The sequence below is a fragment of the Panicum virgatum genome, chromosome 9K, assembly GCF_016808335.1.
Source record: "Panicum virgatum strain AP13 chromosome 9K, P.virgatum_v5, whole genome shotgun sequence".
NCBI lineage: Eukaryota > Viridiplantae > Streptophyta > Magnoliopsida > Poales > Poaceae > Panicum > Panicum virgatum.
The window spans coordinates 62393433-62462371 of NC_053144.1; the positions used below are offsets into that span (position 1 = coordinate 62393433).

The window sequence follows — 68939 nt, forward strand, 5'->3', positions numbered from 1 at the left end:
CATTACTTTCACTAATGACTTTAGTAGATATGGTCATATCTACTTAATGAGGCACAAGTCTGAATCGTTTGAAAAGTTCAAAGAATTTCAGAATGAAGTACAAAATCAATTAGGCAAGACAATTAAATTTCTGCGATCTGATCGTGGAGGAGAATATTTGAGCCTTGAATTTGGTGATCATTTGAAACAATGTGGAATTATTCCGCAGCTAACTACGCCCGGAACGCCTCAATGGAATGGGGTATCCGAACGGAGGAACCGAACCTTGTTGGACATGGTTAGGTCTATGATGAGACAAGCTGATCTTCCATTGTCATTTTGGGGTTATGCTCTTGAAACTGCTGCGTTCACACTGAATAGGGTTCCAAGTAAGTCTGTTGAGAAGACACCATATGAGATATGGACTGGGAAACGTCCCGGATTATCTTTTCTCAAAGTTTGGGGATGTGAGGCTTATGTCAAACGTTTGATGTCAGATAAGCTCACTCCAAAGTCAGACAAATACTTCTTTGTGGGGTATCCTAGGGAAACCAAAGGATATTATTTTTACAATAAGACGGAAGGCAAAGTGTTTGTCGCTCGCAATGGTGTTTTCTTAGAAAAGTAGTTTCTCTCAAAAGGATTTAGTGGGAGCAAGGTGCAACTTGAAGAAATTCAGGAAACACCCGAAACTGTTTCAGCACCCACTGAAGATCCACGGGATGTGCAAGATGTTGCACAACCCGTAGTTGAGGCACCAGCCCCACGAAGGTCTACAAGGGCACGTCGCGCTACTGACAAGCTCAACCTCCTTATTACGGAGGAGCGCCACGTATTATTGATGGAAAATGATGAGCCCTTGACCTACAAAGAAGCAATGATGGGACCCGACTCCGACAAATGGCTTGAAGCCATGGAATCCGAGTTAAAATCCATGCATGATAATCAAGTTTGGAACTTGGTCGATCAAATTGACAGTGTAAGACCTGTCGACTGTAAGTGGATTTTTAAGAAAACATTAGATATGGATGGAAATGTTCACATCTATAAGACACGATTGGTGGCGAAAGGTTTCCGACAAATTCAAGGTGTTGACTATGAGGAAACCTTTTCGCCCGTCGCAATGCTAAAGTCTGTTCGGATTCTCCTGGCAATTGCCCCATATTATGACTATGAGATATGGCAAATGGATGTCAAAACCGCTTTCCTTAATGGACATCTAAGTGAGGATGTGTATATGACACAGCCGGAAGGTTTTGTCGATCCTAAAAATGCTGGGAAAATATGTAAGCTTCAGAGGTCCATCTATGGATTGAAGCAAGCATCTCGGAGTTGGAATATTCGTTTTGATGAAGTAGTCAAAGGGTTTGGCTTCATCAAGAATGAAGATGAGCCTTGTGTTTACAAAAAGGCTAGTGGGAGCGCACTTGTGTTTCTGGTCCTATATGTGGATGACATATTACTGATTGGAAATGATATTCCAATGCTTGAAGCCGTTAAAACCTCATTGAAAAAGAGTTTTTCGATGAAGGATTTAGGAGAGGCGGCTTATATTCTGGGTATTAGGATCTATAGAGATAGATCAAAAAGGCTAATTGGATTAACCCAAGACACGTACATTGACAAGATATTGAATCGGTTCAATATGCAGGATTCCAAGAAAGGTTTCTTGCCAATGTCACATGGCATTACTCTAAGCAAGAGTCAGTGTGCTACGACACCTGATGAGCAAAAGAGGATGAGTACGATTCCTTATGCTTCAGCCATAGGGTCGATCATGTATGCTATGCTTTGCACGCGCCCAGATGTTTCCTTTGCTCTAAGTGTTACGAGCAGGTATCAGTCAGATTTCGGTGAAGCTCACTGGACAATTGTAAAGAGTATCCTTAAGTATTTGAGAAGAACTAAGGATATGTTCCTAATATTTGGAGGCGAAGATGAGCTTCTTCTAAAGGGTTACACCGATGCTAGTTTTCAAACAGACAAAGATGACTCCAAATCGCAATCCGGTTTTGTTTTCTGCCTCAATGGTGGGGCAGTGAGCTGGAAAAGTTCCAAGCAAGATACGGTGGCTGATTCGACGACAGAGGCCGAGTATATTGCAGCCTCCGAAGCTGCAAAAGAAGCTGTTTGGATCAGAAAGTTTGTTTCTGACTTGGGTGTTGTTCCTAGTGCGTCCAGTCCAGTGGACCTCTATTGTGACAATAGTGGTGCCGTTGCACTAGCAAAGGAGCCAAGAACAACTAAAAAGTCTAGACATATACGGCGGAAGTATCACCTCATCCGTAACTTTGTTGAGAGAGGTGATGTGAAGGTTTGCAAGGTGCACACGGATTCAAACGTTGCTGATCCGTTGACGAAGCCTCTCCCACAACCAAAGCATGAGGCGCACATGAGATCTATGGGTATTAGATACTTACATCAGTGATTCTAGTGTGCGTGGGAGATTTTTGTGTCATGAGTATGTTTATGTAATGATAAATAATTGTTATTTGTTCCATGGATGATTATTTTTTACATTGATTATCAAGTATGTGACTTGTTCGTGAAACTCTTTGTTGACAATGATATTGTCGGTACCCTAGGACTGGGGTACCCCTTCTTGCTGTGTCTAGGCAAGGGCCTTGTAGTTATCCTTGACTACGTCCAAACAGCCGGACCCCTGTGGTCCGGAGTCCTAATCTCTCGGCAACGGTTCTGGACCTGCCTCACGACTGGGAAAGATCCGGGAACGACGCGTGTCGCGGAAGAGGCGGGCAGCCCGAACAGCCGGGGCTCCGGACCTCCCGAGGGGTCCAGACCCCCGCGGAAGTCCCGGACCCCTCATGGGGTCCCGGACCCCTTGTATGGTAACCGGACCCCTCGCTAAGGGAAGAAGTCGACGCCCTGCCTCGGGGTGGTCCGGAGCCGACACGTGTCTACCAGCACGGACACGTGTACAAGGCCGCTTGGTCTCTATACTAAGCCTCACCCACCACTGCATTTATTGTGGTAGGTGGACGCCCGCATTGATGCAGTAGAAGCCGAGGCGATTCTTTGACCAGGGGCACTATTGATCGCGTATTACCAAGGTGCATAGTGGAACCGCTGGCGCCGCCCACGCCGCGCCTGTCAGTCTGCCATAACAGATGGATACGACGGCTCGACTCCACCCATTATGACGCCTACATAATAGCCTCAGCAGGTCACGCCGCAAGCTACGTTCCCCCAACGGTCACCTTGCTGACGGGACAAGAGAAGACCTCCTTTCGTCAGAGAGCCAGCAACGCATGGAAGCATATCGGAGGAAAGATTCGTAACCACTATAGTCATTTGAGTACTCTGCGCAGTATGCTGCACAGCACGTTGGGCCCACTTGTCCGGGCTCCAACGTCCAGTGTATCCGCACCCCCTTGGTCTATAAAAGGGGGGCGCCGCTAGAAGAAAACCTCAGACTGGGTGAAAGCTAAGACCCGGCAGAGGATAGGTTCATTCACAACCAAGAACAATACTTCTCCCAGTGGATGTAGGGTATTACGCTCCGGCGGCCCGAACCACTCTAGATCGGGTGTTCTTGCGTGCTCGCCTCAGTGCAAGATTAGCCCAACTGCCTAGTACTCCCCCGAGAACTCCCTCACTGGGAAGAGGCGGGTGCGTTCCGCCACCCGGCTGTGGGTACCCTAGAAATCCTGCGACAGATATGATTCTAAATTATCCCTAGTTTATGTCGTTGTGTGGGACAACAACGACGATGAGACTAGCACATGCATTAATTGATGATCATGTTTCACGGATCATGGATATGGAGATATCGGATTAATGATGTGGACACATGTTGGTGAACATGGTGTTGGATTGACCCACTCCAAGACAATATTGGGATTGTTATTTTGTATGTGCCATCAGTTGTTCTTGATTGTTATACCTACTGGATCCTTAGACCTGAGATCGCCATTGTTTCTCACTGTGTGTAGTGGTGCATCTTGGGGCTGCTAAACGCTACTCTGTGACTGGGTAGTTACAAAAGTAGCTTACAGGTGTGTCATGAAACATGGAATGGGATGTGAGCGGATCAAGATGGAATTTGCCCCTCCTAGATAACAGGAGAGATATCTCTGGGGCCCCTCGAGATAGTTGGATTTGAAAGTGCATGGCCATGCCAAAGTGATTAAAGAGTTAATCATGATGACTAAAGGTTAGTTATGAATAGAATCCACTATTAGATCGAGAGAATGGTCGAGCTATCACAAAGGTGGCACGCATCTCGCTTTGAGCTTGACTGGTATCGTGTGGCAAAGGGATCGGTGTATGAGTATATCTAAGGTTCGGGCGATATGATCTTTATGTGTATTTGTGAGTCACTATGCCCTACTAGGTGCCGCTATTGACTTGTGATTCGGAAATGATTTCCGATCACGACCACCTACACATGAACCTAACGGGTCACACACTTAAGGGGTTTGGAATGTTGGAAAGCTTGCCTGTATGATTGTCTCTAGTGCAAGTGGGAGATTGTTGGTGATATGCCCAAGAGCCCATCATCACAATATGGTTTAAAGGCCCAAGAGGATATTGATCCAAGAGAGATTAGGGTTACTAATGGGCCTATGAGATAGAAGCCCAATAGTACGCCCTATATATACGAGGGAGGGGCTAGGGGGGCGAGAACCCGATGAGCCGCGCCACCTCCTAGCCGTCGCCCCTCCCTCTTTCTCTTGGCCGCCGCCCATGCCGTGCGTGCGGTGCTAGCACACCGACGCCCGGCGTTTCATCCCCGTACGTGTGGACTCCGTGGAGGCGCTGCTGCGACTGCTGCGCTGATCGGCTGCTGGAATCAAGTACGAGGAGCTCGGTTCGTGGGACGTGATCGACTACTTCCTCTACATCGACGCGCGACTTCTTCCGCTGCGCTGCGCATCTAGTGGTAACGATCTATGATCTTCTACTCGCAAGTATCTTGGGTATATGCGGTAGTGATGCTAGCGTAGCCTACACGATTCCCAACAAGGCCGCCTGGCATCTGGCCAGCTGCATACAACGGCGGCCGCCACCACCACCACGACGCCGACGGCGACGGCAAGGAGCCAATCGACGTGGTGCCCCTCGCGTTCGCCTTTCTAGAGCATCCTGGGAGCAATCGCGGCCATGGCAGCGGCCCCGACGACGGCGCCCTCGGCGGCTGCGACGAGGTGCCAAAGCGGCCACGACGACGACGGTCTCGGTGGGGGAAAGGACGAGGACGAGCCGATCGAGGTGGCGCCGCTCTCGTGGGACGCTCCAGAACAGCCCGAGAACAGTCGCGGCCGTAGCGGAAGTGGCAGAGAGGAGGGCGGTCGTCACGAAAGAGGCGGTCGCAGCGGCCGTGTGGGCGGCAGGGGCCAGGGCGAGGAGGTGGGTGGCCGTGGCAGCGGCAGGGGCCAGAGCGAGGAGCCGGGCGGCCGTGGCGGCAGTAGGGGCCATGTCGGCAGAAGGGGCCAGCGAGGGGCCAAGCTGGGGCCACGACGAGGAGGTGGTGGCAATCGAGGTCGTGCCCCTCTCATGGTACAACTGCCATACTGGCAACATCGGGCGGTGAGCCCCAGCGGAGGACGGAGGTGGTGCTCAAGCTGAAGAGCAGGACATTACCAACAAGGTCTGAACAGGCGTCAGGGTATAGTGATCTATATATAGGTCACAAATTTACTTCTATCTTTGAATCAAAGCACTTGTTGGGTATAGTGATCTATGTAGGCCCTTGAGTCATTATCCAAGTATCCATCTTAAGATGTCTCTATGTTAGTCTGTATTCAGTCTTAAGTTATTTGCTCTTAAGTGATGTGTTAAGCTCGGTCTTATGATATCTCTATATTTGGCACCGGCGGCCCCTGAACTTGGCAGGGGGTGTCATCCCGGTCCCCAAACTTCCAAAATGCACATCTGAGTCCCTAAACTTGCTAATTGGTTCACTTGAGGTCTAAATTACTGTTCCACTTGTTAAACCGTCAGCGTGTGATGTTGACGTGGACCTGACATGTGGGGCCCACATGTCAGGTCCACCTCCCTCCTTCCTCTACCTTCCTCCCGACCCCTCTCCGTCGCGAGGCCCGCCGCCGGCCGTGGGGCCCCTGCTCCGCCGTGATGCCGCGCTGCTCCGCCCCGTGCACGACATGCGCCCCACGGCCGCGCCGCCGCTCCCGCTGCCGTGCACACGCCATGGCCACCGTGCGGGCCACTGACCGAGGGAGCAGGAGAGGGCCGCGCCGACCATGGCCACTGGGACTCGGTGCCGCGCTCGCCCACCGCACCGAGGGAGGAGGGGAGGGCCGCGCATTCCTGGATCCGGCGTGGGTGGCCACCCTGCTCGCGCTCTGCTCCGCCCTCTGCTGCTCGCCGGCGTGCGCCCTGCGCTGGCCTCCGACAGAGGGAGCAGGGGAGGGGCGGCGCCCAGGGGGAGGAAGCAGGGGGGCATCCCCTCCTCCTCCTTCCTCACTGGCCGCGGCGACACCCCTCCTCCTCTTTCCTCGCCGGCTGTCGCTCCTCCTCGTTTCTCGCCGGTGTGCCCTCCGCGGCAGCGCCGCTCTGCTCTGCCCCCTCGGCACCCCACGCCCCTCCGTCGCATCCTGCTCCGCTCCCCTGCTTCGCTCCGCTCCACCGGCAGCCCTTGTTCCGGCCGGGCGCCTCCTCCAGCAGCGCCCCTCCTCCGGTCACGCGCGGCAGGGTGGGCAGACGGCGGTGGCGGCGAGCAAGTGGCCCCTGTTCCCTGGTCCTGCTCGCTCCGCTCGCGCGCGGCCGCAGCCCCTGCTCGGCTACTCCCTCCGCGTGCTGGCAGCGGGCGGGCGGAGCTGCGCGCGGCGAGGCGGAGTGACGGCGGCCCGCGCGGGCCGGCGCCCCTCTCCTCCCTCGATTTGGGGCGTCGAGCTCCTCCATGAGCTGAGGTCGGCGTCGGCGACGACACAAGAAGAGAAGGAGCGGTGGAGAAGAGAGGGTGACAGCATGAGAAGGAGGAGGGAGGTGGATCTAACATGTGGGCCCCACATGTCAGGTCCTCATCAACGTCACACGCTGACAGTTTAACAAGTGGAACAGTGATTTGGACCTCACGTGAACCAATTAGCAAGTTTAGGGATTTAGATGTGCATTTTGGAAGTTTGGGGACCGAGATGACACCCCCTGCCAAGTTCAGGGGCCACCGGTGCATTTTACTCTTTGGTTTTGATCGGTCTTAAGTTATATAGCTTCTGTGTTAAGTTACTTTATAAGATATTACTTCCTCCGTTCCAAATTATAAGATATCCTAAGAATCTTGAAGAGTCAAAGCAATATCAAGTTTGACCAAGATTATAGAGAGAAATATAAAGATTTATGATATCAAATTGATGTACTATGAAAATATAACTAACAAGAAATCTAATGGTACTTAGTTTGTATAATAAATATTATTATTCTATTATATAAATTTGGTCAAATATAAAAAACTTTGACTCTCCAAAATTATTGGAATGTCTTATAATTTGGAACGGAGGGAGTACTATTATTAGCAGTGTCATGATTATTTGCATTTTTTAAAAAAATCGGCGACTGTGTTGGGAAAAAATTCCATGCATCCGGTATGCAAACTGGATGATGTGCAGACCTGCTCTCGCGAAGCGACATGTGGATGCTGCGGCCATCGGACAGATCGCGACGAGGGCTCGTGACAAGCGTTCCCACAGGCGCAGCGGCTTGGCTCGCAGGCGCTATTTTGCCAGGCGGCTCCTAGCTCGGCTCCCACTCCATGCCGACACCGCCTGTGGGTCTCCGTGCCGCCGCGTGCCCGCGTCCTGCCGCCGTCGCTGACTCCTCCTCCTCCTCCTCCTCCTCCTCCATGCGGTCGTGTCCTGCCGCCACCTCGCTCTTAGAATGCGGTTGCCAGAGAAGGTCTGCTTCCCTATGGTGACCATCTGAATTTCTGAATGTTTGGTTCCAACATCTGAATTTCTGAATGCTTGTTCTTGTTGGGTTGGCAACATTGAAAAACGGGTGATATGTGATAAGAATTATGTTGTTAGTTAATCATCCTTATGCTATGATTTTCGACATTCTAGGCCTCAGCTACACTACTGCCGAGTTGATGCTTCAACCACAGAACAAAAAAAAAACCACAGAACTCAAGAAACGAAGAAAATAACTGACGCACAAAGAAAATAACAAAGGCCCAAGAGATCTTGAGCTGTACAGATCAAAAGGTGTAATTAGCAATTGCAACACGGCAACATTTGAACCAGTTATAATTTGGAACTATCTGAACAAAAGAGGACAGACCCTAGTCATCTAACGGAGCACCTGACTACCTGAGATTGGAGGATGATGAGTTCCCCAATCAACAACGACGGGCCTTCCTTGTGAGCATCGAAGAAGAAAGAGACCATGGGGGCAGACCAGCAGATGACGAAGGAGGCGGCAGCAGCGGCGTGCTGGTCTGCTCCGGCAGCGCAGCGTGAAGGCGGCGGCGGCGGCGGCGTGGAGTGGGCAAGCGGCCGTGACGCAGGGCCAGCCGGACAGGATGCGCCTTGAGCCGAGCCGCCAGGGACTAGTTGCGTTGCTCGCCTTGGAATTGAGCCGCTCTGCGCGATCCGTTCGATCCACAGTCCATCCACGCGGCATGCATCGGCGTCGGGTTCCGCTTCCGCACGAGCCGCCCAGGTGCCGGTCTCCAAAACGTTTCAGGCCTTTTCGGTTACACCGGATTCAATCCGGGCCGAAAATGATAGATATAGTAAGAAATTTATAATAGATATAATAAGAGGGTAATTTTTTTCCGGATCAAAAATCAATTTACTTATAATAGATACAATAAAAAATTCGAATTGATTCCACGTCTCTCGAGTAGTGGATTGATTTCCGGTCTCTTATGATATCTATCACGAGTAAATTAGTTTCCGGCTCGAAATTGATCTTTTATTTACCTATCATCCCGACATGTGGAGCTTGGAGATGAAGAACGCCTGGAACGAGGCTTACAAGTTTCAACCAGGTGGTAGCGGCATCAAGCAGGAGATGAAGCCTGCCGCGTGATGTTGCTGCTACTTGATCGGCCTCCGAGTCCCCCTACATGCACCACCATCTCCGAATTCTTCATCGCTCTGTTTTTGCCGTTTTGACTTTGTGCTATCCATTTTTCAAATCTCTCCCGAGGGAGAGAAGTGTGATGTACTAATATGTGAGAGCATGTATATTGTATTTTGAGTAAATTGTACTTCAGGTCCTCAAACTTATCCCGCTGTTTCACCTAAATCTCTAAATTTTCAAATCATCCATCTGAGTCCCTAAACTGTATTAAATGGTTTATCCGAGATCCCAAATGCGCCACATGAGCATCCGAAGCCGAAGCCGATGTAGCATGTCACGTGGCACTACAGTGGCAAACATTTGCAAAAAAAACAAAAAAACAAAAAAAAAACTAGCCTTCCTTTCCGCGTTACAAACACGCCCCTAGTTTTTAGCACTCATGACCCTAGAACTAAAACCCAGATTACAATGTGGCCATCGACGGCCGGCCGGCAGCGGCAATGTGATTCCGGCGACAGCGAGGCTCCGCCGGCGACAAGATCATGCCGGCGAGCATAAGTGAGACGAGGGCTATCTTTGGGTGTTTTTGGTTGGGGGTTGGAGTGGCCGGAGAGGGGTCGACGACGGCCGGGTGTTTCTGCTCGACGGCAGAATTCCCCCGGCGCAACAGTACGTGGCCCACGCACCGCGGTGCCACAACAGCTGTGCCACGTACGGCCGCTCCAACCGGAGGTAACTCCACTTGATCACCTCCCCGGCTCCTCCCAATTCTTTTCCTCACACCAATCCAGTCACCGTCCGTGCAATCTCTGTATCACGGTCATGACTCACGACTGCGCTCCAAGAATGATGCCGCGCGTGCCGCGCTCAGGGCGAGGAGGAGGAGGCGGAAAATCGCGGTGGCCAGTGCGGTGAGGCGGACGGAGGGTAGTGGGGTAGGAGGAGCAGGGCGGCCATGCCGTTGGAGAGAGACGGAGAGGGAGAGAGGGGATAGGAGGAAAATGCAGGGATGAGCAAATGCAATAAGATAACATTACTAAGGGGTATTTTTGCAAATGTTTGGCATCGTGGCGCCACGTGGTATGCCACATCGGCTTCGGATGCTGGCGTGACGTGTTTGGGATCTCGGATGAACCACTTAACACGATTTAGGGACCCATATAGACGATTTGAGATTTTAGAGATCTAGATAAAACTGCGAAACAAGTTCGGAGACCTAAGGTGCAATTTTACTCTTGTACCTTTTTATATTGTGATGGGCACTGAATAAAGATGTAACTTGTAGCCACTAGCCACTCATGCATTTTGACATGTGTTTGCAGCTTCTTGCATTAGGTGTTTGAAAATTGTACAAGTGCTATGTAGTGTAGGTTTATAAAAGGCATTGTACGTTTTTTTGACAATTGAAATAGGTATCATAATTTTAAACAAGTTTCTAAAATTGATAAATTAATATATGAAACGAAAATAGTTTAAAATAGTTATATTTCCTTGGGCATGAATTCTAAGATTGAAGTCTATACCATTACCATAGTCAATCACTCAATTGATAGTTGTTCGCCAAAAAAAATCACTCGATTGATAGCAACGACGGGGGAAATGAGCAAAAGAGAAAGAATGCTGCCAACTCATGGGCTCCTTCTGGTTGGGCTGAGAGAGAGAGGGGAGGGGGGGGGGGGGGAGAGGGAGAGAGAGGGACACGACAAAAAGCGACAAATGCATCCGTGGGCTCTTTGCGCTCTTTTGAGCCGGCCATCTGAATCCGCGAGCAGGCTGGGCGTTCGGACCGCCTACTCATTCTAAAATGGGGGCACGACGATTGTTTTATTTTTTTTTCTGTCATCATCACTCGAGTTTTGAACCGATGGCTCATATTGTTTTGTGATTGTTGAGTTTGTCCCATGTATTTGTTTAATAATGAGCAGCGTCACCCCTAGCTTTGTTGTTGATCTTTTATCAAACGATGTACTGTTCTTGTGATCAATAAAGCTCTACCTCCTGGTTGTGTCAAAAAAAAAATGCGCAGAGTTGCCCTAGTCGTCAGGACCACCCGGCGCGATGCGTACGCTCCATTATTGTTCTTTGATTTGATTTGCTCGTATCGTAAGCGTTACATGCATGATCTACACGGACACATTTTTGTGGAGTCTACTGGTATATCGGGCCGCCAGGAAATGAGTACGCACGTCTATAGCTGGCACGCGCATTTATTTATTCAGCGAAGAAACGGACCCCTTCTCGATTGCGAGGCGGCAACGGAAAAGTAGTGAACAAACAACGTGGCAATTTGGATTTTCCTTTTCTTTTTGTGGACGCGGAAAATTGAATTGAATTTACTAACAAGGCGCGCGACTAAAAGGCATTCTACTGTTCGACGTTGATAGAGACTTGGTCACTTAAAAACGATCTATCTCCAATGGGTTGTCAATTTTTTTTTTTTTTGAATCGAGGCAGACCCCATTTCCATTGTGCACAATGGAAATACAGAAGTTCGAGACAGTACCAAGATAGAGAGAGAGAGAGAGAGAGAGAGAGAGAGAGAGAGAGAGAGAGAGAGAGAGAGAGAGAGAGAGAGAGAGAGAGAGAGAGAGAGAGAGAGAGATGGGAGGCTAGGGACCTAGCGAAGGAACCTTAGCATGCATAACTTTCCTAACTTGATTCAAGCCAGAAAGCCATACAGAGCCTCGGATCGAAACATGCTTAGTTATTACACTTTAACAAGTCTAGAAGCTTAAAGGCCGGGGAAAAAACATCATCCCGTCATAAGTACTGGAGTAGAGGATGGATTGAAGACGCTACACGTTTTCTTCCAGCTTGTTTGCGTCTTTTCGGTCGTCTTCATCACCAGGTGCCTCATCTTCACTTGGTCTCTGATCCACAGACGGTGGAAGGATCAGTCTTGGTGTAGAACGGCCCGGGGTGGCCAGCATCTGACAAGCCAGTGACATCAGAATCCCAACACCCTTCATGATCTGGGATTGTACCTCCTCCTTGTGTAAACTTGCCCAAAAGGTTAAGAAAGTACATGCATGGAAAACAATTTCAGCCGGGTGATGAATCAGCTTATTGTTAAAACAAGCATTGTTTCTAGCTTTCCAAGTGGACCAGCAAATTGCAGCTAGAACATAAGCATGTATCTGAATGCTAGTAGAGATCCAGTTTCGACACCAGTTCCAAAACTGGGCAACTGAATTGGGGATATTAATAGCACCAATGGATTTAGCAACAATACTCCAAACCACTTTGGCTGTAGGACAGGTGAAAAACAAGTGGTTTATGGATTCCATATTGTCACAAAAGCAACAAGAGGGGTTCCCTGGCCATCTTCTTCTCACCGTGTTATCTTTAGTCAAAATTGCCCCTTGTTCGATTAGCCAAAGGAAAATCTTAATCTTGTAAGGTAGCTTTGCTTTCCAGATTCTAGAGAAGGAGTCACCATTATCATCACTGCTGTCATAAGTGGATTTGACAGAAAAACCACCTTTCTGAGACCACTTGAAAAACTTGAAAACTTGAGCACAAATTGAGCAAGAACCATGTAGATGTAGTGCAAGTATACGATGTTGTAGCAGAACCCGAGAAGTGATACTGTCCTGAAGAGTAACGCCTGCAACTTGGTACGTTGAAGCCAGTAGTATTTTTCTTTCGCAACAAATCAGCACCAGCCACCAGTGGAACAGAGTATTGGTACTCCTCGCCCACATGCTGACCGCCATCCATCACATTGCAGCATCTCTGATTCGATCTCATTGCTGCATGCCACCCAGGGAACTAATCACAATGATTTTTTTTTATGAAATTTCGATCTCAATGTTGCAACCGAACTAATATAATCGTCTCTAATTCGATCTCACTGTTCCCACCCAACTAATCATGCACAATGTTTTGTGCAACTAAACTAGTTAGCTGATACGTGTTGAGTACACATACAGGAGTAGATCGAGCAATGTCGTGGTTCAGTTCAGTGCAGGGGGCGACTGCCCAGCAAGCTGTTGGAGGAAGGGGAGCTCCGGTCGCTGAACCACCTCTCCTGCACGGACACGGGAGACTCCGCCACGCCGCCCCTGGCCGCCTCTTGCGCGGCCCTCTCCCTGTCCGTCCGGCTCCTGCCGGCGCCCCACGACGACCGGTCCGTGCCGCGCGTCGACGCCGCGGACGAGCAGATCGACGACGACGTGGACATGTAGGCGTCGTCGTCCGCCGACGGCGCCCACCCGCTGCGCTGTATCTGGTCCAGCTCGTCGGCGACCTCGGCCATGGACGGCCTCATCTCGCTGTGGAACGCCAGGCACCGGAACGCCAGCTCGGCCACCTTGTGGATGGAGGAGAGCGTCCACGCGTCCCGGTGCGGGTCCAGGCACGGGTCCACGATGTCGTCCACGCGGCCCCTGCCGATCCGGTCCACGGCGAGCTGCGCCAGGTTCACATCGCTGGGCGGCCGGGTGAGGTCGACGGCCTTCATGGCAGTGATGATCTCCACGAGCACGACGCCGAAGCTGTAGACGTCGCTCCGGTCGGAGAGGTGGAAGTTCTGGTGGTACTGCGGGTCCACGTACCCCGGCGTGCCCTGCGGCGCCGTGGAGATGTGGGAGGAGTCCCCCAGAGGCGCCTTGCCCAGCCGCGACAGCCCGAAGTCGGCGACCTTGGAGTTGTACTCGTAGTCGAGCAGGATGTTGCTGGACTTGACGTCGCGGTGGTAGATGGGCGGGTCCACCTCCGAGTGCAGGTACGCGATGGCCTTGGCAGTCTCGGCGGCGATGCGGAGGCGCACCGTCCACGGCACCGCGGCGGGGCCGCGCTCCCGCTGCAGGTGCTGCGCCAGCGTGCCGTTGGGCATGAACTCGTACACCAGGATCTGCTGCCCCTGCTCGATGCAGCAGCCGAGGAGGCGGACCAGGTTGCAGTGGCACACGCACGACACCAGCTTCACTTCGTTCATGACGCGCTCGAGCCCGGCGTTGTCGCGCTGCCGGATCCGCTTCACGGCGACGAGGCGGCTGTCGCCGAGCCGCCCGGCGTACACGGTGCCGTAGGCGCCCGTGCCCAGGCGCTTGGCGTCGGAGAAGCCGTCGGTGGCGCGCTCGATCTCGCGGTACGAGTACAGGGGCACGGCGCAGGAGGCCTCGGACAGGAGCCGCTTCGTGCTCCGCTTCGTCCGGATGGACGCCGACCGGCGCTTCAGCAGCTGGTACACCACGCAGGTCACGCCCGTCACAAGGGCACCAAACACGATTCCTGCAAAAAAAAAAAGATTCGTGTTGTGATATACTGATGTTGTGAAAATGCTGCTGACAGCTCGTAGTCGGAAAATGAGGCCCAGCTCAACCTGGGCTGATTTACGGTTAACAGAAAGAGGCCATTCATGGCCCTGCTGATAATTTGGGCCTTTTGCACAAGCAAAGCAGCTAATAGGCCTAATTTTGTAATAGTGTGACGCCCATGACCTATTTCGTACTCAACAGGCCAGGCCGCCTGGCTGAATGTCTCATGGGCTTGACATTATTTTCATTCTGTTCTAAATATATGCAAGCTATTAGTCGTTTTGAATTTTTAGATACGTCGACTTTACTATGCACTTAGATATGATATATACTCCATCCGTTCCAAATTATAAGTCATTCCAAGAATCTTGAAGAGTCAAACCATCTCAAAGTTTGACCAAAATTATAGAGAGAAATATAAAGATTTATGACATCAAATATGTGCACTATAAAAATATAGCTAACAAAGAATCTAATGATACTTAATTGCTATCATAAATGTTATTATCTTGTCCTACTCAAAAAAAATGTTATTATCTTGTCATATAAATATGGTCAAACTTGAAAAACTTTGACTCTCCAAGATTCTTGGAATGACTTATAATTTGGAACGGAGGGAGTATCTACTAAATGCATAGTAAAATTGATGTATCTAAAAAGACAAAACAACTAAAAATTTGGGACGGAGGGAATAATTCTCTATATATATGTATCTAAAAGAAGCTAATTTTCTCAATGTTGGATGTGTTGTTTAATTACAGGAGCCTCCACCTCCATATCTCATGAAATCTGAAGTCTTGGGACTTTTCAGTGAAGTTTGCTACTAATATGCACTGACTTGAGCTCAGGAATTGTTACAGTGTCCATCAGGTCAGGGGGCATGCAAAAAGGTTCCTTGTATGGCACCACCTCCACTAAAATGATCTACAGGACCTGGTATGGGACTGAAGCTAGGTGAAGAGCTACATTTTCTCAAAGACAAGAAAAAAGTTCTGATATGTGGATATGGTGTCGTGCAACTACCATTGCAATGGTAAATAGCAATTCGACCACATTTAGACAAGCTTAGGTATACCGGAGATATTATCTTGAATCACCAGCTATTCAGCTAGTTCTTATGAGCAACTTATATTACCTGCCACAAGAAGGGCGATTTGGATCGTCCTGCCACAGCCTTCTGCTAGGTTTTTTGAAGGATTACACTTGGGAGCTGAAACTGAAACCATTGAATCAAAGTGTGAGATTGAAGTAATGGGCAGAAGCAATGGGCTGGAATCATGCTACACGATATTTTTTCAGTGCTATATAAGGAACCAAATTTTAATCCAATGCTATATAGGGAATTTTCTCGATAACCATCCAACCCTGTGCCATTTACCATCGGGTTTCCCCCTGATATACTAGAGTCCCCAAATCCCTTCATCCCTTGCAGGTGTGCACTAATCCACCAATGATAATCTTTTTTAGCAGCCATTTTTGAAGTAGTACATTATTGAAACAGCATGAGTGTTCATCGACAGTAGTGTAGGCCTTTCAGAAATATACCAACTAGAACGGATGCAGAAATGTTCATCAGCCAATTTTCCCAACAAAAGTTGGGAGGCAGAATCTCTCGTGGTTCGATTACTCAAAAAAAAAACTTCTCGTGGTTTCATTAACCGTGCCTGTGGTAATGGCGGAGCTTAATCGGAGAATGAGGGGCCACCCTTATGCTACAGTAATGAACAGTGTCGAAATCACTGTTCGTCTAGTGTAAAATTTGCAAATCCAGGGCCCCTTTGGCCCTAATGAAGCTCCGCCTAGTGCACGTGGTTTGCTGAGACAACGATAGTTATATGTCGGAGCCAACGGTCCAAGCCATTCTGGTGCCGTGCGCGAGCTGGATGCAGCATTGCGCGGAGTCAACCATTCTAACAACATCGCTAGCTCGCATAATTTGACTGACCAATTCAACCGACGAGGCGACGACGCACGATACCGGGGAACTGATTAAACAGCAATTAATTGAGTAGAGCGCGGCACACTGACCTCTCCGGCAGCCGGTGCCGGCGGCGAAGCCGTCGCCCTCGAACCCCTCCCGGCACTCGCACCGGAACCCCTGCCCAGCGGCCGGCGTGGTGATGGGGGTGCAGTTGGCATTGGGCGCGCATCTGCACGGCCCGCCCATCCACCACTCCAGTTCCATCACGCCCAGCAGGACCGCCGGCGCCGGCGCGTCCCAGTAGCTCGCCGCCGCCGACACCAGTCCTGTGCATTCCGAGCCGAGCGCCCGTATCTTGGTTTCGTTGAAGAAACGGTTGCCTCTGGGCGGCAGCGGCGGCGAGACGCAGCTGAAGTTCTCGGCGTTAGCGCCGTGGAAGCAGTGGGACGAGCTGTTGAGGTAGGTTGCGGGCGAGACGCTGCAGTTGCCGGGGCGCGCGGCGCGGTTGCACGAGCTCACGAGGAGCGTGTTCTGGGGACCGGGCGCGTAGTTGCCCGAGAAGAGCGCCTTGACGGAGGCGTCGAGCCGGCGGGAGCAGTCCGGGGGCAGGGTGAGGACGAGGGCGCGCGCCGTGACGTTGCTCACGAGCAGGCCCAGCTCGCGCGCCCCGAGCCACGCGGCGCCGTTCGCGGCCTGGTCGTTGCACACGAGCTGTATCTCGCAGCCGGGGGAGAAGCCGAACGGGTACCGCACCGTCAAGCCCCCGCAGCTCCGCGCGCAGCTCCCGTTGCCCGCGGCTGCCGCATGCGCCGGCAGAAGCACCCACGGCAGGAGGAGGAGCAGCAGCGCCGCCGCGGCCGCCGCCGCCGCGGTCTGCATCCCCCACCGAAGGAGAAGCTTTTGCTACTACTCCTACTCCTTTGCTGGCCGGCGAGCGGAGCGCCTCATCGCTTCTTTGCTAGTCAAACACGGCAGGATGTTGCGGGCGCGGCGAAGAAGCCGCGCTTGGCTTGGACAGGGCAGGGGCGCGCTTTGCTTGCCGCCGCGGCTGGCTGCTGTCTTTGTTTTTGGGCTCCTTGCCGCAGAATTCCGCATTAAAGCCGGGGCCATTCGGACCAACGACCAACCAACAGCTACCGCTGCTCCTGCGTCCTGCCCCATGGTTTAGTGCTCACGCAGCACATTGCTGGGCCCCATCGCATGTACACCTCTGCTCTGCTAGCCTACATGACTACATCTACATCTACGATCGCTTCGTCTTCTCGGCGTCTTCTTCCTGGGGCCGTGGGCTTGTTTGGCTCCGGGATTTTTTTCAAAAGTCCCTATCACATCAAAAGAAATCTTACTATTTTATACTATTAAATAAAATCTGTTTATAAATATTTTTTGATAGCTGAGTGTTTTTTCGCGAGACGAATCTAATGAGCCTAATTAATCGATAATGGCTACAGTGATGCTACAGTAACCATTCGTTAATCATAAATTAAGATACCTCATTAGATTCGTCTCGCAGTTTAGCCCCAGAGTTCTGCAGTTAGTTTTATAATTAACATTTATTTAATACTTCTAAATACTAAAAAATTCTAGGGACTTAAAAAATCCCTGGAAGCAAACAACACCGTAGTGTCACACTGTCACGTCGGAGGAATGCGGAACCGTCGTCATCTGCCGGCTCGATGGCGCCCGTTCCCACACGGCCCCGTAACCGTAAGGACTCGCCGCCCTTCCCGTCGCGCCCACGGCTCGGCTCGCCTCAGTGCCTCACATCACACGGCTGCTCCGGTGGAGCCGTGTGGAGGTGGGGTGGCCGTGGACCGGCGACCTCGACCGCGTCCGTTCCAGTTCCATCCCACCCTCGCCACACACATGTTGCCCACCAGGCCACCACCACTTGGCACTTGCCAGTCCGCGGCCAACGCACGGAACGGAGCCGACATCATCCATGCCGAGACGACAGCCATGGAAATGGGAGAGAAGAACCGGCAGCAATCGGCAGAGGTTTGGGTTCAAGTGCCTTCCTACGGTCATGTTTCCACCTACTGTGTTGTGCTTACTAGTTACTAAATATTTTATTCTTTTTGAAACACACTCATATAGTTACTCTATTCTGCTGGTTGCCAGCAGTAATATTTTTCTACGTACATTCACCCATACAGGTATACACATGCTATCGACAATTATCTGCTCATAATATAGTAGTTCCAAAATATAAAACAATTATGAAAACAAGCAAGACATGAAGCGATATGGCCATTAGTTTATTCCAAGAAAAGTTCTAAGCACATTGATTCTTTTCCCATATCAAGAAGTTACATTGTTTCAAGGGGCAGAAAGGGAGAATGCCTTCTTGTTGCAGCAGTGTTGTTTGCATTTTTCCCTTGACGGAAAACAGTCACGCTCTACATCCGAACAGCAGTAGATCCCGGGTTTCGTTTCCGGGCAGGGGCATAACACGATCTTGGTGCTATCCATCTGATCAACGGTTTGACCTGCATTCGTATAGGGGCATTATGAGATCACGTAACTGATACAAATCTAAAAAACTCATGCAGAACTTGTCAGAGCCCAATGCAATAACGGTTTCTTCAAGCTTGAATTCACCTGTTTGCCTATGATATACTTACAGTTTGAAGTAAACATGAAGCACCCGAGGATGAGGATCGAAAACATGGCTACCTTGCTTTGTCTCCATCATGTGCTTTCTCGTATTCCTGGCTCTCTGTATGTGTGCGTCTGACAACAGAATTCGTAGGTGGCTTATATAGAGGAGCAAGAGCATCTACTTTTAGAGGCACCACGATTTGATTTATTGCAGGTGCATGCTGGCATATATTTTAAAATTAAATAACTTTCATAGTCCAGATTTTGGTGTTGATGGCATATCTTTAGCAAGAATAAATGATTAAATTAAGATATTTACTTATTATATTCTATAAATATGTCCAACAAATTCTTGTATAAATCGGTGTCTAATTAGGGGTGCTAATTGTTCATGCTCCTCACGATTATTCTTCGATCATTTTAGTGACTATTTTAATTTTAGTATGAGAAGCTAATGATTTTTTTAAATAATATCATTTTAATAGTTAATTACAAAAATAAATGCCAGATTAAAAAATTGCAAATCTAGGCATCTGTCGCCCTTTGGGAAGCCGACAAGGCACCAGTCGGCTCCTAGAGAGCCAATTGGGCCTTATCAGCCATGGAAGAGCCGCCATGTTTGGCACCAAGTCGGCTCTTGTGTGGCCGAGAGGGCTCCTGTCGGCTACTCAAGAGCCAACAGGTGCCTCCGGCCGCGCAAGAGCCAACATGCCTATTTGGGTCAATACACGCAATGGCTCCTATCGGCTCTTCAGTATACGACAGGACCTTTTGGCGCCGACTGCCAGCGACGACGACAGACGAAGGCGGTTAACACCACCACATTGGCAGCCACGTAAGAAGTCAGCCCTTCAGATCTGCAATTCTTTTTATCTTGTATTTATTTTGCGTTTAACTATTAAAACAATATTATTTAAAAAAAGGTTAATTCCTTCTACGGAGAATCAGAATATAGAAGTCATTCATTTTGGAAGGAAAGCTACTGGCGCTGCGGTCAATGTTTCCTGCAATTTATGATAAATTCCTCCTCATATATATTGTTGAGAAAGATGTTGTGTGCAGGCTAAAATGACAAGCCCACTGGACATATCTCTTGTAATAATAAATAATTAACTCAATTTTTTGCTTATTGTTTTTAAAAAATAGCATAGAGGTTTAAATAAAGATATAGGAATAGGGGTTTAAATGTTATTAACTCTATACTAATTATATTAATTTTAAAACATAATTAACTTTAAATTTGAAAATGCATTAAATTATATATATTAATTATATTGATATTCAAATGAAATACTATAAATATGTACCACGATAGATGTTACTAATATCTCGTAGCTTAGGTCGATATGAGCCTATTGCTGCAGCAATAGAGCTAAAACAATTAAGCGGTATAGGTTTAAATAAAAATATAGAAATAGAGGTTTAAATGTTATTAACTCTATACTTTAAAAGTTAGCAGGAGGTTTCGCAAGGCACATTGAATAGTGCTCATGAATTAAAAAAAATCTTAAATCACTTATGCAAAAAGTTTAGGTTGGACTTGATCTCAAGGTTCTATATCTTTATAGAAGATTTTGTAAAACTACGGAGACCCATGCTATATTGTCGCGGGATTTCTAGGGTACCCACAGTCGGGTAGCGGAACGCACCCGCCTATTCCCAGAGAGGGAGTGCTCGGGAAGGTACTAGGCGATTGGGCTAATCTAGCTCTGAGATAGGCACACAAGAACACACGATCTAGAGTGGTTCGGGCCGCCGGAGCGTAATACCCTACGTCCACTGGGAGAGGTTTTGATCTCTGTTGTGTATGAATCTATCCTCTGCCGGGTCTTGGCTCTTACCCAGTCTTGAGTTTTTCTTCTAGCGGGCGCCCCCCCTTTTATAGACCAAGGGGTGCGGATACATAGGACGTTGGGGCCCCGACAAGTGGGCCCAACGTGACTGTGCTGCATACTGCGCAGAGTACTCAAATGGCTACAGTTGTTACGAATCTTTCCTCCGATATGCTTCCATCCCCTGCTGACCCTCTGAGGCTCTGACGAAGAGAGGTCTTCTCTTGTCCCGTCAGCAAGGTGCCCGTTGGGGGAGCGTAGCTTGCGGCGCGACCTGTTGAGGCTATTATGTAGGCGTCATAATGGGTGAAGCCGAGCCGTCGTGTCCATCTGTCATGGCAACCTGACAGGCGCGGCGTGGGCAGCACCATCGGCTCCACTACACGTCTTGGTAATACGCGATCAATAGTGTCCCCTGGTCAAAGAATCGCCTCGGCTTCTGCTATATTAATGCGGACGTCCACCTACCACGATGAATGCAGTGGTAGGTGAACCCTTGTAGACCAAGCGGCCTTATATACGTGTCTGTGCTTGCGGACACGTGGCAGCTCCGGACCTCCCCGGGGCGGGGTGTCAATTCCTTCCCTTAGCGAGGGGTCCGGTTACTATACAAGGGGGTCCGGGACTCCGCGGGGGTCCGGACCTCTATGGGGGGTCCGGAGCCCCCGGCTGTTCGGGCTGAGCGCCTGCTTCTTCCGGAACACGTGGTGCTCCCAGACCTTCCCCAGCCGGGGGACGTGTCCGGGACCGTTGTCATATGAACAGGGCTCCAGATCACAGGGGTCCAGCTATTTGGTTGTAGTTAAGGATAACCACAAGGCTCTTGTCTAGTCACTGCAAAGGGGGTACCCCAGTTCTGGGGTACCGACAGTGGCCCCCGGGCCCACCTCGGGAGAGGTACGAACCCGCGGGTGGGGCCTACTATCGTTATATGTTCCTACACAACTTGATTGCGTTGGTGAGCTCATGTAGAGAGCGGGCGCTCCGGACCCCTGGGACCGGTACACCGGTTGCCAGGTCCAGGTACTAGAGTGCTCTCCTCAGGGCGACGAAGGTGTAGGCTTAGGGTGCGGAACCAAGCTAAGCAGCTATACAGACTTCGGATCGCTCAGGGAGCAAACATTCTTCCCGGACCCGGCTCTTGGCGACCGCGGCGAGCGGTCTCCGCCGGAGCGGGCCACCGGAGTGGACTTGAGTCGACCGTGGCGAGCGGTCTCCGCCGGAGCGGGCCACCGGAGTGGACTTGAGTTGACCGTGGTGAGCGGTCTCCGCCGGAGCGGGCCACCGGAGTGGACTTGAGACGACCGTGGCGAGCGGTCTCCGCCGGAGCGGGCCACCGGATTGGACTTGAGTCGACCGTGGCGAGCGGTCTCCGCCGGAGCGGGCCACCGGAGTGGACTTGAGACGACCGTGGCGAGCGGTCTCCGCCGGAGCGGGCCACCGGATTGGACTTGAGTCGACCGTGGCGAGCGGTCTCCGCCGGAGCGGGCCACCGGAGTGGACTTGAGACGACCGTGGCGAGCGGTCTCCGCCGGAGCGGGCCACCGGAGTGGACTTGAGACGACCGTGGCGAGCGGTCTCCGCCGGAGCGTGCCACCGAAGTGGACTTGAGTTGACCGTGGCGAGCGATCTCCGCCGGAGCGGGCCACCGGAGTGGACTTGGAGCGTTGCTGACAATCCCATGAATTACGCCACCGGACCTCGCAGCAAGGTGTAGGAAACCAGGCCTTGTACTAGAAAGGAGCCCATAACCTCTAGGGACAGCAGCCTCGGATACTGGGGAACTCGTAACAGGGCAGTGAAGTACGTAGGCTTAGGGTACATTACCAGGCTAAGCTACGCGGAGCTTCTCTACCCCAGGATACGGCACCACTTCTCCTGAGGAGGTCCCTAGGGGTCCGAACTGCCTTCCAGCTAGAAGGGGTGTCCCCACCTGACCACAAGCTAGCAGCTCAATTTGGATTGTTAGCAACAAAGAAAAGACTCCGTGAAGGAGAAAGAAACATGCAGGTTGAACGAACAAGTGCTATTAGGTTAAAGTAAAGATAGGATTGAGGAAGCAAATCTCCTTTATTGCTTGACTCGTGGTGTACATCAGAGGTCGGGATTACGAGGGCGGACCTCTACCGCTCTGGACCACTTGCTGGTGTCGCCTATTTGTGCGATGAAGCCAGAGATCGGGTTTACAAGGGCGGACCTTTACCGCTCTGGACCACACGTAGGCACCAAATCATTACAAAGGAGAAACACACTCAAACCTATCTAGTGATAACCTACAGCCGTCGCCTCGTAAGGCGTGCATGTTGCTGGTCGTAGTGGAGCTGCCATCTTGGGGGCTCTCCTGAGTCGTTGGGGTGATGGTGCCCTGGACGTGCTTGTACAGCATCATCCAGCATCACCTCGGGAGCTCGGGGGACCACTCCTTGCCTAAGAGCTGTCATATGCTTAGGTAGCATGAGACAAATTCTTTGGCTTTGAATGGGAGTGGCCCCCCTGCCGTCGCTGTCTGCCGATGGAAGCCAGCCTGATGGCCGCTCATAGTGAGCCGAAGCTAGTTCGACGCCCTTGCGCAACAGAAGGACCGGTGCGAAGCACGGAGAGGTACGGTCGTTCGCCGGCTTGTCCTTGGTGCTAGCGCCAGGGGCCCCCGCGCCTGGTGGCGGGGCCCTGTCTGCAGCAGCACCAAGCACCTCGGGTGGTGCTGGCGATGACGCGACGACACGGCCAACTTCCTCCGGGATGGCCGTTGGCTCCAGGCTCCATGTTGAGAGAAAGCCTTGAGCCGACGCCATGCCACCGCAGAGGAAGCGTGGCCGTTGCTTGAGAGAAAACCTTGAGCCGACACTTGGATGGCGCGGGGCGACACGCAACAGGCGTCGCCCCCGCGCACCACCGTGCCGGCTCTGAGGCGTCGCAGTGGCGACGCACAGCAGGCGCCGCTGCCGTGCACCGCCGCACCGAGGGCGCTGGTGCCTCAGCGCAGTGACATGCGGCGTAGGTGCCGCCATGCCTCTCTTCATCTTCTCGCTGCTGTTGCAGAGGATGAGCTCAGCCTTAAAAGCTTGGAGATCTAGCCAACGCCTGCATCCTCCCCACGGACGGCGCCAAATGTCGCGGGATTTCTAGGGTACCCACAGCCGGGTAGCGGAACGCACCCGCCTATTTCCAGAGAGGGAGTGCTCGGGAAGGTATTAGGCGATTGGGCTAATTAGGCGATTGGGCTAATCTAGCTCTGAGATAGGCACACAAGAACACACGATCTAGAGTGGTTCGGGCCACCGGAGCATAATACCCTACGTCTACTAGGAGAGGTTTTGATCTCTGTTGTGTATGAATCTATCCTCTGTCGGGTATTGGCTCTTACCCAGCCTTGAGTTTTTCTTCTAGCGGGCGCCCCCCTTTTATAGACCAAGGGGTGCGGATACATAAGACGTTGGGGCCCCGACAAGTGGGCCCAACGTGACTGTGCTGCATACTGCGTAGAGTACTCAAATGGCTACAGTGTTACGAATCTTTCCTCCGATATGCTTCCATCCCCTGCTGACCCTCTGAGGCTCTGACGAAGGGAGGTCTTCTCTTGTCCCGTCAGCAAGGTGCCCGTTGGGGGAGCGTAGCTTGCGGCGCGACCTGTTGAGGCTATTATGTAGGCGTCATAATGGGTGAAGCCGAGCCGTCGTGTCCATCTGTCATGGCAACCTGACAGGCGCGGCGTGGGCGGCGCCATCGGCTCCACTACACGTCTTGGTAATACGCGATCAATAGTGTCCCCTGGTCAAAGAATCGCCTCGGCTTCTGCTATATTAATGCGGACGTCCACCTACCGCGATGAATGCAGTGGTAGGTGAACCCTTGTAGACCAAGCGGCCTTATATACGTGTCTGTGCTTGCGGACACGTGGCAGCTTCGGACCTCCCCGGGGCGGGGTGTCAATTCCTTCACTTAGCGAGGGGTCCGGTTACTATACAAGGTGGTCCGGTACCCCATGGGGGGTCCGGGACTCCGCGGGGGTCCGGACCTCTACGGGGGTCCGGAGCCCCCGGCTGTTCGGGCTGAGCGCCTGCTTCTTCCGGAACACGTGGTGCTCCCAGACCTTCCCCAGTCGGGGGACGTGTCCGGGACCGTTGTCATGTGAACAGGGCTCCAGATCACAGGGGTCCGGCTATTTGGTTGTAGTTAAGGATAACCACAAGGCTGCAAAGGGGGTACCCCAGTTCTGGGGTACCAACATATATGATTTTGTTTTAGATTTTTCTTAGGGACCTATTTGCAACGCCTCTTCCAACTCCGCGAGGTCGCGCGCGCCGCGAGGCCCGGTGAAGGCCGAGACGGCCTCCCACACCATGAGGTCGGCCATGGCAAGTGGTTCCAGACCTTGGAGGGGGGGGGGGATGGAGCAGAACGAGGACCAGAGGGGGAGGCGCAGAGCGCGCGCTAGATGTCGAGAGACAAGGTCTGACAGGCTATGCCCAACCGCTGTACAATAATGGAGGAGGAAGCGCTGACGGCGGGTGGACGCGCTCGGTCGGGGGGCTCACGGTGAGAGGCCAACCGTACTAATTTATTTAAATTTTTGCTCAAATTTAAAATTTTCAGTGCAAATTTGGGAACCAAGGGGCAGGCCCCTGGCTACGCCCCTGCTCCTTAGCGAGCCGCAACTCTTCCCATGGGGCTGAGGCGGCGGCGGGGCAGACGCACTTGGCCGTGGCAGCGGCGACGTATGCAAAAGGAAAGTAACTCGCTTAATTGAGGGCGTGCGCTGCAGTGTACGCGATGTGGGTATGTAGAAGACTGGGTGGAAAAAATATGAGTTTTGGGTGGACACATTTTTCTTTTTTATTGATCTACACCCTCTTTCATCAAACTTTTAGGCTATCAAGTGGGGCCTCCGTGAGGATAAGGCAGACCTAATTTTGGTAGGAAAGATTTTAATTCTTTCAATTTTTATAGTATATATACTCCCTCCGTCCTCAAATATAAGGCGGAGTTTTTAAGACAGATTATGCCTGTGTAGAAAAGACTCTCCTACCCCTAATTATTAAGCATTGGTACTCTATTTGGGTAATTAAATATATGCTAATTAAAGTAGTATGCCATTTCTCGTGCACCTCCACCGCATACATCCCCCCAGGCTGCGTGTACGTCTTTCTATTGGGAAAGATTCAGAAGCGATGCACAATTAAAATGGTTGAGTCCACTCTCAACCTAGAATGTGTTATATTTGAGGACAAATTTTGAATCTCAGGATGCATTATATTTGAGGACGGAGGGAGTATATAATAAATATACGAGGATAGTATATATAATAAAATATATGGGAAAAAACTAATGCACCGACCGCAGAGGTACAAAAGTCCATTCGGCAGCTTAGATTACGAGGTGAGTTAGGTAGTAGCAGTGGTAGCTTAGATTACAAAAGTCCAAGCAGACAAACGTTACCAGATTTAGACGAAACTAATACTCATATCCGATAAAACGATGGGGCAACAGCCAAGCCGCAGCCACTGTATGAATGAAGCCTACGAAACCTTTCAAAGATGCTCAAGCTCATTTCTGCTGCTGTTATGAGTTCAGCATGGAATCTGAGGCAATCTGCTAAACTAATCTTGCTCAGAGATGGTGATAGACATTCACCTACGACCGACCGAGGCCGGAACTTTATCCTTGATCTAAAAACAAAATCTTGCTCGCATGATTTCATCTGTAGAAGTGTGACGAAAACTTCGTAGCACAACCTGAGAGCATATCCATGTGCAATGTGGAAATTAAGGACACAAGATGGACGCTCATTCCGATGAGGTGCATATTTCAACCAAACCGGGATAACATGTCCCCGATAAGTGATAAAATAGTTCCCCTGACAGCCTTGGATCTTGAATTCTTGGGCGCCAACAATATCTTCATACCCTGCCAAACTTCAGTGCACATTCCTCGGCTCAGTCAACAATTCCAGCTGGTTCAGCCAAATTGCGTAGAAACAAGCCTATACAGAATCAGTTGCATGGAAACCAAAAACAGCATCTATGCAAATGTGTGATACTAAAAGTAATCAACAAAGATGGGCGATGGCTAATGTTTGCTGGAGACCATAAAAAGGGACTGCCAGACTGAAGTATAACATGCATGCTCAGCTGCTTCTGGTATACCACTAGTATCATTAATCGGTCAAGTTGTACATCAAAAGGGTCAAGCCATACATCAAAATTACAGCACTACAGAAAATAGTGATCCATGTGGTTTTATAACGCAAAAAGGAATACAAGAGACACTATGGTACAAGATTTCAATAAAAGAGGCACCACTTCAATATCTTGTCAATCAATTGAACTCCCAGCTTGTAGTTGGAGACTTGCATCACATTGCTTCCTTCACATGGTTCCCCTCAAATTAACATGGTATCAAAGGCATGAGCATACACCTCATATTTCCAATATAGTTCTTATCTGCTCAGGGGAGTGCTTAACCAATGATCTTGGGTCAGGATAGTTGTTCTTCGGATCCGTCACTGCCTTATAAATGAGCTCATATGTTTCTGCTAGAACTCTTGCCAAACCATAGCAGGCGTCTGAACGTAACCTTGGAACCTGCACTTGCTCGAATTCAGGCAAGGAACCTTCTGTTCCAGTCACAATGCCATAGAATGCCTTCAAGCATTCCAGAAGCATTTGCGGAGACGTCTCGACAACATCAGCCAGAGGCCTTGCATCATCATTGCTGCCATAGTCCTTTATGTATGGCATCTTATTTGACAGCCCACATTTCCTAAGGATGCCGTCAACTTCTTTATCTACAAGGGCACGAATGTGCGCTTCAATCATAGAACGCAGGTTGTTTACATAGCTTGTAGCAACCTCCTGGCCCATCAATGGTTCCTGAATAGCTGATAAGCAGTTGATGAGGTAGATTTTGGACGAAGATTCAGCACTCTGCATTTTACATGGAATGAATAAGTGAAGGGGAAATGCCCAAGTGGTGAAGTATAAAATGAGATTTAAGTTTCTTGGGTGAAAAACAAATATCCAATTTTATCATGAAACCAAAAGTGAACAATCCATCAGGTTATAATAAAGGTTTTTTTTAGTGTGACATAAGAAATACCAGTTTCATCCCTTCTTTAGTTAGATTTAACAGAAAGAGGTAGAAATTAACATCTAAACTGCAAAACCGATCATGAGATTCTAAACATGTGCAGTTTCCTCATAGAGCTAGTGTTAAGGACTCGAAGAAATATTTACAACTTAGCGGTTGAACAATCATAATAGTTTCGGAGTTTCCACATATCTAATAACATTGGAAGAAGAATTAGAATTAAAGTAGGAAATGTTAGAATTGTAGTATTGCAACAAGAAGGAACTTTTTAAGGCTTCTTGCACAATATCTATGTTTCATCAGAACATGTGATAAGCAGATGTGGAAGAATTAGAAATGAAATACAGGAAAAAGAAAGGATGCTGCTTCCAGTATTGCATCAGAAGGAACACGTGTCCATCTGTTAGTTTAAGCCATGCTATAGACAAGATAAACCATCTGCTCACAGTGGCTACATATTTTCTAATATGATCTCTACATCCTATACATGGTAAATATTACAAGTATGCTACTAACCAGAACCGATGTAGATAAGTTCTTAGACAGAATAGCATCAACTGATATTGAATCTCTGCTATTTCCACTAGGATCCGAGCTTGTTCTACCACGCCGAGCAAGTGAACCTTTTGACTTTTGTGCATCTGCAGCTTGCTCACACATCTGAAAAGTAAGAAATATCAGTACAAATGCCACATGATAGTTATACTGCAGATAATATCAAAATATTCTTTTTTCGAAGAACCATAATATCAAATTATTATGTGAAAATAATAAGTGCTACATGAAATTGCTCCAATATAGGCATATCTCTCAGTATGGCTACAACTTTTGTAGAAGGAAAAATAGCCAAAATCATCCAAATTGAGCCGAGCATATATCATCTGTAATAACTGGCTACTTGATATGTATGAACATAGTAACTAGGGGTGCAAATTGGTGACCCTTAGGTGCACCTCCAACCCTCTTTAGTTCAAAGTTTGTACTACTATTTCCAAAAAGGGATCCTATTTTGACGAAGTAGTACAAAATTTTGAACTAAAGAGGGTTTGAGGTGCACCTAAGGGTCACCCATTTGCACCCCTAACAGTAACCAAAAAGTTCGGCGATTATACTGAAGCAAGATATTAGTTTCTCAGCAACCAAATGACTAGATATATGTTGTAGTTAATTGCTACAAGTGGGCTGGAGCTAGGTGAGAATATTCTCACTATTATACTTCCAGGCAAGGCTAGTACTTCATATAGTTCTATTTTAAAAAATTTATACTCTCTTGAGTCACAATAACTGACTTTTTGGACACTGACATGGTCTCCCAAAAAATAACTCTGTCTGCTGCTTTTTTTAATAACATGTTTGTAACCAAAAGTATGCTATTATGAAACTACTCTGATTCAAATATCCTCATATCATTTTCAAATATTGGAACTCAAAACACACAAAATAATTTGTAGTCTAAGTTTGAATGGTTGACCTAAGACAGCCCCAAAACAACACTTATTTGTGACTGGAAGCGGTAGTATAAAATCTTGCACAATAATGACTTCCTCTGTCTTGGTGGTACTTTGTAGCGTAGTCGGCATAGCTGTGCAATTAGCTCATCATCATGATTCATGAATTCATGATCAAATAGCATCTTAAGACATTCCTAACTGGCCAGTATTATAAGCACCCTCCACAAGTCCAAGTCTTCTCTGTCTGTTTCCTTTTTTTAATTGTGAAGTACACTGCTCGAGATCATTACATTAAGTTTCCTTTTGTTTCTAGTCAGCATTACTATTAGTGACATTGATGCATGAGGGTAAAAGCCGCAAAAAGGTGAAGGAGAAATAAATTAAGCAACTGAAGCGTGAAAGTTGCATGAATTCAAGGATAATGAGTACATGAAGCAACATGTTGTTATCAGGGGTACTGTTTAAAATAATTATATAAATCATAACATGGGTAAAATTAGTAATATAATAGCAATGTTTCATATATGATAAGAATTCCTTTAGATATTAGAAAGACATTAGATTTAACATAATTCTATGACAAAATTTAAAAGACATGGCAAAATTGACTCCATAACATTTAAGTTGACAGTGTGGTTGCCAAAATACCATAAAAAAGTTGTGACATTGCCAAAATGGCATCAGCCTAATGCTATTTTTGCAATGTCTTGGATGGTATTTTGGCAACAGAGTTTCAACATAATGCTATGGTGGCAATTTACAACGTACACCTGACAATTGACACACAAAGCTCACCTGAATTATAGGATCCAGTAATGCAGAAATAACTGGATCAAAGTTTGGTCTTTTTCCAGAGGCCGGAACCATCATGCTATTGTAGGTATCAATGAGCTCCAGAAGCAAAGATATTCCTTCTCTTAAAGCTGGTGGGGGGGAGAGGTCGACTGCAACAAGTGGAGGATATCGCAATAACTTCTCTCCTCGACTCTTCAGGATATTGAAGAATGTCTGCTGCGCTGCATCTCTAAGATACCATATTGTATTGCACAGTGCAGTGTCTTCGCCCAGCAGTTCTGCTATCTAAATGAGAAGGAAAATATATGTAAACAGAAACACTTTTTAATTTACTAAAATCCAAAAGGAAGCATTTCAGACTCACCGTGTAGCCATAGAATTCCAAGGTATTGCTAAGTTTGAAAGAAACTATCAGGCTTGGTTGTGACTGCAAAACTTGTTCAACTCGAACTTTAAATGGCCGACAGGCCCCTTCAAATATTCTATCAAGCACAAAAGTTACATCATGCTCTCCTCTGGAGGAATCACCATCTCTTAGAGACTGACGTCGAGAAGTTGGACCACTGTCAGTCATTGCATCAGGATCAAGCAAGACGACTATAAGCTCTCTTTCTGATGCCAGGGCCTTTACAAATTAAAGAATGAACACTCAGGAAATGCTAACATGCTATCTAAAAGTAGAGGCGCATGATTTGAAAAGAATGATTAATGTTGGTTTGTATGTCTAGTAGTAAGGGTAGAGCAAGTGAAAAACCTGATGAAGCCAACCCAGCATTTCGCCTACATAACGAAGAGGATCATGGGCATGCACTTCTATAGGTCTTGGGAGTCCTCCAGGTCCACCTCTAGTAAGAGCACTTATAAACCGCCTGAATAAGGCATGGTGTCTCATGTTGGCCACCTGTAAATGAAGATAGCGCACCATCAGATATCATTTGAGTTAGTGGTAACTTCTCTATGTAAAAGGTACATAATTACCTCCTCTGCACAATACTTGAATAGAACAGGTCTTTCCTTCAGGCAGCGAACAGCCTTTTTCAAAAAGTCACTTACTTCAGGATTGTCAGTATCACCTAACTTTTTACACTCAGCTTGAACCCACCTGATAAAAGAATGAAAAAGAAATGACTTGTACCATATTATCATTGTAAGCCTGCATGTTCATACCATCTGATGATATAATAATGAGCATATTGCAATCTTACCTATCCCGAAAGGCGAAAAGGTCAAATTACAGCACAAATCACTAACATAGTAACATTGCAAATGAGCGTTTTCAAGCACTGTACTCATTTGTGTCACAATATTTGTCTAATTTCATAGAAACCAGTGATTCACAATTTGTGTTCACTGAAAATCAAGAGTGCAGAACTGCAATATTTCCAACCAATACTTTAGTACTGTGAAACAGACTAAAGTTTCATAGCACAATATTCAATAAAGCCATGTGCAGTCATTTCTAAGATCTAGAGCTTCCTTAGTCTATGAGCATGTTGAGCTTGGACCAACATTGTTAAAGGGAAGGATTGACAAACTTAGCACTAAAAGCAAGTGGAGTCCAAGTATCATGAAGAATTAAGAATAAGAGGAATTAAAAAAAAGTAACAATATAAAAAAAATACCTGCATAACCTTTCATAAGCACCCTCTTGGTATACAGACATCATATCCATAAGCTCCAAACCAGCACGCTGAAGAAATATCCAAAATTTGAACATTTTATAGAAGTACTCAATGTTGTTTGATAAGGAAACTACCTAGTGGAAGTCTAATTAACTATGGAAAGATCAAAATGTCAAAGCATTGTTGACTACACTCCATGCTTGGCTACAATTAAGACCTCACAATTGAGATGTACTGTTGTGCGTTTTTCACTTAAAAAATGTGTAGTGCTAGCATTTTGTATTTTAGGTTTCAATAACATGACAATCTTTATTATAGACAGTTAAGGATGCACTCTTGTACTGTGATTGAAGGGCTCAGAAGAGAACGTGATACTGTGCAACTTGTACATCAGATATCATAAGTTGATTATGGTTTCTGAGAAATCAAGGACCAAGATATACAAAACTTTGAGGATAAAGAGATGGTACCTGGTGGTGTGTTCGCAGCAAGACTTTGCAGTTTGAGTGTATTTCTTGAACATGCAACAATGCCTTGAAGAATTTCTCATCGATCTCTTCCTCACGGAGTGCAATTATCTATTAATCATTAGCAAAAGAGCAACTCATCAAACATTGTGAACAAATACAATCATGATATCCACGTTAAGATAATGACTGAGGCATCAAATCTAGCAGCAAAATATCTTTAATCCAATTATTTTTGTTCGAATAGGATAGGAATGGTACCTCTTCATTTGATAGTTGGTAATCACGCAGGAAACATGACACAATTTCTTGCCGTTGAGTAATAACTTCAAGTTCCTGTTGCATTCTCTCTGTTGTACTAATGATATCCCCAGTACTTGCACTGCAACTGCTCAATGCTTCCTCAATCCTAACATAATTAAAAAGAATATAAAGTAATAGCAGACAAAGGAAGCACACCTTGAGATGAAAAGGGCAATTAAGGAATCAAACTTGGGTAGCATAAGAATCTGTCTCATGACAATTTAAGTATTTTTTAATCTAAAGATAAAATGTATTCAGACAAGCAAAAAAATGATAATTGAGAAACAGAATCGCTAAGTAGAAATTGAGCAAGTATAATATTTCAGGATAGAAGCCCATTGCAACTATAGTGCAGACCTAAGCAGCTCCTCCAAATGCATCACCAATACTTAATTCAAAATCCAGCTTATGCTGTGAACTTGTAATAATCAGCCGTTCCTACATAGTGATTTACATAGCATTTTGCTCAAACTGGACACAAGCTAATGCTAGGATTCCCGGATGCATTTCCGGGCATGCAGAGCAGAGAAACACACGGGGGAGGAATGAACAAAGCAGCTCACTTCTTCCAAGAGTCGTTCAGCGCGTGCACCTCCCCCTCGACGCGATCGAGCGCCTGCACGCAAAACAGTAGAGCAAAGCGATCACAAAACGGGGATGCGTACGGAGGGGCGGGCGAACAACACCGCACCTTCTGGGCGGGGAGCGAGGCGTCGAGGAAGTGGCGGTTGATGGAGAGCGAGCGCTGCTCAATGGAGGACTTGAGGTTGCGGCGCGCCTGTGGGGTGTTCTGCACGTAGAAGGTGGAGAGCACGCCCAGCGATGCCAGCAGATCCGGGCTGTCCGTCCGCGTCTCCAGCACCTTCTTCAGCTTCCGGGACACCCCCGGAGCCAGCGCCGCCGCCATCCCGCCCGCCGCCGTCACCGGCTCGCGATCGCGATCGCGATCCCCCGCCTTCCTCCGCCTAAGAAGAAGGGTCGTTCGGGATCTGAGAGGAGTGACGAGAAAGGTCGGCGGTAGCCGGACGCGAGGGAGACAAGCCTTTTGCCGTGTGGCCGTGTGAGCTGGGTGGATCGTTGGGCTGACTTATTAAGCCCATGAAAAGCCCAATAAGGCTATTCCTTCTTGAAAAAGAAAAGAGTAAGAGCCCAATAAGCGTATACTGAGTTACTGGCATACCATCAACCACTGTCTTGGTCAAAAAAATAAATAAACATCAACCACTGTCGGAATTATCTTTTATTTTTCTATTCCCTACGATTATAAAAACTTTTTTTTAGAGAAAAGGGGTGTCCCCGCTTTATTTCAACGAAACAAAAGCATAGTTCAGCATCCACCAGCAAGGTTCAGGACGGCGTATTCGAAGCGCACCCGCTAAGAGTCCTAGAGAGCCCAAAAACCAGAGCCAAAGCTAGAGCTAACATGACTGGTCATTACATCCAAAGACGGAACAAGTCTGTAGACGAAGTAGGAAAATTTGCAGGAGCTTCAGCGACCATCAGCCGAGCACTTGTGGAAGGCGTTCTCCCAGGCAATGCTCCCGAACTTGACGAAGTCTCCTCCGACGAAGTCCACATGATTGAGTACTCCTGGCTTTGGCCGAGCAAACGAGGAGGTTGTTGCAGCATGTGTTGCAATTTTGACAGGGCTTGGTTCAGGGTGTCCAAGTCTCCATCCACAAACAGAATTCGCCAGCTCTTCAATATGTAGCAGCTTTTCTCCTCTCCACATTTTCCCCTGAAAGCACATTTCACTTCGAAATTTCCATAAGCACCACATTAATGCGGCCGAGAAACAATTCATAACTTTATAAGTTTTATTACTAATCCACCAACGGGCTATGGACTCATAATCAGTACCAAGGGCCACATGAAAATTTTCAGAGATGTAGGTCCAAAGGACTTTTGCCACACAACACTCAAAGAAAAGGTGATGTACTGTTTCTTGTTCAGAGCAGAACAAACAAGTTGTATCAACATGTCTCCTCTTAGCAAGGTTTGTTCTAGTTAGAGTTTTGTTATTAGATAAAAGCCAGAGGAAAATGTGGACACGGGGAGGGACACAAATATCCTAAATAATAGGTGTATACACATGCTGAATGCCTCGGAAGCTATTTTTTTATAAATAGCTTGTACTGAAAACTTGTTGCTGCCATCAAAGGCCCAAATAATTGAATCACAGTCATCAGAAAATGAAATGGACTCGGCAATTGAGACTAAATCCAGCCACTGGTTCATAAGTCTGGGGGAGACATCTCTCCTAAAGGAGATTTTCAAGGTTTCACCATAGTCAGCAATGCTTTTATTCTTTTGGTCAGCTATTGTGTAAAGTTCCCAAAACTGAATAGTTAGGCTACAATTACCAAACCAGTGGTCTTCCCAAAACCTGATAGACTTACCATCTCCAATTTTCCATCTAACTCCCAGTTGACCAGCTTTACTAGCCAAAAGCACCCCTTTCTAGAAAGGGGAGGCACCAATTTCAGCACAGCGGAAGATTATAAAAACTTTAACCTAACGTTTTCATGACTGTAAGGAGTATAATAAACTACAATATCATGTTTCTTCCTTCCTCTATGTTTGATTTTTTTTTCACCCAATGAACACGAGGGCGAAGGGCACAAACACCCTAGCGACAAACAGACAGACAGATCTTTTCTTAGCTGATAGCCCCCATCAAAACACATTGGACAACTTTTTGGCTAGTCGAAGTTTGATAGTAACAATATTTGGCACTTAAGCCCTTAATACACTTAAGCACTTAAGGGAGATAAACGCAGCAGCACAGATGTTCCTCTCCAGAAAACTAAAGGAAAAGGCAGCCTGTTTACAAGTCACAGCTCATGCTAAAAAATGGCGTGAACTGACCATCTTTGAATATCTGGAATCATGTTTCTACAACTGCGCAGAGCAGATACAACCAAAACCAAATATCCGATGTCACCAAGATTTTTTTTTCCCAATGATGAAATTTGGAAGTCTATCGCACAGATCTGAAAACATCATTCATGAGTCCATCTCCACAGGTTCTGCAGCTGTATATGATAGCTTCTTACCCATAATCACTGCAGTCATCATCAATTTACCAGCATCAGGAAAATCCTTGTGCTGCATCAGTACTTCCTCCACTGACAAGCATTTGCTCTCCAAACCCCTCAGATGTACATCCTCTTTCTTCACAGGCAGCACATCTTCAAAAGTGCCATCATACACCACAGAATCCGGGCTATAACACAGCCTGGAAGCTTTGAAGAGGACAGTTCCTTGAAGAGATTCTTGTATGACTTCGTCGCTCCAACCTTCTGACAGGGATGCCTCCGAAAGCTTCACCCAATCATCCTGGTTGGTTGCATTCATCCAGCATGCCTCAAGAAGGCCTCTGTTGGAGCTTCGGAATGATGAGCTTGTCGAAGCAAATACTTCAAAAGCTTTAAGGGAGAGCTCTTGGTCTCTCTTCAGGCACATCTCAATCAGTTCTGATGGATCAATCAACGTGGTTGTATATTTGACTTGACCATATTCTGGATCATGCTGAACAATTTCTTCCTGCACAGGAAAGAGAGGGGTTCAATTATTCTGGTCTACTATGATCACCCTAATTAATTCAAAAAAGACAATGATACTATGGTCTCAAACCCAGATTTAAAGAATTGCCCATGCCAGGTTAGGGCCTCAGGAGTTCATAACCCAAAAAGGTTACATGCTTGCTCCCAGTTTAATCCCACTCACTTTTCATACGGTCCTCAATTTTTTCTCTCAAACACCCAATAACTTTCAATCAATCTAGTGACCTCCAGGGTCCAAAACAACCAAAAATTGCTCAAAAGTAACAGTCTCACTGGGAGCTATTCCCTCCGTTTCAAATTATAGGTCGTTTTGGCATTTCTAGGTGCATAGTTTTTGCTATGTAAAACGACCTATAATTAGGAACGGAGGGCGTATAATGCTGTTGGTACCCGTAGGATTAAAGGATTTTCGTCAGGATTTGGAAACCTGATGTATACCCTAAATGCGAGCCTGCAGGGTTTCCATCTCGTACAGCTTGGATTTGATTACTCAAACTACATAAGATAGAGCTACTAAAAATGTATTTTGAATACTCGAACTAATACATTAAGATACATCCATGGTGTCGTGCATCTAAGTCATGCGGCAGCATGGATGTCGACCTATTGCCAAGTAGATTCTGGGCTCCCATGAAGCAAGAGGATGCCATTTTTACAATGATTGACCAGAACTGTTAAAAAAATTGTTATGCATAGGAAAATTCACCTGAAGTTTTAGAATCCGCAAGTCTGCTTCTATCCGTGCAACCTTCGCTTCATAGTCAATATCCTTATCTATTTGTTGATGAAAATATATCAGAAATTCCTTATCAATAGAAGAGAAAGAAACTATATCATCTGATTAACAGCATTTAGTGCAAACAAGGATGCAAGCTTATGTTAAGTCCTCTAAACTCTAAAGTTTTCTACTAGACATCAGTAACCAAGCATTTCTTATTCTGCAGGAACTTAAGTGGAATCAGGCAGATTTATTTGAAAACTAGATGAGATTTTGAGTCAGATGTCACAAGAGACTAAAAGGGTTTGCAATTTTGCATAGGCGTGGAAGCATGTGAATTAACTTTGATAACCATCAAAATCTGCATGGAATTCCTTTCACAAGCTTTGCAACAGATAAGCTAGCATTTTCCATTATCCAGAAGAGAAGTATATTTTTCCATAATGCCATAACTTTATGCTGAGAATATGACAAGTTCCTGAATAATTGTTTCCGTCCAGAGTATAACATGAAAGTAGGAATAAACAGCTACCTGCTGTTGCAGCAATTTTAGAGAGATAAAGAAGACGTCTTCTTTCACCAAATGACAGTGGCTTTCTGCTGGTTGTGACACTAGCATCTTCATCAGGACTACCATGCAGCGCATAGGTATGAAGAGTCTCAGAAGCAGATGAGAACTGGTTTAAGCATATCTCATGAAGCCACAGAAGATCACTGCGCTCTTTCAGAAAACTAGCTAGCTCTTCCTGGAATTCTTCACCCAGCCTTAACAGCTTAGAGTAGTGTCTTCTGTTGACTAGCTCTTTAAAAACAAAGAAACTGAATCCCCCATGAGGCCCTACACTATCATGCTGCAACAAGATGAACATTAGAACCATGTCCTAGGACATTTCTTAGTAGAAGCTAGAAAGTGAATGGCTATTCTTTTGATGCTAAACCATTGAGCTAAAGCACAACATGTTTATGCCCTGAAGCAGAAAAATGGGCCTGGAATATTTCAGATATGGTGTAATTTATACCATTAGGCTACGGAGGAGAACTGAATCATTGAGGTCAGAGCAGATCTGCCACAGTGTTTGGTAACCTTCATGCCGTTTGGCTGTTCCCAAAATTGGAGAAATAACCTCTCTAAATATAGATTCTTTCAGATCCAGATTGTCTGTACCATCTCTTGACTCCTATGTAAGAAAAGAAAAGATATTAGTTGTTCCGTATGAAGCTCAAGAAATTCTACAACTACTGCCCTAAAAGCAGAAATTCTACAAGTACCAAAGAGGAAGGCACCACCGCACCAGCCCTATACACCAAGATGTAAGCAAAATTGGCAATCATCCAAATAGACCTTTGCCACACTTCTTTATCATTCCAGTAGAAAATGAATAATAGACAGAATCACAGAATGATTATCATACTCGTATCACACTCTTGGCAGGTCACTGTATCATACTCGTAATATCAGAGGTTATTATGAGTCAAAAGGCAGATAATGAATAATAGACAGAATCACAGAATGATTATTGTGGAAAATGATAGGAGAACTAGTCGAGCCTAAAATCATCAAATGAAATTGGAAATCATGGATTCAGTATGAAAGCATGGTCACCTGAAAACTAAATGGCACCTGAATTATTACTACAGACATGTGAATTTAGCTATAACTTTTGCAGTCTAATCCTTTACAGCAATGCGTTGTCGCTTAGATAAGCTATGCTCGTATTAAATAAGTACAATATTATCCAAGTGAGTGACAGACAAATACTAATCAGGCAAAAAAATGAAATGTAAACATTATCGCAGCAAAGATGATTATTAGGAAATCAGTTATGCTTAGCTAAACCAAACCTGGTATTTGGCCTCCACTATTTGTTTAGCAACGTTGTAGAGGGATCCGAGAAGTTCATCTCTTCGTTCACAATATTCTTGGACTAGCACGCCATGTTCATCCCCACGTTCAAACTTGGCAGTTAAAAGACCTATATATGCCTCCAGTAGAATGTCTGTGAGTCCCTCCAGCTGAGACCATAGATTAAATTTCATTGACATGTCTGCAGCTCCTGATTCTCCCAAAAGCTCCATAACAAATGACGCCAAACTCCAGATTCCAGACCGTATGACAGGGTGGCTGTTCCATGTTATCAGTCCTTCAGGAGAAGGATACCACTCCTTGTGCTCCTTCCTGTAGTGCAATGCTGCATGAACTAAGGTGATACAAGCATTTGCTATTTCAAGTGCATGTTGCAACTGAACAGAAGGGTTTTCCTCTCTACTAATGATGTATTGAAGCTGATGAGATAAGCAATAAAATAGATCCTCTATCTCAGAAATTCTACTGTAGAACACTTCTGCATTATCACGGTCCATTAAGAGAACTGCGTTCCTTCGAGCTTTCTCACCAACCAACTGAATAAGGTTCCAAAGGGCACCAGTGGTTTGTGTTTTTAACTGAGGTGATAACTGAGTACTTGAGCGTTGCTGGATAAGAGTATTATGTAAGTCCCTAAGCTGTATCATTCCAGAAAGCTTTTCACCATGCTCCATGATGGTTAACATTGCAGCTCCTACATAATCAATAAATTGCTTATTTAGTCAGATAGAAGTATCATAAAATAAATCAGCAATGATTAAACTCAAAAAACAGAATTGATCTTTCTTGTTGCATTGTCACAGTAGTCCTATATCATTACTACGTTCATGTAAAGCAAAACTGCAAAAGGCTAGTCGTTAGTGTGGTATCATATGGAATTGACTAATAATCAGCTGATACGAAGCTCCTGTAACGAATTAATTGATAATCAGCCATCCTTATAATATGAGTGGCACGATTTTCCATCCTGGCCTACTTTCAGTGACTCAGGTGGTACCACGTGTAGGTGACACAGGTGACTGACACTCGGAGAGTGGCAAAATAGTAGGATTATAAAAGCCTAGGTGAGAACACCACTATGGGGTAGAGCACTTGATATAATCCATCAGTTGTTGACAATGTATAACAAGGATCACAGATGGGGTCGAATGGCTCTCCATTGTACCCAGCTTTTAAAAACACTAAAAGTATTTTGATTTATGTGAATTACATGAGAACCTTGCATATGTACTTATACCTACAAAAAAACACTGTTTAATGAAGATATTAAATAAAACTGAAGGTAAGAGTGAAACCATACTTTGCTTTGAAGCAAGTTCTTCATGACACTTTGACAAGAGAAGAAACTGGAGGAATTTTTCATGTTTTTGCTGCTTCTCAACAAGGGACGAAACAATTGTTGAGCCAAGAAATTCAGCTTCTCTGGTTGTTGTCCAGTGTTTAGCTAGTGTGTTTACAATAGATTTGCTCATCCGAACAAATATGTTCATCTCACCCTCTTTGTCAAATGCTCCTGCGGCTCTAAGCTTTTGAAGTGCCTCATTAACTGCGCCAGATATTATGAAATCATGAAATAACCGATTCAGTAGCATTTCAGACTCTTCATCAACCACAGCCTGCTGAGCTATGCCAGTTAAAGCAGGCCTTTGCCTCTCACCAGCACTCCAAGCCTCAGAACTGACTCTCCTGGGAACAACACCAGCATTGAAGACTTGAGTTCTTCTTTTCTCCTCAGCAACTGCTTCATTACAACTACCTTTTCGTGACAAGCTGCGCTCTGGTGGTTCGACCCCACCAACTAATACAGCTTTTTCAGGAATCGCCCAGACTCCTGCCTTTTCCGTTAGAACAACCCAAGCACCTTCATCCCTGTCATCAGCTGATGGGATAACGGAAGCATCTAGGACCTTTCCAGCATCCCAGGGCAGATCAAACTGATAAAGTCGGGTGGAACCTCTCCAATATATGGCCACTGTTGCTGTTCCATCACCTGACAGGATGATTACAGAACCAGAAGGCTTACCACCAGTTTTTAGCCTCAATGAGAACAAGAATTCTTCATCCTCTACTCTAGCCTTAGGAATAATCACCTGAGAAGGAGCTTTTTTCTCTAAAAATCTTTCAACTTTAACAGCATTATCTTCAGATGAAAACTTCTGGTTAGGTTTGTACAGCATTGTCAGAAGTGAATACTGAGTGTAGTTTGACCCACTAACCCTATCTTTGCAAAATGTAGCAACAAGAATGCTAAATTCCTTCCCATGCTCATCTATCTGCATGTCCAAAAGCCATACATTTTTCTGCCCAGCTATATCTTTCTTTATGCTCACATCCCCATCAGTACCAACAATTTCCTGAGACCCTAATTTTTTTATATCAATGTCATGCAAGAGCGAGATACTCCAACATTGCACCTCATTGTTTGTCAACAAAAAGAACTTCCGATCAGAACCCTCAGATGAGACATAATTTGGTAGCCAAGCCAATGACCTTCCACCGTTACTTTTCTGAGAATGATCGGCACCACCATCTCCTAATGTATCACCATGGATTTTCTGCCGACGAATTCCTTCTGGTGAACACTGGAACAACCACAAAGCACCTGTAGGCTCAGAAGCTATTGCAATACACTCGTGAGTGCCTCCTGGAACTGCAGCTGCAATAATCGAATTAAACCTGAAACAATCAGATGCACCATCACTTGCAGACACCTCACCATAACCTGGTGAGCTAAGAACTAGACTCTTATTAAATTCAGCATAGATGTCAGGCCAATAAGCAACTGCTTGTGTTCTTTTGTTGCAGAGGATAACACCAGTAGAATGTTTTCTATACAATATATCTCCACTGTTTCTTGCTGATGCACCACTACTATGCCATCTCATTATACAAACTGTCCACTGAATACCGGGGAGGGATTTCACATCTTTGTATCCAATAAGAGAAGATGGAACGTCAAGTACTAGACAGTCTTTAGCAGAAGAAGCTGAGTAGTTCCAGATAAAAAGCTCATTTCCGCATATCATCCAGGCAAGGGATGTTTCTTTATCAATGCCACCCGCAAACATGTTCTTGCCTACAAGAGATGCACAGCAGGTACATATGGTTCAGTAAGGTACAAGCAAACTATTATCAGGGAAAATAGCAAACGTGCATTGAGTTGAAATAGTTACCAGAGAAAATTTTCTGTCGAAGGCTGGCTTGGGCATTCCGAACGATTTGGGGAAACTCTGCTACGTGCACCGGTTGGATCTGCTCCGATTCACCAGCCCTGTCAGTTCGCTTCGATGTCGAAATCCTAGAAATTTGCAAAAAAGTAGAGCAAACAGAGCTCAGTTGCCTGACCTAAACGTGCGAGGCTGCTGGAAATCTAAATGACGAAACAGATGCCCGCGCCGCACTCGCTTTTTGCGCCTTCAATAAGACACGGCCATACGACAAAATGCGATGAGTTTGGTGAAAGCAAAGCAGCTGATAAGAAAGGGGTACCTAGCGAGGAGAGAGGATGAGGTCCAAGGGGCCGGGGTGCCGGTAGCGGGGCGGTCGGAGATGGAGAATCCGCGAGGCGACGGGGAGTGAGCGGGAGCAGCAGGTGGAGGTGAAGGGGATGCCTCCTCCCTGTCCCTGCGGTGGAGGAGGTGGGGCTTCCTTATCGCCGGCGAGAACATCTTCGGCGGTGCGGCGGTTGGGCAGAGAGCACCCTCACGGCCTCCCCTTCTCCGACCAGCCGGCCTCTCGGTCTTGGCGCTCTCTCCGGCGGGCTAGGGTTTTACTAGAGTTTTTGCTTTGTGAGTGTATTTTCTCTCGTTTTGCGCTTTGCCCCCTGCTTGCTTAGTTAGAGAGGGGCATAAAAACTGGGCTATTTTTTCAAAATGATAAAAAACCGGGAGATCGGTTTGAACTTTGAACGTCTGAAGTCAAGAGCAAACCTGACTGTCAAATTACTTTTCTAGTTTCTTGAGGAGTGAGATTGGACTTGAAGATGGCATGCGTATGAGTTCCATACCTCTTAAGTTGAGGGGGCTTCTAAGCCTTATATAATCTAGTGATTTGAACATTTTGTTGTTTTATGAGATTTTAACATCTTGTTTCCTATTCTTCGAAAGTCTTTTTCTAATCTCTACATAACGAAATCTGCTCCATAGGATCTGGCGTCTTATTTGGCCACGTCGCTGGCCGTTCTCTTCCGTTGGATGTTGATCGGACCATCCACAGTTGCAGGCAAATTACCTAGCGTTTCTAGACACTTCGTCCCGACTCCTGAGTGTGCGCCGCTGCCGCCGTTGTCCACCTACCCCCTCGCCGGCGCACGAGGAGCTCTCCCAATCCTCCTCACAAGGGCCATGGACCCAATCTCGTCTCGCTTTCATCACTCTCTCCAGCTAGTGCCATCCGCACTGGAATCTTTTTCTCCCATCTAGCTGACGCTCCTCCCCACTCATCCACAAGCACCTTCCATTCCCCCAGCAGTTGCCGGTCGATATTCTCCTGCCAGCTGCAAGGTCCGTCGTCCTCCACACCTGGCTAGTGATTCGTGAAGGAGCCATGGTGTCTGCGCCAGCGCAGCTCAAGGCTCTCGCGTCGAAGAAGGTGAGCCGCACCAGCCTGCACTGCAAATAGCGGCCCTTGGGGCCTCTGTCACCACAGAGCACGACTGGTAGTGCCCCTACAGCCAGAGCGGTGGTCAACATGTACGACGCCCAACAACTGCTTGAGGAAATGCCCCAAAGGCTCTAAGGTAAAGGTGCTCACTGAAAGTTGGTGTTCGGAGGAGTTGTAGCCCAGTAGGACCTGCCAAACATAAAAATACGACTTCGATTCAAGAAGGGATCACATAAGTTTGTTGTGAAAATTATGGTTCACTTTGACCCATCTTTTCTATCTAAAACTACATATATAATTTTCAATTTATCCCAAGCTACTGTAAAATTCTTTTATATGTTCAATACAAAACTGCTGGCTATTCCTGCATGTTCAGTCCTCGTGCTAACTCTTGCTCTCAAGTTTAATTTATGCTATCTTTGCATTTTAATTCTGTACGAACTACATATATTTCGTATGCATTCTTGATTGCCTTTTTGGCAGGTTGTCTCGGGTGTGATGAGGATTTTAAATCAAATTAGCTCTCCACTTGTCAGTATCTAGCAAACTTTCTCATGTGCATAAGCAGATGCTAGGTTAAAATTTCATGTGTAAGAGCCAATTTTGTACTTGAAAGTGAGTTTCTTATACTGATGTTTTTTGCCCATGGCTAGAAGTGCCTTGATTGGTTCAAAGCAACTGGTTAGTCAGTGCCATATATCAGCTTGATTGCCGATCCGCTTGGCTGCAGCATCTAATGTGGCACCCATTTGGTTGTGTCGTCATGAAATTATCTGCAGGCTTTTGAACAGGCTGTGGCCCATGCATAGATTGTTGTTCCATTTCTTTGTCTGTGAGTTAAGGGATTGTAGTTGACAAGTGGTTTGCAGTTTCCACAAATCATGAGCTCAACCACTTCACGATGAATTATTAGCTTTTTTATCAACCAATTGTGCACCATGGAGAATACCAAATCGGTTAGTGCACTGCTTTCTTAGGATTTGACTAACACATGTTGAGTATTTACAAGCAGCCAAATATTGCCAAAGCCACCAAGGTCAAGCTTGAGTTATTGCCACATCAAATTGGAGGTATTGGGCTTACTGTCATATAGCATTGCCAAACTTGAACTTGGGAAATCAGCCTTTTCTGGTCGGAGTAGCCTTTTGAATATTGCATCTATTATTTCTATGCATAAGGTATTAATTGTCAACCTTAGTTTTTGGCACAGGAAATGATCATTATCAGCTTGAGAACCTCAATGCCCACAATGAAGGTTTTGGTTCTTGACTCCAGATGACCTAATTTGAACTCAGTTGTCGGCTTCCCTGCTCGCAAAAGCTGTGTATAATTATGAGTCATTATCTTTGCTTGCTTTTAGACTTTAAACATAATCTAGCTAAATTGTTTACAACTTGTTTCTTCTTTCCTTATACAGCCTCACCATGGAAGAATATGGAAAACAGTCGAGAACTAGAACAGCAAGTGGCATGATGTTGACTTCGCCAATAAAACTTCAATGAAACAATATAGCTTCTTGAGATGCTCAATTGAAATTCCAAAGTGTGTATCAGAGTACTTTTGCAGGAAATAGGCATACTCGTGACTTCTGGATGGTTGATCCCCTATAACAGCTTCTTATGTAAATGCTGCTTGAGGATTTCATGCCCTTCCATAAGATTGTCATGGCATTTGCTCAAAGCTAAAAATTTATACGCGTTACATTTATAGTACTTGTTGATTTGCGGTTGAAAAAGCAGAGACAAGTAGAAGACCAGAATGCATTTCCATACTATGTCTCGGCTAAGCTAATTTACTCAGAGGGTAACCAAACAGCAAGACAAATAAAAAAAACTCTTATCCTGTTACAAATAGAAATATATCAAAATCTGGCATTAATCACTCATGTATATGTTATACGTTGTACCATTTTTATGCTCATCAAAGGGTTGAAGCTACAAAGCTGAAGTAACACGAAACACTGGCCTGATTCCGAATGGAATTTTTATGCTCATCAAAGGGTTGAAGCTACAAAGCTGAAGTAACACGAAACACTGGCTAGATTCCGAATGGAGCGGCAACGCCGCGCCAAGAGTTCTAGTCTCTATAGAACGAAATATATATAGAGAACGAAATCAGCACCATCCTCCTCGGGCTGGCATCGCGCCACGTCATCCAAAAAACCTCGACCGTCGGATCGCACACCAACGGCCATCCTTCATCATGCCGCGACCATCCCTCCGGAACTGCTCCTCTTCCAGGTGACGACCTCCTCCGCGTCTTGCTCACGCTCTCCGACCGTCCCCCTCCTCCATAGGCGTGCTCCCTTCGCGTCGCTCTCTCCTCCAAGGCTCCGTTGGCCTCGCCTCTATCTCCCTCTTTCTTCCTTCCTCCTCCTTTCTCCCACGGCTACTGGCCTCATCTTGCTGAAACTAAACCGCGGCAAGCACAGCACCTACGCCGGCAAAATTCGTGCAACACCAGCCACCATCTTTAAATCACCTGCACCCATGACTCACCCACCTCCCTAGGTCCTTCATGACGCCTCCTTCCCAAACCCCGGCGATCAAAGCGTCAGGAAACGCACATCTCGCGGCCGCCAGTAACATCGTCGCCCCGACCTCAACCCTGTCGTCGAACTTGCACCCCCGATCCCTTACCAACCAACCTAGGCACTACAATGGAATTCCCTCGACACCCTGATTCTCATGCTGATCTCATTCCTCGACATTCATGGAGTTTTGACAGTCATTTTTGAGCTCGAAGCCGGCCGTGCGCGCCTGTTCGCCACGGCCTGACGGCCCCATCATGCCCGGCCCTAGCTAGGAAGATTTTGGGGCACGGCTGACAGCGACCAAGCTGCCGCGGCCGATCCCGCCCGCCAGCTTGCCCAACGCCGGCCGGCAACCGCCGGTCAAGCCATGGCCAGTTCATGTCTGTGAGAGAAAGATCGAGAGAAAGAAGAACGTCAGGAGAAGAGAAAGAGAGAGGTGCGCCTGGGCCTTGGGCCTGCCCAACACTGGCCCTGGCTTGATGGGCCAACTCTGGGCCGCCTGCTCATGGGCTGTGCGCGCATGGTGGTCTGTGTTTCTCAAAAAAAAAACTAGGCCTGCATCTGTGTACTTCCCTCTTGTTGATTTGCTGTATCAGAGGACCGCGAGAGCTAGAAAGTGATGGTGTAACCTTTGTATTGCACTTTTAATAAATATTTCCTGTTATATCATATACTCATTATTTATTGAACAATGTTTAGTAAATTATGTTGTCGATGCCCATGTACAATAAGACTATAACATATCATATGTAAATTGTGTACTAGAAACAATCAATCGCAAAGCTTACTGTTTTTACCATTAAACATCAAAATTCATGTACGACGCCTCCTCTAGAGTTTATTATTAAATTGGCTTGCTTTGATTACTTTTTCCAAAACACATAAATCGAATGCACCTTCATATTACACAAAGTATTTGCCAGCGTGATAATGGAGCAACGCAAAATTGTAAATGTGTCCACATTCATACTAACAGCTGCAGAACCTCACGATGATTTAAAATACAAAAAAAATCCCGATGCTGCACCTAACCTCACTTGTCTATTCCATTGTTTCTGATAATCTGCTTATACCATTGTTTTCGATAACGTGCTTACAAACTGCGTGACTGATCATAAACTGTGCACTTCATTGCACCAACCTAACACGATCACATTACACTGGTCTAACTCCGAGTGGCGCGACAACGCCGCGCCCAAAGTTCTAGTACTGTTAGGATACGACGGTATAGAAGAAATACTGTTTTTCTCTTGGTTTCCGAAACGTGCTTTCGACCTTAGTAGCTTTGAATATTTATCAAGATAAAATTTAGCAAAAAGTAAATAATATTGTAAAATTGCAACGACATTTCTATGCACAATCAACACGTAAGCAACAGCAAAAGTTAATAACTACTCCCATGATTGGAAATAGCCCGCTATAGTTTCGCTATAGTCCGCTAATAGCTTTTTAGGAGATCTACCGCTACGCTATACAATATTTGTCTGCTATATCCGCTAAAGAAGGTTTTATGAGATTTAGCCATGCTAAATGTCTGCTAAATAGGTTTTTGTGAGACTTAGCAGCGCTAAATGTCAATTGGGTACTGTTGGATAGTTAAGAGACGTGTTAGACTCAAATTTTAGGTGTTAGACCAACGATACTTATAATTTGTATGAGATTATTTATTATTTTATTATTCCGCTAAATATTTTAGCTTTCGCTATAGCCCGCTATAGCTTCGCTATAGCTATTCTATAGCTTTTAGAGAAGGTTACCGCTAAACTTCATAGCCCGCTATTTCCAATCTTGACTACTCCGTTGAATAATCTCATCCATATTGTTACAAATATCATATATTCCGTACCATTTTGTATTCTTTTACTAAAATAACAAATGAGGCCATTTAAATATAGAGAGAACATACATGTATTTTACTTACGAGTTCCTCGAAACATATTCCTTAAACTTCAAATTTTCTTTCCCTTGAATTGATTTATACTATTTCACCCATTTTAAATTATAGATCAATTTAGTTTTTTTAGATACATATTATTTATTATGCACAATATTTATTATGCATCTATGTGGATTTTTTAGGATTTGCTTCTGGATTGATATGAGTACACACGTGTGCGTACAGTGGTACTGCGTGTTTCCTGCGCACACGTGTGTATGGACGCGCCGCGCACGTGTGCGTGTGCCATGTGGTGAGTGTGCATCCTATGTATGTACCTCTTAAAAATAGTTTGATTTATAAAATTTAAACAATATCATGGTTTTAAATAGTGGGCTATAGCAGCGCTATAACCCCGCTATAGCCTTTTTACAGGGTCCCCTCTACGCTATTTGTATTTATTCCGCTATGACAGCTATGAATGCTAAAATGGGCTATAACTGCGCTAAATGACATAGCTTTAGCACCGCTATAGTTTTATCCTTAGCTCAGTGCTACTGTTTTGTTTTTTTGGACAACTGAATATTTGATTGTATGAATTTTGTTATATTGTCAACTTAAGTGATGTTCCCGTAGCCCTAGAAACAAGGTTATTAAAACGATAAAACGACGAAACGAATAGATGGTAGATTTTAACGAAACGATGGACGTTTTATCGTTTAAACGTCGATTTCACAAGAACGTTTTCTCGTGAACACGACGTTTAAACGTCGTTTCAATAACCAGGCCTAGAAACACATTTAAATTTATGAAATTCACTGATTACTATACTTTTTTACATCTATTGTTTGTATTTTTTTAGTTTAGTAGTAAACTATTATTTGCCATAGTTTGCTATAGTTTCCACTATAGTCTCTTAGTCTCGAAAAAAAAATCGCCGCTATTTATTGTAGCCCCCTATTTAAAACTATGAACAATATAGTTTTTTTTGGACAACTGAATATTTGATTGTATGAATTTTGTTATATTGTCAACTTAAGTGATGTTCCCGTAGCCCTAGAAACAAGGTTATTAAAACGATAAAACGACGAAACGAATAGAGGGTAGATTTTAATGAAACGATGGACGTTTTATCGTTTAAATGTCGATTTCACAAGAACGTTTTCTCGTGAACACGACGTTTAAACGTCGTTTCAATAACCAGGCCTAGAAACACATTTAAATTTATGAAATTCACTGATTACTATACTTTTTTACATCTATTGTTTGTATTTTTTAGTTTAGTAGTAAACTGTTATTTGCCATAGTTTGCTATAGTTTCCACTATAGTCTCTTAGTCTCGAAAATAAATTCGCCGCTATTTATTGTAGCCCCCTATTTAAAACTATGAACAATATAGTTTTTTTTTGAACTATGCCAGGAGCACTGGCCCATCATATAAGACTCGACAATGAGCACCCACACCGACCGCACACTCGAACGCAGGTGAGGCTGTCCAGCTGTCTGGAACGCGCCTACTGAGCAACTCACTCCCTAACCCACCTAAACACATGCACACACACTGCTCAGTCTCCACTAGGGATAAACCCCGGCGCAGCACCCGGTCGATCCCGATGGGATTCGAACGCGGGCGGGTGGGTTCCCAGCCGGGCGACCACACCACCGGGCTATCAGCCCGTCTGCAACAATATAGTTTAAAACGGAGAAATCCAAACGAGTTCCAGATGGAAACAAGTCAACAACCGATCAAACCGTGGCTACCTGGAGAAAACTCGAGCGGGATTTGAAAGTCGACCCGCGCGAGCGGATAGACCAAGCCGCAAAGGAAAGGGAAACGTGAAAAATCGCGGAACACATCCCTTCCAGCCTTCCTCCACCAGCGCCACCGCACTAGCCACTAGCAACCCGCCTCCCTCCCTGCTCGGCGGCTCTCAATTCGACCCCTCCCCTCCCCCAACTCGCTCGTCCCTCCAGGCTCCAGCACTGGCGCGCTGAGGGCCGCCTCCGCACGACGCGCACCGGTCCCCGCCTCCCCCCCCCCCCCCCCCCCCCCAACACACACCCCCGCCCCCTCCCTCGGTGCCGTCTCTACCTATCTCGCAGCCGCGGCGCGCCTCCGCCGGCTGGCCTGCCCCGAGCGGCTCCACCTGACAGGCCCTAGCAATTGCCAAGGTGACTGGCTCGATATCGTAGCGCGCACTCGGTTTGCTCGTGGTACGGTGTGCAGAGCACGCCGTCATGTGCTGCTGCTCGGCGCTTGCTAATCGTGTCTGATTGCCAGGTGGGGGAGCATGTCGAGTGCGGCGGTGAACGGGCTGGCCGGTGCCGGCGGTGGCATCATCGCGCAGATCATCACCTACCCTCTCCAAACAGTACCATCCTATTCTCTTCCCTGCGCCCAGTCGCTCTAGTTCGTCCTATTACCCCCATTCCGATTCGGTTAATACTTCTGCTCTGCTGCTCGATGATGATTCGATCAGGTGAACACCCGGCAGCAGACAGAGCGGTCGGCGAAGAAGAGGAAGCCCGGGAGCGGCGCCACCGACACCTCTACCCTCTTCCAATTGCTCCAGGTGATTCATCGCGGGCTTGTCGTCTACCTGTTGCAGTAACTGCTAATGCCCACTAATGACCAAGTGTGGGATCAAGTAACAGCTGATCCAAACGGAAGGGTGGGGTGGGTTGTACAGCGGCCTCAAGCCCTCTCTCGTCGGCACTGCCGCATCGCAGGTTAAATCCCACTTCTTCGATGCTATGTGGGTTGTGCAGAACATGTTCTCCCAATAATATCTGTTAAGTACAAAGTACTATTTCTGAACTTGAGCTGAATTCCAATTATGGCTGCAGGGAATCTATTACTACTTCTACCAGATTCTGAAGAACAAGGTTGAACATGTAGCAGTTGCTCGTGGTAAGAAAGGCCTCGGGGATGGTACTGTTGGGATGCTCTCTTGGCTTGGTATTGCTGCTGTTGCTGGGTAAGCTGTCTACTCCCACTGCAATCACTTGTTTTATTGAAATGTAAGGACAAATTAAAACAGATCAATGAGCTTGTCAAGCTTCTTATGTATGGACCTGTAATGTCACTGGATGTCCAAACTGATGGATTTTAGCGTTAATATGTGTACTTTACGACCAATGTGCCGAGTTTGTGTGATTTTGTGAAATAGGTACCAAAAGTGTAGTTTCCCTAGTTTGTACTTTTTATGTTTAGTTTTCCGATTTAATGATCTTTTGGTATGCTCATGGTCACTTTCCTGTATTTCAGGTCAATCAATGTTCTTCTTACCAATCCAATATGGGTTATTGTGACACGCATGCAGGTAAACTTAATCAGGTTACTTATAATTCCTCTTTTCTCCAAGAAGAACAGATAACCGGTAAAGTTCACTAAGTAAGAGAATTTCTCTTATGAACAGGTTTAGTGAGTTCTACTATCTTAAGATTACCAGAATTGTTGTTGTCAGGGAATGCTTACATTAGTGCTATGGTTACATACTACTCTGTTATACTGACACAGTGTTGTGTAAGTGTAACTTATGTTGCCCCCATATCCCTCGTGATGAGCCTATCTGCTATTTAGAGATGATGAAGTTGTATAAGCAATCAGGCAAAGAACTAATATTCCATTGCCTCCAACTATTTCCATATTAGGAATTTGTATGGGTGATGAAAATTAGGGGACTGAAATGGTACTCTCTATGAGCAGCTATGGGAATGTGCATAGTATTTACACAGGACATTTATTGCCAAAAATATGCTACAGTCCCATTTAATTATAAAGCTTCTAACCTCCAACTACTGCACTGAATAAGATCCTCACTGAGTCACAATAAGGGGTGGCATCACGTTCATCCATGATGGTGCGTTGGCACCACACTAGAGAGAATTTGGTTAGCAGTAAGTGGCTTATTTTGACCATGTTAAACAACTCAAGCTAACGGTGTCCCTTTAATACTATACATGTGTCACCTCAACTTCCTCATAGCTTCGCCCTGATCACAATTATTTTTTGGTGGAGGAAAGCTCTTATGAGCTATGACCTAGATGCTTGTTCCTTTCGTTTATACCTCCCAAAAATATTTTCATACTTAGTTTTTTTTATTTGCCTATGAACTATAACTGGTACATTTGCCATGACACATCATCCAGATTTCTTGCAGTCAGATACAAAAGTAGTTATGTGACAAACAAATATTGCTTGTTTATATAGTTAAATTCCATGTGGCTTGCTTTTACCAAGACTATGCAGAAAATTCAATGGCTAAACTGAACTGGAATACGCTTCTGTACTACTAACAATAAATGGTGCATCAAACCAGTACTTATACGCTTCTGTACTACTAACAATAAATGGTGCATCAAACCAGTAATTAACATTGCCTTCTTTCAGACACATACACAAGCAGAAAGGAAGATCTTGGAGTCTAAGAAGGACCTTTTACTGAATGAAATATATAGGGCCAATTCATTGGAGGTTTCAATTCTGAAGGATAGGTTGGTTAAACTGGAGTCTGAAAAACCTCATCCATACGGTACACTTCAAGCGGTTAGTTCTCATTCCTTAAGTTGCTAATCTTTCATCCTAAGCCTTTCTGTTGAAATTTGGCATTGAAACTATTCAGTAGAGACATGAAAAGGGCAGTTAGTGAATGACTGAATGGTATAGGTCTTTTTAAAAAAGGAGAATATAAAAGTATGCAACATGCCAGTGTGTCAGTTGTTTTCCTTAAACTTCAAATGACTCAATTATTAAGTTCAGGAATATTAAATAGGCTGGCCTATTAATTAGGATATAGAGAATACAAGAGTTTACTTTCCTATTGATAACATTAGTTCAGTACCCTACAATATTATAGATTTCATCAAATTTGCATCCGAATAGATTAAGTTGCTGTAACTGTAGTCTGAAGTCCTGCCTTCTTCTAATTTGCTTTTACATCACAAATAAACTTACGAGACATTTATTAACTATTTTCTATCGATCTTAGACAGATCCAGGAGGTTTATCATGAGTCTGGCATAAGAGGATTTTGGAAAGGACTTGTTCCAACGTTAATCATGGTTGGTTTTGGTTTTTATTTTTTGAAAGATCACAAATAAAGTTTATTGGTTACATATGCAAGTCAGCTACTAAAACTTGTAAAATTTCAGGTATGTAACCCGTCGATTCAGTTTATGATATATGAAACATTGGCAAAGCGTCTCCAATCAAAGGGTTCTGGAAAGCAGCTACCTAAAAGGAACCTCACTGCTATGGAGGTATAAATTTCAGATTTAGGTCATGTTCTTGTTTTATGAAATGATGCAGGAGCCTGCCTTGTAAAACTGTGATTGTTTGGACTCTCTGTTGCCTTAATTGCTTGTCCCACTCCTAGAAACTTATTTTTCGCATGTAAAAGAGCCGCTATTAGCCTATTACCTTCAGAGGCCAGAGTCAGGCCAATTGTCTGCAGCTGTGTAGCACTTTTTAATGGGGTTGTAACAACCATTCATTGCATATGATATGCTATATTGGTGGGTTTTTTTAAAAAAAAATTATGAATATTTAAGCAAGAGAATTAGGTGTAATTATGGGAAATTTTTTAACATGGTATAATTAGTTTGTTATCCAGAACATATCTTCTGTATCATCTGAATAATGATCCAAATGTTTCATTTGTGGAAGATTCTGCTTTTATGTAAAATGCTGGGTTAGTACTGAGTACCATAGGATTGCTATGTAAATATGGTATGTGTTCAGATGTGGCGCCGGTGGCCAGCTAACAGAAACCATTGAGATTAAGTTACTGCATTCATGGTGACTGGTGGGCGTGATGTATTTACTGAATAGCGCAGATCTTAATTATGACCAAGTTAAATTATTTTTTTATCAGACACATATACTTGCAACAAGCAATACAGGTCCACAGCAATTTCTGTTGTCGCCTTTGATTTCGTTCCATTTAGTTTTTGATGGGAAATGAATATGGCTCTCAAGTTAAACTAATAAGTGGGGATGTACCCTTTGTCATTAATAACTACGTATTTGTAAGAGGACCAGCAGCAAATGCCATAAGTTTATATTGTGCGTTTCTACGAACTCAAGAAAGAAGAATTCAACTTCTTTACTTCTCTACCCTGTTGTCCTACCTATCTTCTTACATGTCCTTTGTTAGCACTCCGGATTAAACATAACAGTATGAATGAGCAAGCTCATGGTAATTTTCCATACATATTTTATACCGTCTTTCTCAGCAGTTCCTCCTTGAGCAGGTATTCTTGTTGGGTGCAATAGCAAAACTGGGAGCTACTGTTATCACTTACCCATTGCTAGTTGTCAAGGTACATTTCTTTTGGAGACTGAGTTAATAATTTTGACCATGCCTGAATTCCAATTACATGGGATTACCAATCACATATTACGTAATAAAGCTTACACTGGTACTTGGGTATGCTTTAAATGCACCTAGGCACGCGCACGGGGTGGGGGTGGGGGGTGGAGGCTTCTTGTTTGCTCATTATGTCTTAATTATTGCAGTCTAGGTTGCAAGCAAAGCAAGAAATAGGCAGGAATGTGATGTCCAGATACACAGGTATCTTTCTCCATTGCTCAACCAAACTAATAGCAAGTTGTTGATATAGTTTCGTCTAGAACAAACTGTTTCTATGCTTTATTTGAGAACTGATTGTTGATATTTTCTGAACTGTTGTGCTTTGATAATATATGTGATATCATACTTATCTTATGTCATGTATATCTAATCATGTTGTTGTTAACATTACACTGACTATGTGCACCAGGTACAATAGATGCGATAATAAAGATGATCCGTTACGAAGGATTTCATGGGTTTTACAAAGGAATGGGTACAAAGATTGTGCAAAGTGTCTTTGCCGCCTCAGTTCTCTTTATGGTAAAAGAGGAGTTGGTTAAGTTAGCAGTGCTTTTAGTTGCCAGGAGTAGGACTATGCTTCTTACTACGTCCAAGAAAAGATAGGTGTATTCCATGACCAATATTTTTTTCCTTAAATTGTAATATATATAGGATCCCATTACACATTATATCCTGTTCAAAATCAATCTAAAATTCTTTACTAGAAACCCCCAAAAGCCTTTTAGAAATGATATCACCTTCATCATCCCTTGTTGTTGACCTCTTTTTGCCTTAATAAAGCTGTAGTCCAAGACTCCAAACGCGAGCTGGTTCACGGTCATAGTGGCATGTATGGAAATAGAAGTCAATCGATTAGTTTCTTTGTTCTTTGAATCTTTGTTATATCCCTTGCATAGCTATAGATGCTGAATTGTCAATCAAGGATAACATCATCAGGAATTTATTACAGATTTTGGGGGTTTACTGGCAGCACAAGCTATATGTTTTAGAGCCTGTGTGCTTGATATTTGAATGGTCTAATGTTGAATGCTGTGTGTGTATTTCACCTGCCAACTGAGTGAACCAGTACAGCACTATGAAATTTTTTTTGAAGCCAGTGCAAATAGATCTTTTACTAGAAAACCTCGCGGCATTGCCGCGAGTGGCCGGTGGATGTACCCGTGGCACAGTTTTTTCTTTTCGTGTGTAGAAGCACTTTGAATTTTGATATCGAACACTTTTTTTAAAATCTTTTTGGTTCAATGGGTGATTTATCATAGAGCTTTGGATTTCTAAATTTGCTCTGTAGCGAAGATGTAGGTTTTGAAATTTTGAGCAACCTTTATACTAAATGCTTTTAAATTTTAAGACTTTCATTTGAGCGAGTTTGAGCATGAAGGCCTGTTTGATCAGTTTAGGCACGGCCAGCAGCGATCCATTAACTTGGCCCCTGTTACATTATTGGCATCCATTTCTTTTCAGGAACTACAACATATACTTAATTTGCATAATGGACAGGAATATATTTGTGCAGATGAGAAAATCTGCCATTATAATTTAGCAGGCCGTAAGGGTTTTGATTAGAGGATGCCGCCATCCGGGCGTATGCGCAGGACATGGTGGCGCGGGGCCGCGCGATGGGAGGAAGCGCAGGTGGGGAGCGCGTAGTCGGCAGAGATCGCGGGCGCGGGGCGGCGCGGGCGCTCACGAAGACCATGCTGTTCTTCCGCCCCGGCCGGCGCTCGCTACGCTACAGCGGGCAGGGGTGGAACGGCAGGATCGTGACCTCGTGGGGAGCGTGTTGGCGGCGGAGGCGCAGGTGGGGAGATGGAGCGATGACTTGGAGCTGTCGACCAACATGATTCTCATGGAGAAGAAGAGATCACACACCTTTCCTTTGGTCAGAGATTTTCTTGCGCTGCGATTGTGACGTCGGAAGGGTCGGGAAGAAGCAACAGGTAAGGGAGAGATAAATACGCTTTCCTCTTCTGACCGAGACTTGCCTAAGAAACTTGATACCTGAGAAATTTCACGAAGAGAGCCACGTTGCAGGGCTTGATGCCGTTCGTTTCTCATCCAATGCTTGAGGAAAAGGAAGCGATGTGGCCCAATGATAAGCTTTGGTTTGGTGTAGGAATCGTAGTTTAAGATTTCATTTTTGCAACCATGTAATTTAAGAGGAAGAAATAACATTCAGCAACTAACATCACATGCATAAATAATCAAACTAACTAAAGCAGTTATAGATTGTTCAATGCATCTATCAGACACTAGAAAAAGAAGTTATGTAATAAACCATAATCAAATACCAGTCTTTAACAACGAGCACCGCAGAAACTGTGCCAAGCCGGTACCCCCATGGAAATCGCAGCAACATAGGTTCACCTTAAACAGACACATACATATTCATCCACACACACTACAAGTTTTCAAAGAGAACGGCAGCAACCAGCGGCAGCAAATCAAAGCGAGCAAAGCCAATCTGGAGTTGGACATATATCAAACCTAGCCATCACCGCTAGGTCGTTTGAGCAGTTGAGCTCGATCATGATTATTCAGATGGCTGTCTCGCTCGAACAGCATTCAGAAGAATGGTGCCCTCTTCGGCACCACCTGCTTGCGCAGACGTCTACGAAACGAGCTGCTCTTCGAGCGCCCCGGGTTTGCTGCCTGCGGTGCGTCAGATGGATCCGGGGGGTTGTTGTCGACGATGGCTCCCGGCTCGTTTCCATGCTCAGCCACCGGCGGTGGTACTTCAGATGGCTCTGGGGGGTTGTCGACGATGGCTCCCGGCTCGTTTCCATCCTCAGCCACTGGTGGTGATTCCATGTTGTTTTGAAGGCGGCTCTTCAGGCGATCCTCAGCTTCGGATCCTGAGAATTCATCAGGCGACACATCTTGCTTCCCCTGGTAAGGAATTCATGGCATTTTAGAATCCTTGAAAACACACTTTGTTTTTCAAACGACAAGGTAAAAACTAAACATCTTATGCTTATTATTATTCTTTATAATGTGAGTTACGATGTGACAAGCAGCATGCTTAAAACATCTGGAGTCATAGCTTGAAAAAAAAGAAGAAGAAGCCTTTTTTTAAGAAGAAGAAGAAGAAGCCTTAAGTCTATATACGATGACGACGATGATACACAGTCATATTGGCAAGAGGAGCTTGCGAACCTGGCAAACAAGTGAGCAGTAGTCGTAGCCTTTTCTCCTGTCACCATGGAGAAAGCACTAGCAAGTCTTGCAGCGATTTGTCCCCGCTGGAGGCCTAAAGAACTTGGACCTCTTCATGGGCCTCAGATGCAGCACCTTTCGTGCATTGATGGTGTAATGCTGCAAGCACAAAAGTAAATTGGAAAACCCCATACATCGAATAAGCTAGCTAAACATCGTCTTAATAAACTTGGTCATCACCATGTCGTACGTCCCTATATATATTCCATGATCCGATCCTATGATACGCGCACGCGTAGTATGTGGTGGTGTCCTAGCTAGGTAGGTATGTCGTGACGGACAAAATTTAAAAAAAATATTTGGGTAACATTATTCATATATACATACCTGTATCTTTGACACGTCGATGCCCAGGGTCTGCATGTCGCTGGCGAGGACGGCGGAGCGGTAGACATAGCGCCGGACCTTGAGGTGGCGATGATGGCCGGGCTCGTCGTGGCGGCAATGCGGGCATGTCACCTCGTAGCAGTCGAGGCAGAACACGCACCTCTCCCCCCTGGTCACGTCTGGGTGCTCCGTGCATGGCTCCCAGAACCTGGTTCGCACGAGCGCCTCCAGCCACACTGGCTTCCCCTTATTCCCCTCCCCCGACGGCCCCGCCGGCACATCCTCCAGCGCGGGCATCTTTTGCCCCTCCGCCATGATCTCTTTATTTCCCTGCATTAATCACAAGCCGCGAACAAGAGAAGTGGAAATCACAGGTAGCTTAGATAGACTCCCAGATTGGGATCTATTCCTACTCTGTTGCAAGGTGAAGAGATCATCGCACGGGCAATATTTGCGTATGCCTCGAGCACACGGCAGCACTTAATTAACCGTAAAAAATCAGTCTCCCCTACGTACATATCTCCTCTACATACCTTCTCCGATCCGCAAACCTACGTACAGATGACAATTTCACAAGGCTTACCCTTCTGTCACGGTGAATCCAGGGTTAAAATGAAAGTAGGGGGAAAACACACCTAATGTCCGTCACTCGCCCTGACAGTGAGCGAGCGCACAGCTAGCGGGCAACAGTTGGAAGCAGTGCTAACTGCCGATTAACGGCAGCTGACAGCTGACAATGAGCGAAGGGCGTCTAAAAACCTGGGGCCCACCATCACGGTGCCTGACCCACCCACCCCCTCCTTTTCCGGGCGTTCGCTGCCGCGCCCACGACGCTCTGTGCTGTGCTTGCGTTTCTCGCAGCGCCAGCAACGTGAACGCTGAACAGCAGGTCTGACCAGCCCGGTTACGGTCCGCATGCATCCCCTGCAAGGTGTGCGACCCTTAGCTCGCTGCCGCCCGAGCCGGAGATCGGAGGAGCACGGCTTTGCTAGGGGGATTTGGGGTTTCGATCTGCGACCCTCGCCGCCGCCGGAGCAGAAGATCTATCGGAGGAGGACGGCTTGCTAGGGGGGTCTTGAGAGTGGGGCTGGAAGTACGGCGGCGATCGACAGGACGATGGCTGAGCTACATGACGGGCGGGCGTGCTGCGGCAACGAACCCACTCCTGTCACCGTGAGTATGGATTGTAGAAGCACGTACCGCACCGGATTGCTGCGTGCCGCACCGCCCGATCCCTCGACTCGACTGCTCGTCGTCTGGCCGGGAGCCCCGCCGCCGTCGGCGCGATGCCGGAGCTCACACGCAGTGGCGAGGTATATTATATATAGCTGGCGTGCCGTAGCTCTTCACGCGCGCTGGGACGCTCCGGCCGGGCCGCACCGTATTTTGTGGACGGTTCGCAGTGCATCGCAGGGGACGGTCGTGCATGGTAGACGTCAGCAAAACCCGGGCGGGTCTGCGCGCGCGCGCACACACACTACCTGATTAAATTCGAGTAAATGTGGGCTAAAGAAACATCTGAGGATTGAAAGAAGACGTGTGGAAAATGAGAGCACATAGTAACGGATCTAACGGTCTGGGAACATTCAACAAACCTTGTTACCAAAACCTTAAGAGACATGTGTACGTAAATGATTTGAATTTCTTGCAACTGGCGGCAAACATGTACCGAGGCCAATTTTAGAGCAAGGTTAACGGTCTCAGCGGACTACCGGCTGCAAAAGTGCCAGATCACCCTGGATGGTGGCGGAACCCACTAGCATTTAATGTGCAGCAATGAGAGAAGAAGCTATTTCGCCGACTCATAGCGAGGGCTTGGTGAACCGCCCACTTCACTCTCTCTCTTCCACATAGGACATCACCGGCTCTTCACCCACCCATAATACTTGCTCTCCATAGGAGTGTTCTAAACATTAAATTTGCTGACATGGCAAAGTCATTATGAAGAAAGAGGAGGAAAAAATTTATAGGGTGCCTAATTTACAATTTTTTTAACTATGCGATGACACTCTCCACTAAGGCTGTCTAATGGTCTTGGGTTTGACAAACCTTATCACTCCTACTAAAAGTGACCATAACACTAAATGATCCAAAATACTAGACGAGACGGTACATGTGTAGTACCTACCTATATATGATGGCTGGCCGCTTCAGGAATTTGGTTTGTTGAGTCAAGCACAGGTGCTTATGTGTCGAGCAAAGGGGGCAAACAAAATGGAAGATATGTTGCTTGCACCATCGAGTGGAAAGGAAAAGGAAAAGAAGTACCAAAATTCTAAACTGAGAGGCCTCTCTATTTAAGTTTAAATGGAGACCTCAAATTTCCAAATTTTTGCACTTCTAAGAAACATTGTTGCTAGAAAAGGAAAGATTGGAAGGGGGAGAAGAAGTAACAAAGCAAAGGAAGGAAGAAGTAAACAACACGCGGAGGCTCCAGCAATAGGCGGCGCTGCACCTCCACTGGCAGCCTCTTCTAGCTCTGGTAGGAGGTGGGCAGAGAAGCCTATAGCAATGGACGGGCAGAGGTGAAGAAGGGATTCCGGTTATGGGTTTGGGAGATTCGATGGCCGTTGGGGGCAAGTCCGGCGGCGGTGGTCGATTTGACGGCGGCGAGACCAACAGTGATGGCACTGGCGGTCCGGTGGTGGCGGATCCGATGGCGCCGAGCCGTCGACACCGCCGGAGCTAGAAGGGACAACAGAGGCGACGGAAAAGCATAGTAGGGCATGGCGGAGGAGGGGAGGGATGCATGGGGAGAAAGAGGGTGATACTCGCCGGCTAGGTAGCTACTGATCATCTGTGATGATGATCGTGATATTAATTATCATCATGTGGTCGATTTTTGAATTATGATGGATGGATGCACAATTGCACATGTCGTTTATACAGAGCCTAACTAACTGAGACTCCATGGCTCAATCCAAGGTTTATAAGGTTTTTTATACATATTTTAGACTTAATATGTGAAACTATTTGCATTGTAATTTATGCTACTTTTCAGACATAGTTGAACGATTTAATTGAGTATATCAAAATAATCAGTAAATTCTATAGTTCCCTACCGAATTGTATCTTGGAGCGTTGGCTTGGCATGCCCTAAATTAAAATTCTAGATCCACTATGAAAGCTTTCATGACCTGCGTGGTACGAACCAACGTCTAAAATCTAAAATTTTAGAAAATGAATTAGACCTTTCAATGTTGGAAGGTGTGGGATCCCGTAAAAATAATGAACAGATATTATATAAAGGGAAAATGGTAAAAAGAAAGAAAGAAACAATGTGAGGCGGAATCCAATTCGGCAGTCGCTCGCCAGAGCTGACGCTGGCGGACGATGCGCGCCCCGTGCCCGACACACTCCACTCCACGCGGGTTATCACCAGAGCGTGCGTGGCTAGCATTTATTTTCCTTTTTTTTAGTTTTACTTCTCAACACGTGGGTACGTACCATCATTACCATGGGCAAATCATTTCTTTCCTTTCATTTCCCCGTATCTTCCTTATTTAATATCTGGGTAGCTACAACCACTAGCTATATATCTAATCAAATTCATATGTTTAAAATGTTTATCTAGAAAGAGTTATGCAGAAAGCTGTGCGAAGAAGTTTTGTGTATAAATTAACTATGAGTTGATTATTTGTACAAATTATTTTTAAAAATTGTGTTAGAACAATTATGCGGAGAAATTTTAATTATAATTTTACTCATAAATTTTCTTTGGCACTATTCTTATGTAAAACTTTTTATTAAAGGTTATCACTAAGAAGTTATTCAGAAAAAATATAAGGATAAATTATGCATAAAAAAATTTGTTCAAAACTTTTCTAATAACAATTTTATTGGAAAGATATCATAGAAAAGTTTGGATATAAAAAATTATATACAAAAGTTATATGTACAAATTTATAACTTTCTAAAAAAGGAAAAATGTGGAAAATAAAACTTTCCAAAAAAGGAAAGTTCTGAGCTGTCGGGGAATCGCTCGCTAGCGAGCCTCCTAGCGCAGCGCTCGCGAATTAGAAATTCCCCAATGTGAGACCTCCCCCACTGTTTTTTTTAGAATCCTACTGTTTTTTTGGGACCCACCACACTGTTGGGCTGATCTCACCCGACCGATGATGGTCATATTTGGGTCCGATTCACGCGCGCATGGGTTGACATCGATGATGCATTTTTCTTTGGGCCTCTCTCGATCCAGGCAACCCACTGGCAGCCAGCCCACAGAGACGCGCTCCCCCCCCCCCCCCCCCCCCCCCCCCCCGTTCTCCGCCATCTCCGTCCGCACCACCACCAAATGCCACCATGCGCGGCGGCGCTCCTCCTCCGCCGCCGCCTCTCCACCCGCCCGCCCCTCCGGGAGCATCCCAAACTCGTTGCGCTGCTTAACGTCCTCAACCCGCCGCCGACTTCCTCCACTCCGCTCCCGCGCGCTCTCTCCAGAGCCTTCCCGTTGCCCTCCGGCGCCTTCCCTCTCCGCACACTGCCCCACCTCCTCCCGCGGCTCCCCTCCCCGCTTCTCTCCCTTCGCTTCTTCCTATGGCGCCTGACCGCCTCCACGCCTCTCCCCTCCCCGCATGCTCTCTCCTCACTCGCCACCTCTCTTCCCGACCTCTCCTCATCTGTACCGCTGCTCCTCTCCTCCTCCCCACAGCCCCTCCCACTCCCGCACTACGCCCTCCTACTCAACCTCTCGACTCACGCCGGTCTCTTCCCCGCCTCCCTCGCCATCCTGCGCCACATGCGGTCCTTCGGCCTCGTCCCCGACGCCGCCTGCTTCCACCATGCCCTCCGCGCGGCGGGCTCTGCCGCTGATGTCTCCGCCGTGCTTGAGATCATGTCCGGGTCCGGCGCCTCTCCCACCGTGCCCGTGATCGTGACCGCGGTGCATAAGCTGGCGTCCGCTGGGAATTTCGAGAGCGCCCGCAGGCTGATCGACAAAATGCCGGAGTTCGGGTGCGTGCCCAATGCTGTGGTTTACACCGCGATGCTCGACGGGATGTACAATTTCGGGAACTTGGATGGTGCGGTGAGGTTGATCGAGGAGATGGAGGGCAGTGGGTTGGGTGCAAATTGTGCGCCCAACGTGGTGACCTATACATGTTTGGTGAAATGCCTCTTTGAGAAGGGGAGGGTGGCAGAGGCACTTGGTGTACTGGATAGGATGGCAGGTAGAGGGGTGATGCCAAACCGGGTTTTTGTGCAGACGCTCCTCGAAGGTGTCTGCACGGAACGGAGGGTGGCCGATACATATAATGTGGTCGAGCGTGTGGTTGGTGATCGGGGTATGTCGAGTGAGCAGTGCTACAATGTTCTACTTATTTGCTTGTGGAGGGTTGGCATGACAGCTGAAGCTGAAGGATTGGCGCAAAGGATGATGAAGAAAGGGGTGCAGTTGTCCCCGCTTGCTGGCAGTTCGATGGTGAAGGAGCTCTGTATAAGGAAGAGGTCACTGGATGCTTACCACTGGTTGGGAATGATGGAGGAGAACGGTGTGCTGTGTGACTCGGACGTGTATGGCACTCTGTTGCTTGGTCTGTGTGAGGAAGGGCATGTCCATGAGGCATCAGCATTGGGGTGGAAGGTTGTCGAGAGAGAGATCCACATAGAAGCATCTTGTGCTGAACGTTTAGTGGAGTTACTGAAGCAATATGGTGATGCTGAGCTAGCATCTCATTTATTAGGATTGAAACAGTGCCCTGGAGGGTTGTTACTTTAAGCAATGAGCGATTCTGCCCAACTTTCGCGCATGAAGCACGTCATGGTTAGTCATGGGGTGTGCCAAGAATAGTGCTTCACAGCTTTGTTGGGAATTTGCCTGAGAACAAATTTAGCCAGATGGCTTAGTGCAGTCAACAGTTTACAGTCATTGAATAAAGCATGGAACAGAATTCAACTGAAATGCTGAACTACTTGCTTATTTTGTACAAATTTGCTCAAGATCATGATGCAGGTCCAGAGGACACTTGTCATGTAAACTACCATTTTGATCACTTCTCAGGTACATCATCACCTTGTCTCTCAGGCTGATGACATGCTTGGACAAGTGCTGTCTGCTGTGCCTGTCAGTCGGTACATTTTAGATATGTTTCATGTACTGTAATCCTAGGAAATTATGTACAACGGTGCTCAAGTCATTAAACTTGATACGTGCCCATCAGCACCTACCCTGACATGCTGTAACGTTTTCGAGTTACTCAGTTTTTGCTGTCCCCTTATCTGAAGAACTGAAAAGAGAATTTACTCTCATTTTCTTCCAATTTGTTTGTATGATTGAGCACAACCTGCACCTGCACACAAGCTTTTTAGGAACGTTTAGTTGAAAATTTTGGTGTCCATCAAATCTGACATTCTGCTCTTGTCGGTGTGAAAGAAATTTAACTAAGGGCAAGCAAACAGAACCAGGCGGTCCAGCTGATACTGATGGAAGCAAGGCGGCGCCCCCACTTGCATACTTGCATTGCATTTGCAGGTGGCTGGGCGCTGGAGGAAGCGATCGAGTGAGATTGTTTTCACATAACTGTAGTGCAGACTGGCATTCTTCAAGTTCAGAAATCAGGGATCATTCTGATTTGCAACCGGAATATGACTAGTTTCTGGGATTTTGCTGCTGGGAACGCAGTGAGCCATTGAACTCTTAAAAATGGCATTTCAGGAGGACTTCGACAGCAGCTGAGAGAAAAGCCACGAACCTGTTGCCACTCCGAATCAAGCAGATCACACACTGACACACATCTCGCAGCAAAGTGAATCACGGCATGACAGTGACAGTCTGACACAACCTGGCGTTTGCTCAGTCTGCAACAGCCCCGGACATTCCCAACGGAGGCTGACACGGCCGTTGTTCTGGCAATCCCACGCCGCGATCGGGGCAAGTCGCACAACACGCTGTCAATCTACTCTGGCTGCAGGTGGGACCAGTGAAGCTCAGGGTTCAAATTCGAATTGCTTTTCGGGGCTGGGCGTTCAATGTTGATCTCTCCTACCCCTTCCCCAAGTCTCTGTGTTCTCCACACAGGCAGCGGCTGGTCGAGCTATATAATCAAGGCAAACACGGCAGCATCTAGCCGTAGCAAGTAGCACAACACACACACACCCCCGGGGGCACGCGCACGCACGGATCACACAATGCCTCCCACCCTGCTCGTGCCGGTGCCCACGAGGCCCCGCTCCAACCCCTTCCGTCGGCGGAGAGGGGCGGCGGCGCTGCTCCTCGATCAGGCCGCGGCTGCGGCGGGGAACTGGCCCGCCGATTCGTCCACCTCGGCGTCCTCCTGCTTCTACAGCGAGGTGATCTCCGCCTCCTCCACCTCCCTCGCCGAGTACCAGCGCCCGGAGAAGAGGCCTCGGCGCCAGGACGCGGAAGAGGCGCGGCCGGCCGGCTCCGAGTGCTCGGAGGTGATCGGCGGCGCGAGGGCGTGCCCCGCCGAGGTCGAGGCCTCCGAGTCGTCGTGCCTGGGCTCCGTGCTCGAGTCCGACCTCGCCTGCCCGGAGCAGCTCGCCGACACCGCCGAGGCGACAGAGTACTCCTCGGCGTTGGAGGAGCTGACCCCGTCGGAGTCCGAGGAGGATGAGGAGGTGCTCAGCGGACCTTGCCGCTGCGCCGAGTACTCCCTCAGCCCCCTCATCAGCTCCCCCTTGACCGAAGACGACGGCGGCGACGCCGCGCCCTCAGCGACCTTCTCCCGCTTCCTCGACCTCGTCAAGCAGTTCGTCCCCTGCGTGCACCCCGAAGCGCGCGCCGTCAACAATGCCGCTCTCGATCTCCTGACGGTGAGCGGGTTTCCACGAGATTTCTGTCAAATTTGTTGGGAATTGGATTTGACTGCATTGATCAGTGATGTAATCGATCTGTTAAATTGGTAATTGCTGTGATGGGAATGCTTGTGTCAGGGGAGGCGGTTTGAGGACTTGGACGACGAGGAGAGCTACGAGCGGTTCCGGCGGCGGGAGCGGCGCGAGGCGATTGCACGCGACTACACTGAGGTGTACGGCTCCATGCCCGGCAGCTACGGCCCTCTCGTCGTGGAGCAACGTGTCGTCATGGTGAACTGGATCATCGAGGTCAGTGTATACTACATTCTGCTATGCGCGTACGGTGCGATCAACAGTTCACCTCAGGTTAAGACTTAAGCATCGGATGTGGTCGATTTGTTGGTTAATTGTTTCTGCATTGTACTGGTGGCAGACCACTCTAGATCCTCTGCTGGTTAATTGTTTTGTTGTCAGGCTCAATGGTCTAGAATTTGTTTCCAGTGTTCAGCAAGCACCATAACTGCATAATTGCATAAGAAGCTGTTCTCTGGTGTAAATGTTTTTTTTTAGTTAATGACTATCTGGTTCCCTTTCGTATTTTGTACTGGAGAAATTATCTACTATCTAAAAGTTTGTTAGTTTACCATTAGTTGATGAGTGGATTTGAAAATGGCGATGCTATTGAGATATCAGGGTTTAGGGCTGTCCTTGTAGCTATTGATCATTGAGTATGAGTAGTCGTGCTTGTACTGACTCAGTTTGAGCACTCATTTTTGCAACCAAATTGTCCTTGTCCCAGAGATCAGCTATGTCTAACAACTAACATGGGCTGTTTGAAGAGGAAGAGAGAAATAACTGTTTGAATTGCACAAAAAAAATCTCTGCAGTTCTCATTTGGCATCTGATACGTCATTTGATTGGCATGTTGCTTCAATGTCTGGGATTACATATTGTAGCAATTAGGATACCTGAACCTTTGCTTTCTAAATGCAATTGTCTATCTGTAACTCTGAATATGCCCTTTATTGCATATGCATCCCCACAAATTTGAGCTTTTTTGATGCACTTGGTATCTGTTTGAGATTCAGAGAACTCCTGAAAGCTTTGCCATCACCATTTTCCATCTGTAGGTTTCTTGAAATTAGGCATTATGAATGTTTTCATTGCACTCTACTACTGTGTCAGTGTCACTACTCAAAAGCTTGACATGAACATTTTATGCTCCTTCATTTCTGTTGTTCCAAAATTAAACTTGCAAAGAATGACTCTTTCCCTTGCAATGGCAGCATTCGCATCTCACGAAGTTGCAGCCAGTAACCAAGTTCATGGGGATTGGACTGATGGACCGTTTCTTGACACAAGGATACATGAAGGGTCTGAGAAATCTGCAGTTGCTGGGTATTGCCTGCATCACCCTGGCCACCCGCATAGAAGAGAACCAGCCGTACAATTGGTAATGTTCTCCCTTGTGTTACATGTTTTAATATTTATGTCTGGTTTGAAGATACGCTATTCTGCATATTTGGTGAATTCTAACTAGATCGCTAGCTCCCTTCCATGCTCTATTTCACTTTTCAGTATAACTACTGACTAAAGTTGGTGATCCTGTGTTGTCAGATTGCCTAATTGATATACACACCATTGACATTCAGAAGCATTTGATGCATAATTAACTACACCATTAACATTCAGAAACAACTGATGCATAATTAATTGACTTAGCACTCCAAATTATCTCCTCCTTAACCATGCATTGGTGCTGGACATTCTCTCAGATTTTCAAATATATGCTGCAAGGTATAACTGTGTTTCTTTTACCAATTGCATCACTACCTCGCAGAAATATGGCTTGGGTTTGATTCAGTAGAACTATTTCACTTTTTAATTATGTTATGAATCTGAACTATATTAGCGTGTAACAGTAGTTTTCATGTCATTTTCATTTTTTATTTGTCCCTTTTGATACTAGCACTAGCACTCTGTAGCTTGCATTTAAGTGTCAGAAGTTCCTTAGTTTCCTGATTGTGCTGTCCTGCTGTTATGTGTTAACGGTAGTAAAAGAATTGAGCATACTAATTGGCATTTTTTGTTGGTTTGATCATATCTTTTGATATACGGTTTGCATTCCTGCATTTTGCATTTGTAAGACAATTCACAGACATATCTTTAGTTGAAATTGCACTGGAAAATGTATCCTTATGAGTTTGTCTCCTGATCATAACCTGTTTCCAATTATTTATTTCTGTTAAGCTTAGTTATGTGGTTGCTTGATTCTTTTCAGCGTCCTTCAAAAGACATTTAAAGTTGGGGTCAATATTTACAGCCGGAGTGATGTTGTTGCCATGGAGTGGCTGGTTCAGGAGGTCCTCAACTTTAAGTGTTTTGTCACAACAACTGACCATTTCCTCTGGTACCACGAACTTCCTGCTTTCTTATCTATGTCAGCTGAACAAAGAGGAGAGGCTAACACCATTCTGTTCAAAATTTGCAGGTTCTATCTGAAGGCTGCAAAAGCAGATGACAGGGTAGCAGACCTGGCGAACTACCTGTCCTTGCTCTCACTTCTGAACCATAAGCAGCTCTCCTTCTGGCCTTCAACTGTGGCAGCCGCTGTTGTAGCCCTTGCTTGCCTTGCCACAGGCAAGGAGTCCTCATGCCAGTTAGTCATGGAGGTGAACACCCGAATCCTCCATTTCTAGTTATAAACTGCCGTTGCAGTTGTTATTCTTTAGAACTCAGTGAGCATAAGCCAAAGTATGAACTGTAACTTTCTGAACCTGTCATCTGATAGCTTCTAAATATATATCGACTCCAAATTTACATGTTCTAATTCTAGCTAGACTGGAAATGCAAATGCCTAACGAGCAGCTCACATGTATGCAGACTCACGTGAGGACGCAGGACGATGATCTGCCTGAATGCCTAATGGTACATTTCTCCTCTTTTTTATATAAAAAAATACCGGGCACCAAGAACCATGCTCATTACAGCACTAGGCAAATATCGACTTTTATCGCACTAAGACACCTAATTGTCGTTAGCCTGTTCAACGTTCTTTCATGCAGAGCCTAGAGTGGCTGATCAAGTACGCTTCGTGATACCCATGACTCCAAGGTGATGACATTGATGCACATTTTTTGCTGATTCCCAGTTACCTACCTATCACGGTACAACCGGTCGGGTATGGGGATGTATAGGCCATACGTGAATCTTAGCATTGACAGATTATTCTGCACATGCCATTAGTTTCCCTGTAGGTAGATACTATAAGATAAAAGACAAGGCAGCATAAGGTAGCCTCTGATTACGAGAGACTAGCAAGACAATGACGATAATTTGGTATTTAGCTATCGGCCTTTAGGGACTACCGAACTGCCATATTGCGCTGCTCTGTTTTATGGACAACTAAGGCTGCTCTGTTGTACTCACCACTGATGCAAATTTTTTAGCGGTGTCTTGTTGATAACTTTTGCTTTGGAAAAGGGTCATGTTCATACATGATGTAAGATTGCAATTTGTTGCCTTCGTGTGGATTGGGGCGTGATCTTGTGATCCTGGAAGATGCTTCCGTATCCGGTTTCTGGGGTGAACAAAACGCCTGTCCTCAGATCTGTGAGCTTGTCTGTTAGACTGGAGATCGCAACGAATAAAGTTTCAGTTAGCTGCAGCTCCTGCACGTTCGGATCGCAACACAAGCCTGCACACTCGGATCCACACCGTATCACTGACCAGTCCGGGTCTTGGTCTTATTATCTACTGGCAGCGGGCCAGCGGCAAAGCCTTGCGG

The 68939-nt window shown here is 46.4% G+C and overlaps 6 protein-coding genes and 2 long non-coding RNA genes across 12 annotated transcripts; 4 read left to right on the forward strand and 4 right to left on the reverse strand.

Moving 5' to 3' along the window:
* Positions 1-12244: 12244 nt before the first annotated feature.
* LOC120646796 (wall-associated receptor kinase-like 14) lies at positions 12245-17322 on the reverse strand. 3 transcript variants are annotated; one of them, XM_039923265.1, is made up of 4 exons: positions 16275-17314; positions 15382-15462; positions 12916-14220; positions 12245-12737 (listed from the first exon to the last, which is right to left on the reverse strand). In XM_039923265.1, exons 1-3 carry the CDS (start codon positions 17044-17046, stop codon positions 12947-12949), a joined length of 2127 nt encoding a protein of 708 aa, XP_039779199.1. In that variant the 5' UTR covers positions 17047-17314; the 3' UTR covers positions 12245-12737; positions 12916-12946. The 3 variants fall into 3 exon arrangements, with proteins under 3 accessions (XP_039779199.1, XP_039779198.1, XP_039779200.1); XM_039923264.1 differs by lacking the exon at positions 12245-12737 and having other exon boundaries at positions 12758-14220; positions 16275-17313; XM_039923266.1 differs by lacking the exons at positions 12245-12737; positions 15382-15462 and having other exon boundaries at positions 12758-14220; positions 16275-17322.
* Positions 17323-18404: 1082 nt separating this feature from the next.
* LOC120648863 lies at positions 18405-18904 on the reverse strand. The gene is made up of 2 exons (XR_005665107.1): positions 18792-18904; positions 18405-18656 (listed from the first exon to the last, which is right to left on the reverse strand). It is a non-coding gene; the product is annotated as an uncharacterized LOC120648863 (long non-coding RNA).
* Positions 18905-26667: 7763 nt separating this feature from the next.
* On the reverse strand, positions 26668-33337 carry LOC120646797 (conserved oligomeric Golgi complex subunit 6-like). Its single transcript, XM_039923267.1, has 11 exons — positions 33016-33337; positions 32888-32940; positions 32283-32430; positions 32025-32132; positions 31555-31622; positions 30911-31034; positions 30687-30833; positions 30297-30557; positions 29933-30217; positions 28203-28346; positions 26668-27523 (listed from the first exon to the last, which is right to left on the reverse strand). Exons 1-11 carry the CDS (start codon positions 33229-33231, stop codon positions 27017-27019), a joined length of 2061 nt encoding a protein of 686 aa, XP_039779201.1. The 5' UTR covers positions 33232-33337; the 3' UTR covers positions 26668-27016.
* Positions 33338-34966: 1629 nt separating this feature from the next.
* On the reverse strand, positions 34967-42290 carry LOC120646798 (nuclear pore complex protein NUP133). 2 transcript variants are annotated; one of them, XM_039923268.1, is made up of 8 exons: positions 41962-42290; positions 41646-41770; positions 39773-41548; positions 38451-39166; positions 37628-37786; positions 37141-37459; positions 36597-36664; positions 34967-35870 (listed from the first exon to the last, which is right to left on the reverse strand). In XM_039923268.1, exons 1-8 carry the CDS (start codon positions 42138-42140, stop codon positions 35331-35333), a joined length of 3882 nt encoding a protein of 1293 aa, XP_039779202.1. In that variant the 5' UTR covers positions 42141-42290; the 3' UTR covers positions 34967-35330. The 2 variants fall into 2 exon arrangements, with proteins under 2 accessions (XP_039779202.1, XP_039779204.1); XM_039923270.1 differs by lacking the exon at positions 41962-42290 and adding an exon at positions 41818-41893 and having other exon boundaries at positions 41646-41724.
* A 304-nt stretch (positions 42291-42594) lies between these two features.
* LOC120646799 lies at positions 42595-44754 on the forward strand. The gene is made up of 2 exons (XR_005664589.1): positions 42595-43210; positions 43558-44754. It is a non-coding gene; the product is annotated as an uncharacterized LOC120646799 (long non-coding RNA).
* Positions 44755-49519: 4765 nt separating this feature from the next.
* On the forward strand, positions 49520-54726 carry LOC120646800 (peroxisomal nicotinamide adenine dinucleotide carrier-like). Its single transcript, XM_039923271.1, has 12 exons — positions 49520-49655; positions 49765-49855; positions 49964-50056; positions 50139-50213; positions 50331-50461; positions 50752-50806; positions 51877-52032; positions 52479-52547; positions 52638-52745; positions 53739-53807; positions 54004-54058; positions 54267-54726. Exons 2-12 carry the CDS (start codon positions 49775-49777, stop codon positions 54461-54463), a joined length of 1089 nt encoding a protein of 362 aa, XP_039779205.1. The 5' UTR covers positions 49520-49655; positions 49765-49774; the 3' UTR covers positions 54464-54726.
* A 6930-nt stretch (positions 54727-61656) lies between these two features.
* LOC120646801 (pentatricopeptide repeat-containing protein At5g47360-like) lies at positions 61657-63615 on the forward strand. The gene has a single exon (XM_039923272.1). It carries the CDS (start codon positions 61695-61697, stop codon positions 63114-63116), a length of 1422 nt encoding a protein of 473 aa, XP_039779206.1. The 5' UTR covers positions 61657-61694; the 3' UTR covers positions 63117-63615.
* Positions 63616-63782: 167 nt separating this feature from the next.
* On the forward strand, positions 63783-68666 carry LOC120646802 (cyclin-SDS-like). 2 transcript variants are annotated; one of them, XM_039923273.1, is made up of 7 exons: positions 63783-65170; positions 65291-65461; positions 66439-66605; positions 67434-67562; positions 67644-67824; positions 68036-68080; positions 68218-68666. In XM_039923273.1, the coding sequence occupies exons 1-7, from the start codon at positions 64526-64528 to the stop codon at positions 68248-68250; spliced, it is 1371 nt and encodes a 456-aa protein (XP_039779207.1). In that variant the 5' UTR covers positions 63783-64525; the 3' UTR covers positions 68251-68666. The 2 variants fall into 2 exon arrangements, with proteins under 2 accessions (XP_039779207.1, XP_039779208.1); XM_039923274.1 differs by having other exon boundaries at positions 67476-67562.
* Positions 68667-68939: the final 273 nt, after the last annotated feature.

Bases quoted from the DNA above. Each gene is read 5' to 3' on its own strand.
- LOC120646796 (XM_039923265.1), bottom strand. From the start codon at position 17,046: ATGCAGACCGCGGCGGCGGCGGCCGCGGCGGCGCTGCTGCTCCTCCTC. The intron at 15,463-16,274 runs GTCAGTGTGCCG...CAATGGTTTCAG, and splicing joins CGGCACCGGCTGCCGGAGAG to TTTCAGCTCCCAAGTGTAAT. The intron at 14,221-15,381 runs GTAATATAAGTT...TTTTTTTTGCAG, and splicing joins AATCGCCCTTCTTGTGGCAG to GAATCGTGTTTGGTGCCCTT.
- LOC120646797 (XM_039923267.1), bottom strand. From the start codon at position 33,231: ATGGCGGCGGCGCTGGCTCCGGGGGTGTCCCGGAAGCTGAAGAAGGTG. The intron at 28,347-29,932 runs GTGAGCTTTGTG...CTTACTTTTCAG, and splicing joins TACTGGATCCTATAATTCAG to ATGTGTGAGCAAGCTGCAGA. The intron at 27,524-28,202 runs GTTAGTAGCATA...TGTAAAATGCAG, and splicing joins ACTTATCTACATCGGTTCTG to AGTGCTGAATCTTCGTCCAA.
- LOC120646798 (XM_039923268.1), bottom strand. From the start codon at position 42,140: ATGTTCTCGCCGGCGATAAGGAAGCCCCACCTCCTCCACCGCAGGGAC. The intron at 41,549-41,645 runs GTAACTATTTCA...CATCTCTTGTAG, and splicing joins TCGACAGAAAATTTTCTCTG to GCAAGAACATGTTTGCGGGT. The intron at 37,460-37,627 runs GTATAAATTACA...ATCTTGTTGCAG, and splicing joins TTCTCCTCCGTAGCCTAATG to CATGATAGTGTAGGGCCTCA.
- LOC120646800 (XM_039923271.1), top strand. From the start codon at position 49,775: ATGTCGAGTGCGGCGGTGAACGGGCTGGCCGGTGCCGGCGGTGGCATC. The intron at 53,808-54,003 runs GTACATTTCTTT...TAATTATTGCAG, and splicing joins ACCCATTGCTAGTTGTCAAG to TCTAGGTTGCAAGCAAAGCA. The intron at 54,059-54,266 runs GTATCTTTCTCC...TATGTGCACCAG, and splicing joins TGTGATGTCCAGATACACAG to GTACAATAGATGCGATAATA.
- LOC120646801 (XM_039923272.1), top strand. From the start codon at position 61,695: ATGCCACCATGCGCGGCGGCGCTCCTCCTCCGCCGCCGCCTCTCCACC.
- LOC120646802 (XM_039923273.1), top strand. From the start codon at position 64,526: ATGCCTCCCACCCTGCTCGTGCCGGTGCCCACGAGGCCCCGCTCCAAC. The intron at 67,563-67,643 runs GTACCACGAACT...CAAAATTTGCAG, and splicing joins ACAACTGACCATTTCCTCTG to GTTCTATCTGAAGGCTGCAA. The intron at 67,825-68,035 runs GTGAACACCCGA...ACATGTATGCAG, and splicing joins CATGCCAGTTAGTCATGGAG to ACTCACGTGAGGACGCAGGA.